Genomic DNA, 72,089 nt, shown 5'->3' on the forward strand with positions numbered 1-72,089 from the left:
TTGTCAATTTCCATGTGTTTGCGGAAACCTTCTTTTGAACATACCCATTTTCTCATGGTGATGTTCCCATTTTTTTTCCATACATTTGCTTTGCGGACGCTGAAGCCTACCCACAAAGAGTATGTGTAATAAAAATCCTCCCACTCTTCAAGGGACTCCAAGACCTTTCCCTGGACATCCTCCATCTCAATATCATTTACGAGTTTCTCAATCCCCAAAGATTGTAGTATATTTTCCCAATTTGATGTTTCTTGCAAACTTCCTACCTCGTCCATATTTAAGTTAAATCTGAGAAAGAAAAACTAAGTTTTAGGCAATATATTATGAATAGAGTTATTGTATGTTTTTCATAGCCCATTATACATACAATTTTACCTGTAAACTCAGTCGTTATTAGTGAAAAGATTGATATTGCAAAGGTGTGTAAAAACATGACACAAATGTGAAATTGGATTTTCAAAATAGAAGAAAATTCCTATTATTATAATTTTTCTTTATTTGGTTCCCATAGAAAATGGGAGACATACCCAAATGAAAGGAAATGTGAACGTTAATAATAAAGGCCAATGCATTTTCAAGTGTAAGATTTATTTTGGCCTTCCATTGATGTTGAGGAGATTAAACGATAGGCCCAGTAATATGAGCTAGTCAATATATTGGAAAATTTTCTAATGATGAGGGAATGTGGGCATTAATAGACTTAACACAAATTTCCTTTGAAAATAAAAAAGAATTTAAATTAATAATAAAACAATTTTTTAACTAAATTAAAATTTGACATACAATTTGACATCTAAACTAAGTGATTGTTTATGACAACCTTGAAAGTTACATATGTGCATGTGTAAAAAATTTGAGTCATGAAATTGCTCGTTAAAAATATGGTAAGTTTCTATTACTTTAATTATAGCCCCTATTTGGTTCCCACATAAAATAGGAGACATACTCAAATTAAAATAGTGTCACCATACATTAAGTTTGATTGAGGAGAATAAAATAAAAATTATGCTCACCTTGTTTAAGGAGATCGATCGTGCACTGAAACTTTTGAAGGTGAACTTGGCATATCATCCAGATTTTGTTATATTCTATTCAATTATGACCACAAAATGTGCTGTTGGTTAAATTTTAAAGTTGGGGGATACATGTTTTTATCCAAGCAAGTTATTAGGTAGACCTATTTATTGGGACATTTAATGTTGAATAAAATGTACACCTTTTTTAACGAGGCCCAATTGATGTTTTGGGCCACCTGAAATATATGTTTTTAATGAAAATATTTTATTAAACAATTGACCCTTATTTTGCCATGTATGTTTATCCTCTAATTTTGGTTGTTGCTTGATTTAATTTGTAAACTTTGTGTTGTGGACTAGTGGTTTCTTCTGACTTACAATAGTTAAAACAATAAATCCATTCAACATATTTTATAATGTAAAATAGTCAACATTTACTAAAATCTAAAAACTAACCACATCACCACAAAGTTTGTCATAATGACATTTTCGTACAAGTACACACAATCATTTAATATCCATACTACATGGTTTTTTTAATTCAACCACAACATATTGAAACACTAAATAACCTAAGAGACCAAGTAAGGTTATCTGAGTTAAGACTCCAGCAAATACAAATTAAAATACTTAACACAGTGAAAATGGGTTGATGTGGGCTTCATTGTCTGGTAATAGTTGTTGGATCAATCAACATTGTCCAAGTTCAAACACCCAGCCATACTCAATTGATTGTTCATATTCTCGACCACCGTTTCAATACCTTTCATGTGCTCATTTGCAAGATTTCTTGTCTTTGTTAATTTGTAGATCAAATCTAACAAATCAAGCAGGAGGTCTCTTGCTTCCTTAGAAAGTCTATAGGCCTTATTCCTCAGCCTCCTCTCTTCATACAACTTATCCTTAAGAGTAGTGAAATTATAACAATTAACACACTTAACAGAAACACGTTTGGATTTAGTCGAGATTGATGAAGTCTTCATCCTTGACGGTCTTGGGCTCCCGCAATGCATCGGGCATGCACTGTTTGGAGTACCACATTCTCCGGACGACATAATTAATTTCAGGAAGAAAAGTTGTCTCCTTGGTGGTATATGCATAAATCTCTAACCAATAAATGCACTATACCAATCATCCATTATATAGGTGTTCATTTCATGTAGTCTGATTTTTATTAGCCACCGAGTATTATTCACATACTATTTGACCCATACTTTCAATAGTAAAATGTGTCTATGCCATGCCACATTAAATTAAGTGGACCCTGAAAATGTAAGGCCATGGCATAGGAAGTACTGTTCACATACTATTCTGCCAATAGTTTCAATAGTAAATTAGGTGGCATGACGGTCCATGTGACATTGATTTCTGTGGACCCACCAAATATAAGAACCACCAAACTGAGTATAGTGTAAAAGATTTTATCCTCATGCATTGACATGACAATCTGAATTAACATTTTATTTTTAGATACATTCATAACAAGTTTTAATAAAAATAATTATTTTCTATTGTGGTCCTTATTATTCACTACTAATAATTAAAAATGATTTTATAACGACTAAAATTTTGATATATTCTAATTTATAAAAAATAATTTTCAGTCACATTTTCAATAAATTAAATGATATATTTATTGCCAAAGAGTTATTAAATATTTATGCTTAATTATACATTCAATCACTAATTATTTTTTCCTATGATGGTATTATGGTTGAAATTAACAATTATATAATTGTTTTACTATAATTTAGAAGTTTATGCAATCTTATTTGTAACCTATTGCAAGGACCAATGAGAAGGAAGGAGGTGTTGCCCCTTGAATGAGCTAAGCCGATTTGGTGGGGCCATGATTTTATTTTTCTATAGTGGGATTGGGATTGTGATTGTGAGTGAGACTGAAGGCAGAGCAAGAACCAGTCAGAAGAGGAAGAAGAGAAGGTGCTGGGGCAGTGGATCCCACCATACGCATACGCAGTGGTCTTGGGTCGTTGGCCCCACCTCGTCACCCAACTTTAGGGTAGGCGACAGACATAAATGGGCCACTACCAATGTAAATGGGACAGGTCATACTTTTATGGAATGTTACCATTTATATGTCTTTCCCACAACTGGTATACCTGAAAAGTACACATATCGTGTCTGGAACAACCCAAATTTTTTTTCGTTTAATCATTGTTTAGGTATTTTAAGAAGTGTCCATTGTACACGTGGAAATTTTTCACACACACAAAAAAATTAAATACAAAACTCTTAATATTATTTTAATTTTTTTAGCTCCATTAATATGATTGCTTCATGGAACTATCATAAATTCTAAAAAGGTGAAATAGTAGGATTACATGGATAACCAACAAATGAGGTTAAGAAGTAAATATCATTAAGAAAAAAAATATGTAAATAGTAACTACTACAGTACCATTAGAAATATCATTTAATATTTTACAAATTATCTAATAGTTACAATAGAGATTGTCACCCACCTGCATAGTACAAACATTATAAACATATTGAAATATAGTTAATAATAACCATACTATTGAAAGTGGTGTAGCACCAACTTAAAATTATACTTGTTCGAATAACATTAATAAAGTTTTGTGTACTTAAAAACTAATTATATATGGAATAGTAAAAAATCAAGTCAAGGCATTGCACACTGCCTTGACGGCACTCCTCTCAGCCAGTTTTTTGGAGTACTCTTCCACTCCTTCAAATATTCTACCTTCTACCTCCACACGTGAGATAAATGTAGGATAATGATCTGGGCCAGATTTTTTTGTATAATATCTTGGCAAGCTCCAATTCATTTTTCGGAGACGCTCTTGCAAGATATTTTTCCACGACACGTCTTTTTCAAAAGATGTGTAAGGAGACCTACTACCATTGGAACTTGATGATGACCCTTAGTTTAATAAAGTTGGATTTAAACATTAGGGTTGAGAAGTAAATAATATGAAAAACGTAATAATTGTTTAAAGAAAAAATATATTTGACCCTTTATATATTTAAAAGTGAATACCTCCATTAAATCCTGATGGCCGAAAGTTGGCTTTCCCAACAGAGAGGAATCCATATGCAATCCTTGCGACATCGTTCATAGCTTCCTTCTTCGTGTTAAATGTTGCGGGAACACGAAATGCTTCATCATTGACTGTGACGGAGGCAGCAAACATGGCTTTGTCAGTGGACCCATGATTTGTGCATATGTACAAGGGAGATGGTAAGTGATTTTTTTTGACAAAATTCATTCAATTTTTTTTTATAGGCCATGTTGAATGAAGGTAATAAGTTTATGAGTTTTGAGAGGTACTACTTCTAACACACTTCCCACTGCCACTTATGAAGTATTATTTTCCAAATGATGGTCTCAACAATTTCGGCTAGAATAATTTCAATAAATAGGTGGGAAAAAATATTAAAATATCATGTCTTTCATGCAAAAGTTGACCAGATATACGCGCTATATTGTCTGTATGTGCACTTTTTTAATGGGACTAATTTTCTACACATGTATAATTAGTGAGATCACTCAAAAGGCATGAAGTAATTTTGAAGTTCCAACTCACAATTATATTTTAAAATAATTGTGAATTACCCTTGCATTGTTCCAACAATCTACATCACTGGATTATAAAAATATGATAAACAAAATTATTACCATAAAGTTCAGAAAATATAAATAAAGATTGAAACATCTACAATTTAAAAGTATAAAACATATTATAAAAACAACTACACATAATGAAGTAATCATTGTGTAGTTCATCCCCTAAATAGTTGTGATAATAATTTCACCAAAGTGTGGATATTTGTCTCCATGTCACGGAGCCTTTTCTCTAGCTTTTTCACAATTAACTTAACGTCTTTGTATTGGGCCTCCATCTCTACATCGCAGCCCGAGACTGTGCTTGCTAAGACAGATATTGTATCATTGAGCATGAAAACTTCCTCATATTGCTTGGAAACTTGTTGGGATACTCCACATAGAGGGCAGTTATGGGAAGGGGCGAGTAGGGCATGGTAGTGTGGCTGGTTTGGACAATTTTCAGTGCATTTATTGTCCATTGGTTCAATATTAAAACAATTGTCTTCTTCGTTTTTTAGAGAGATTTCTCTACACTCTTGTAAAATATGAGTTGTAAACGGCTAATGAATGCTCCATTTATAGGCCTTACCTCATTTGGGAAGAAAATGTGACATTGCAGATTACAAAAGTTTTGGAGTAGATATGCTTTTCCAGAAAATGAAAATAATTCAAAACACATGTCAACTCATTGTAAGTATTACCAACACATGTGAACTTATTTTGATTACACGACATGCATACATTGAAACTCGACCACTCATACGTGTATATAATCACATTTTAAATTTTGACAAGTAGTCTACCCCTCCAAACCATCTTTATAATACAACACCGATTTAGAGAGGGGAATTTAAAGTGTGAGATTTCATTATCTTAATTCGTCCATATTTACAAAGAAGTTAATTTCTAAGTAACACATATAATATCAAGTTATAAAAGTTATCAGGTTCCCTTCCCAACTCATTCACGTGTACCCTCCCACAACAAATAAATATATTAAAAAAATGTCAAAATGCCCACTATAAGACGCCACGTCGGACCCCACCCTATAAAGGACAAATAATTATACAACTACCCTCCTTGAATTGTCACTTCGAGTATAAGAAATCTATTAAAAAATTCAATAATTTTAAATTATCTAAAATGTCACTTCAAATGTAACATTTTGCTACCCACTTTTGTCTTGGTCCATTGGTCTTTGTAGCTTTTTCTATATTAATTTAATTACGTGTTATGTTAAATAGTCAAATCCTTCAGGCGGTTATGGTTATGTTTAATATTTGTTTTAGGTTTGAAACAACTAATTAGACATTGATTAACACACTACCCTCAGAAATGTGTATTAATTTCCTTTCTATGTTTAGAACAGAAAAACTTATTCTGCCCCATTTATCGATTAATTTCCCCTCAATTAAATCTTCAACAAAATAACATAAATATCAGACATCAATAAAAACATTATGCATTTTGAATGTCACACGTTAAATTAAAAAAACATAACAGCAGTTTAAAATACAACAATTAAAAATAAAATTACAAACATAACATCGAAGGTGCTTGAACATTAAAAAATAAAGTATAAAGACATCTAATTGAAGGAACATAAGTGGAACTACCTGAGTACAGGTATCACCCTTCCAGTGTATTATTGATAGCCTCTACAATACGAGCGGGTGTGTCCAGCTTCCTCCCCATCTCCTGAATGGCTGCTGATAAGGTGGTCATCTCGTTTGCTGCAACATTATATTTTTCTACCACTTGTTTTGCCAATTTGATGATTTTGTGCCGAATGTTGTTGGATTCGTTGATCCCCTCAATTGATGGGCCGCATTTTTCACAAGGATTCGAGAGTATTGGATCATCAAACTCATCCTCGCCATTGTCGGACCTAGAATAACTCTCTGAACCCCTTCCACCTATGAACACAGACATTTCATCATTAGTAGAGGGGTTATTTGGGCTCCTCATTTTTCAATTTTCTTGGCAAACAATTTCAAACAAATTGAGACAATATGAGGACGATATTATTTTTTATATAGACTTTGAAATTTCCCAAAAAAATTCTAAACCTCTCAAATATTCCCTCCACAAGGTAAAACACGTTTTCTTCTTGGGAAGATGTGACCGTTGATGTTATAAATAATAAATAAATTTTTTTGGGCAGTGGGATTTCGTGGTGCGCGTAAATGACACATGATGAAATATTATTTTATTTAAAAAAAATAAAAAGATAATACAACACATTTTTGTCATATTATAATATTGTATTTATAAAATAGTAATGCGAACCCTTCTACACATGGATGGATTTGATGGGACAAGTCAATCTTTTCACAAATTCTATAGGGACCCAATGTCACAATTATTGAGGTCATGGGTCCTCTACTCTATCATTTAACTATATCCTTACTATTTGAATTTCAGGTATACTGTTAATAATATTATAATTTATAATACAAATTAATTTCCTCTAAAACATAATATTTTCACTAAGAAAATCAGTTAATAAATAATTTTTTCATGGTCTTAAACATATAAAAAACCCACAATTTTATTTTTAATTTAATACAAAACATTTTACTTATATTCTAAGTTGACCATTTCTAAAATACTATAGGTCTTGTAACATTTAACAAATGTGCAACATGTTCGTGTGTGGTCACATCTCCCAACTAGTTATGGTCACTGCCATATTTAATTTTTTACATTTTTCCTGCCATTCAAGTCCAAGCTTTCCTCCAATCTAGATTATTCGAATTAGTACATATATAACTATTTGTTAACCGAGATTTTCGGCTACTATCTTAAAGAAGGATGTTTACTGATAATAATAATGAAAATGGAAGATCGACACAAGATTTTTACGTGGTTGGGGCGTTAACTAGCCTTAGTCCACGAGTCTGTATATAAGTCTGTATTAGAGCTAGGATAAGCTTTTACAATGGAGTTGTTTAACTGTATTTGAGCAGAGTTTCTGCCTTTTCTCCATTTCTACGTTGCATTACAACTTATATTTATAGGTCGAGAGGGACATCAGGTTTGGGCCGGGCCCGACCCGGACCCATCTGAGGAATGTGCACAAGGGGCCTTCCTAGTGGAGGCCCGAGCTAAAAAGGTGTACAGTACGCCAAACCCGAACCAGCTCAGGCCCAATTAGTTGCCCTGAGACGCAAGCATTCTCCCGACAAAACGGCACTTTGCCTCTGACCACTTCGAATCACGAGGCCGATTCAGGGGACAAGACCGGTCAGAGTACTTGGCTGCGCAGTCCTGACACGCCAGCAGATAGTTCCAAGGTGACCCTTTCTGCAGGTGAAAAGTGGGGGGACAATGCCCACGCGAAATGAGGCGGTTTCAGTATCCTGGACGCCTGACCCATAGCCTGGGGATGAAACGGCCCAGATTCGTTTACCTTTGGCCCGCTTCGTTTACTTCAGGCCCGGACCATTCCGGGCCCGGGACAGGGACGCGATGGCCACGATGGTCCGGGGCACTCCGGACAGTGCTGGGACCGTTCAAGCTGAACATGAACCCTGAGGAACGTCCCAGACCCTTCTACACAGGCCCAGTTCGTAGTCCTCGTACCAGGCCCAAATACCGAACCGGTCCCTTTGACCGTGGGCCAGGGCGAGGGCCCAAAACCCTGACAGGAAATGGGGATAACATTTACCCCCCAAGCCTTCACCCGGGCTAGCCGGGGGGAGGGTTGCACCACCCTCGCGGTTCTTGCCGAGTTGCCTCCCCAATTTCTGCCAGGGCCAGGAGGCTCGCGGGAAGGCTGTGGCTGGGGCAGGTTACCCAGCCCGGACCATTTGATGTACCCCGGGGACGTTTACCCTTGGCCTGCTTCAAGAATAGCAACACACGTGTCGCCACGTGACTGTTGCAAGGGCCTCGAAGAGTCGCCTAGGCCTCCCAAAGTCTGCTAGGCCTGGGTTAGGGTGTCAGCGCACGTCACGAGGCGTCCCATCCGCATGGGGAGAGTCATCATTAATTTCCTTGGAATGGGGTGGACCGTAGGATGGGGCGTCCTTTGACATCCACCACTCCTGGACCGTCGGATTGGAGGTGCTGAGGATCCAGACCAAAAAAGAGCTCATAAATGTCCTCTGCGCGATCCTCGGCCGTTGGATGAAGAGGCACCTGACCGTTGGATCGGGGGCCAGGATTTGGGGGCTGATATAAAGACTCGGACTACAAACATTCGGCACTTTTCCACTTCCGACCCAGCTTAAGAAAAAGAAAAACCAGAACGCTCGCCAGAGCTTTGCATGTCCAACTTCGCCGACGAAATACTTCGCCGTTTACTAGTTCTGCGCCACCGCCTATTTCCCAGGGCCTCAAACTTCGTCCTGTAACCTGACGGCGCTTCTCGGGTTTGCCCCGCCGACGAACTGCTGCACCGGCTGTGCCACTTCAGGAACGAGGTCCTGCCGTCCTTACGACCGGACAACCGCCAGCTTCAGCCGTCGACACCACACAGTAAGTATCTTCTGATTCTATTGTCAACTTTGTGAATCTAGGCTTTCTAGACGCACGCACCTAGGCTCCGTGCTTTAGAATTTGCTAGGAAGGCTGCCCGGTTGGGTGGCACCGCTTCGGATGATCCCTGGACAAGGGATGGACCGTAGTAGCCTTTCCTCCCGATCAGGGTCCCGGGACTTTTTGGGGTCCCGGGCCTGATCCGTCAGGACTCCGAGCAGTCCTTAGGACACCCCCTGTACCTCGACCGACTCTTTTGGGTTTAGGTACTGACTGCTTGGTCTTTCTTTCTTTATTCCCAGATCGTCAATCATGGCCACGGGCGTCACACTTCACTCTGAAGAGGAGGTTAATAGGACTCCTGTAGTCATTCCCGGCTCCACGACGCCCAAAGGCAACAGGTGGGAGATGGACGTAACGCCCAACCTGTTCCGGAACTACCGGATGATGCAGCTCCTGGAGATGGGGCTGGGCATCGAATCGACTCCGGGCCTATTCCACAATCGTATGGCCAGGTTAGAGGAGCGGGCGCATACGTCCGTGGATGGATTCGGGGCCTGGAGTGCCGGCCACAATCGTATGACTACTTCGTGCGGTTCTTGACGTATGTGGGGATCGCACCCTTCCAACTGCTGCCACAAGCATACCGCCTGCTTGCTGGGTGGAAGGTGTTCTGTGTTGCGAAAGAGATCGCGGATCCTACCCCGGCGGAAGTCCTGTACTTCTACAAGATGGTGCCGCAGGTCAGCGCCAAAGACAAGAGCCTGGACGGCTTTTACAGGCTGCAGCCGCGGAGTGGCTATCCGGCTCCTACCAGCACCTGGAAGCACCCCCCGAATGTCAGGCATTACTAGTTTATGACATCCGGGTTCCTTATTGACAAGAATCCCACGCTGCTGCTAGACTTCCAGCGAGTGGGTAAGTATTTCCCCGGACCTTCTATTTCACTCCTCTTTCGCTTTCCATCTCTCATCGTATCTTCCGAGTCGCAGGTCCCTTCATGCAAACCCCCCTCACCGCCTTTCTCCTGGAAAGGAGGAGGTTCTACGCCAAGCTGACCGCGGAGGAGCTGGACGTAGGGGGCTATGTCAACGACAAAAACCTCCGGCTAGTAGGGTTACTCGCGGCCACCCAGACCATTGTTGCCCCTAGCCTCCGGGGCATCCCGTTTGAGAAGAACGTCGAGGCCCGGGAGCAGCTAGCCCTTGACCACATCGCTGAGGTGGTGAGAGCGGCGTGGGCCACCGCAGCCCAGCGTAAGAAGAATCAGCTCCCGGTGGAAGAGGCCACCTCGGAAGAGCTGGAAGAGCTTTTCGAAGATGCCCTACCAAACGTTGGGACTCCCGGGGCTAGCGTATCGGGGCGAGGTAACTCCCCTTTAGTCTTAATTTATGCCCCTCAAGTTGGGGATTTAGCTAGGGATAGGCTAGAGCCGCCGGGCCCCGCGTTTGGGGCTGATGGGGAGATGAGGCCTTCATCTCCCATCCCTGTAGGATCAGAAACCCTAATGTTCCTGTCCGGGTTCCTCCAGTACGGGGGGTTTCTAATCCCGGACGACGTAGGAGACCGGATACACTCATTTTCTTTAAGGGAATTGAGTCTCGCCCGGGGCCTAGACGAGGGTTTGTCCCGGGCTATACTTTCTCCTTTCTGTTGTGTTTTCCCGTTCGAATTATCATACTAACTTCATTTTCCTGTATTTTTGCAGAGGATTCCAACATGTCTGACCCGGCTAGCGAGATGAGGAGGCTCATCAAGGAAAGGTCAACCTTGAAGGCGGCCAGGAGGTCGAATGTCGTGGCCGGCGCGGAGCTCCCCCCAACCAGTGAAAAACCCGGGACAACGCCGGCCTAGGCGAGGCACTGGCCGTGGTACCATTCCGGGCCGTGGAGCCGGCCGCAGACGGTCTCCCGGACCAGCCCCCGGTAATAGATTTGGAAGCGGGCGAAGCCGCAAGCTGGAGCTCTGGGAAGAGAGGCCCCGGAGATGATGCCCGGGAGGGCAGACTCGGGAAGAGGCCTCGGACGACGTTGTCAGAGACGGCCGAGGAGTCACACGGGGAGAGTAGGCTAACCGCGAAGGAGATCCCTGCTCCGCCTGTCCTTCCCCTCTGCCCAACCCTTCTCGAGGAGGGGGAGTCCGCTCTACGGGACGAGCAGTCCCGGCTGGTCAACCGGACCTGGGAGAGCGGCTGATGCTGGAGAGACGATGCTTACAAGGCCCTGATGATCCGTCGTCAGGTTGAGTTTTCGGATCGTCCCGCTGAGTTCAGCGCTCCTCAGCCGATCGTGGATCGGCTAGCTACTGAGATGGGCTTCCGCCCCAAGCTGGGCCAGGACATTGCCCCCATGGCCGCTGATCTGCTCGATCAGGTCGGGAGCACTATGTCTAACCTCCAGCTGAAGAGGTACGCCACGATAGCCAATCCGGATGGGCTGTTCATCTCTCAGGCTCTCCGCCACCAGGCTACCGCGGTAATTTTCAACTCATGTCCTTTAGTCATTCGCTGGTGGTGACTTCTTTTTCTAACTTTCGTTTGCTCTAGGTTGCCTTGTTATCTCAAAGGAGTGCTGATTTGATGGCCGAGCTTGCCCTCAAGATGGAGACGGCCAAGCTGGAAATAGAGGCGGCCGTGAACCAGAGGGAGGTCGTCAAGGAAAATCTCAGCAAGGAGACAGCTCGCCTCCAAGAAGAGTTGGCCCGCACGAGGGCGGAGCGCGAGGAGATTAGCTGTGCCAAGACCGGGGTGGAAGAGGAGTTGTCCCGGACGACAAAGGTCGCTGACGAAAGGGCGACTCTCTTGGAGACGGCTGCGGCACAGTCCGTCCTGGACAAGGAGGAGATCCGGATCCTGAAAGCCCGTGTCCTTGAGCTGGGTGACTCCCTTCTTCAGGAGAAGGCGGCACACGAAACCACCCGTCGGGAGAAGGAGGAGGCCGACAACTTGGTGGATGTCACCTTTAACGAGGCCATTTATATGGCCTGGTGCAAGGACAAGAACATGAACCTCCCGATCTTCCCCGATCCCGACTCGAAGCGTGCCGAGTACGAGGCCAAGGAGAGGGAGGATGCGGACCTCCGGGCGGACGCGTTGTAGGCCCTTGTCTCGGCCTTGTTCTTTTGTTAATGTGTTTAGCATGTAATTAAATTTTAAACACTGCTTTTTCCTTTGGTTTTTAAGAGATTTTTCCTTTCACCGTTCAATAAGAAGTTGTAGTCGCGACTAACTGATTGCGGGGGGTTTTGTCCTGGTTCCAACGGCCGGGACTGGACCCCACGACTAGCCTCGGCACTGCTCGGGGCCCTTGGGTCTTTGTTTGCCCCGGAGCGCCTAGGGTCGGTCGGATGCTTTTGCACTCCGAACCCGAAGACCAGTTTCTTCGGGTCGGACGCTGTTCGTCCGGGGTGGGACCGGCCTTGGGCTCGGTCCTTTTTTTTATTTATACCCAGACGTCGTTCGTCCGGGGCGAGACCGAACTTTGGCTCGGTCCTCTTATTTTTACTCCCGGACATCGTTCGTCCGGGGTGGGACCGGCCTTTGGCTCGGTCCTCTTTTATTTATACCCCCGGACGTTGTTCGTCCGGGGTGGGACCGGCCTTTGGCTCGGTCCCCTGATTTTACCTCCCGGACATCGTTCGTCCGGGGTTGGACCGGCCTTGGGCTCGGTCCTCTTATTTTTACTCCCAGACATTGTTCGTCCGGGGTGGGACCGGCCTTGGGCTCGCTCCTCTTATTTTTACTCCCGGACATTGTTTGTCCGGGGTGGGACCGGCCTTGGGCTCGGTCCTCTTTTATTTATACCCCTGGACGTCGTTCGTCCGGGGTGGGACCGGCCTTTGGCTCGGTCCTTTTTTATTTATACCCCCGGACGTCGTTCGTCCGGGGTGGGACCGGCCTTTGGCTTTGTCCTCTTTTATTTTTACTCCCGGACATCGTTCGTCCGGGGTGGGACCAGCCTTGGGCTCGGTCCTCTTTTATTTTAACTCCCGGACATCGTTCGTTCGGGGTGGGACCGGCCTTGGGCTCGGTCCTCTTATTTTTACTCCCGGACATCGTTCGTTCGGGGTGGGACCGGCCTTGGGCTCGGTCCTCTTATTTTTACTCCCGGACATTGTTCGTCCGGGGTGGGACCGGCCTTGGGCTCGGTCCTCTTATTTTTACTCCCGGACATTGTTCGTCCGGGGTGGGACCGGCCTTGGGCTCGGTCCTCTTTTATTTATACCCCCGGATGTCGTTCGTCCGGGGTGGGACCGACCTTTGGCTCGGTCCTCTTTTATTTTTACTCCCGGACATTGTTCGTCCGGGGTGGGACCGGCCTTGGGCTCGGTCCTCTGATTTTAACTCCTGGACATCGTTCGTCCGGGGTGGGACCGGCCTTGGGCTCGGTCCTCTTATTTTTACTCCCGGACATCGTTCGTCCGGGGTGGGACCGGCCTTTGGCTCGGTCCTCTTTTATTTATACCCCCGGACATCATTCGTCCGGGGTGGGACCGGCCTTTGGCTCGGTCCCCTGATTTTACCTCCCGGACATCGTTCGTCCGGGGTGGGACCGGCCTTGGGCTCGGTCCTCTTATTTTTACTCCCGGACATTGTTCGTCTGGGGTGGGACCGGCCTTGGGCTCGGTCCTCTTATTTTTACTCCCGGACATTGTTTGTCCGGGGTGGGACCGGCCTTGGGCTCGGTCCTCTTTTATTTATACCCCCGGACGTCGTTCGTCCGGGGTGGGACCGGCCTTTGGCTCGGTCCTTTTTTATTTATACTCCCGGACATTGTTCGTCCGGGGTGGGACTGGCCTTTGGCTCGGTCCTCTTTTATTTATACCCCCGGACGTCGTTCGTCTGGGGTGGGACCGGCCTTGGGCTCGGTCCTCTTATTTTTACTCCCGGACATTTTTCGTCCGGGGTGAGACCGGCCTTGGGCTCGGTCCTCTTTTATTTATCCCCCCGGACGTCGTTCGTCCGGGGTGGGACCGGCCTTTGGCTCGGTCCTTTTTTATTTATACCCTCAGACGTCGTTCGTCCGGGGTGGGACCGGCCTTTGGCTCTGTCCTTTTTTATTTATACCCCCGGACGTCGTTCGTCCGGGGTGGGATCGGCCTTTGGCTCGGTCCTTTTTTATTTATGCGCCTGGGATGACACCCCCCGCAAGTGAGCGGAGATTGGTCTAGGGTCACTTGAGAAAGGAATTCAAAAAGGATTCTGCCCTGAGGCACACATTTTCATGGAAATAATAGCCCTTTATGACGTTTTGCACACGTTATTTTCATTGTTCAACAAAGGGAATTAGCCCTGAGGCGTACATGTTACAGCGTAAACATTAAACTGGGACGAGCCCTTGGGCTACTGGTAGTATTTACGGAGGTGTTCTGCGTTCCAGGCTCGCGGAACCTCGGAGCCATCGAGCCGCTTCAAGCGGTAGGTTCCGGGGCAGATCTCTTGCTGAATCTCATACGTCCCTTCCCAATTCGGGCCCAGAACCCCTACTTCGGGATCCTGAGTGGCAGGGAAGACCCTCCGCAGGACCAGATCGCCGTCTTCAAACTTACGGCTTTTGACTCTGGAGTTGAAATGCCGAGCGATCTTGCCCTGGTACATCTTCAACTGTACTTGCGACTCTTCCCGGATCTCCTCGATGAGGTCTAGAGATTCCTGGAGTAAGGCGTGGTTCTGGGCGGGATCATATGTGTCACGACGATGGGACGGGATGGTTGTTTCAATTGGGATGACGGCTTCGCATCCGTACGTCATTGAGTATGGGGTATGCCCGGTTGACGTCCGTTCGGTTGTTCGGTAGGCCCACAACACGCGGGGGAGCTCTTCGGGCCACTTGCTCTTACAGGCCTGAAGCTTTTTCTTCAGTGTCCCTTTTAGGATTTTGTTCACGGCTTCGGCCTGTCCGTTCGGCTGGGGCCTGGCCACGGCGGAGAAACTCTTCACTATACCGTGCCTCTCGCAGAAATCCGTGAAGTGGAGGCTGTCAAATTGTTTCCCGTTGTCAGACACGATTTTGTAGGGGAGGCCATACCGACACACTATGTTGTTAACGACGAAATCTAAGGCCTTCTTGGACGTGATCGTGTTCATAGGCTCCGCCTCAACCCATTTCGTGAAATAGTCTATCGCCACAATGGCATAATTCACCCCTCCTTTCCCGGTTGGGAGGGATCCCACAAGATCGATCCCCCACACTGCAAAGGGCCAGGGACTGTTCATCAAGGTTATCTCTGTTGGGGGGGCCCGAGGGATCTTCGCGTACCTCTGGCATTGTTCGCACTTGCGGATGTAGTCTATGCAGTCCCGTTTCATGGTGGGCAAGAAGTATCCTTGGCGCAGAATCTTCTTGGATAAACTGGGTCCGGCTGTGTGATCTCCGCAAAAGCCTTCGTGGACCTCATGCATGATGGCGCCCAGCTCAGTCCCGGACACGCACCTGAGGTAAGGCATAGACAGTCCCCGGCGATAAAGTTTCCCGTCCATCATGACGTATCGGTGGGCCTGGTACATGAGCTTCCTGGCCGCGGCTCGCTCGTTCGGAACCTCCCCAGTGGACAGGTAGCGGATCAGCGGCCCCATCCATGAATTGGAGTGATCGACGGCATGGACGGTCGGGGTCCCGATGCTTGGGATGGGGAGATGGTTGACGGGGACCAGCCCGGCCAACTCGGCCTCTGCGTCGGTTGCTAGCTTCGCTAATGTGTCCGTGAAGACGTTCTTCTCCTGGGGTATCTGGCAGATGGAATCCGCCGCGAACGCTTGGAGCATCTCCCTCATTTGGGTTACGTATGCCGCCATTCGCTCTCCCTTGGTCTGATACTCCCCCGAAATCTGTCTGACTACCAGCTGAGAATCGCTGTATATTTTGAGGTTCATCGCCCCTACTTCTCGGGCCAGACGCAAGCCGGCTATGACGGCCTCATGCTCCGCCTCGTTGTTCGACGCTTTGAACTGGAAACGGAGGGCGTTTTGTAGCTGATGCCCCTGCGGGGATACCAGGATGATCCTGGCGCCGGCCCCGTTCTCGTTCGATGCTCCGTCCACGAAGACTTTCCAAACGGGAGAAATGCAGGGCGCAGGGGTACTCTCTTCTGGGGTGATCTCGGAACATTCGACGATGAAGTCGGCCAGGGCCTGTCCCTTAATGGACACCCGGGGCACGTAAGATATATCAAATTGGCTCAGCTCCATGGCCCATTTCAGGAGTCTCCCCGACGCCTCAGGTTTCTGCAACACCTGCCGTAGGGGGTGGTTGGTTAAGACCTTTATCGTGTGGGCTTGGAAGTAAGGTCGAAGCTTTCGGGATGCCGTCAGCAGGCAGAAAGTCAGCTTTTCGATTAGTGGGTATCTAGATTCGGCGTCTAGTAATCGCTTGCTCACGTAGTACACCGGGAGTTGAGTCCTTTCCTCTTCGCGCACCAACGCGGCGCTGATGGCGTGCTCGGTTATGGCCAGGTATAAGTACAAAGGCTCTCCTTCGACTGGCTTCGCCAGGATGGGGGCCTTGGCCAAGTGCTCTTTCAGCTTCTGGAAGGCTTCTTCGCACTCGGGTGACCATTCGAACCGCTGGCTTCCCCGGAGGATGTTGAAAAAAGGGACGCACTTGTCCGTGGCCTTGGAGACAAAACGGCTCAGGGCGGCCACTCGCCCCGTCAGGCTTTGAACGTCCTTGTGCTTTCGGGGAGAGGCCATGTTGATCAGGGCCTTGATCTTCTCGGGGTTGGCTTCAATTCCTCGGGAACTCACGATAAAGCCCAGGAACTTCCCGGATGCGACGCCGAAGGTGCACTTCTTAGGGTTCAGCTTCATCCCGTACTTCCGGATAACCGCGAAAGCCTCCGCCAAATCATTCGAATGTTCCCGCGACTTCTTGGACTTGACCAGCATGTCGTCGATGTATACTTCCATGTTTCGCCCCAGCTGGGTCCTAAACATTCGATTGACGAGCCTCTGGTAAGTTGCTCCGGCGTTCTTGAGTCCGAAAGGCATGACGACATAGCAGTAGATGCCCTTGTCAGTTTGGAAACTGGTGTGCTCCTAATCTGCCACGTGCATGGAGATCTGGTTGTAGCCCGAGTAGGCGTCCATGAAACTCAAGATCTCGTAACCGGACGTAGCATCCACCATTTGGTCTATCCGGGGGAGCGGGAAACAGTCCTTCAAACATGCTTTGTTGAGGTCCGTGAAGTCGATGCAGGTCCTCCATGTCCCGTTAGGCTTCGGCACCAAGACCGGGTTGGCCAACCATATGGGGTACACGGCTTCGCGGATGAAGTTAATGGAAGACAGCTTCTCTACCTCCAGTTTGAGGGCCTCGGCCCTTTCCGTCCCCAAAGGTCTGCGCTTCTGGTGGACCGGGGTCGCGTTTGGGTCAATACTCAACGCGTGGCATATGATATTGCGGTCGATCCCGGTCATATCGGAGTGGGACCATGCCAGAAGATCCTGGTTTTCCTTGACTTGGGCGATAATGGCGGCCCGAATGTCTTCCGGCAGGCTCTTTCCCACTTGGACGACCCTGGCAGGGTCGGACTCGCTGATGCATACCTCTTCTATTTTGTCCATTGGCTCAAGGGCGCGCTCCTCTCCCAACCGTGGGTCCAGATCGTCCTCGTCCTGGACAGCTTGCTCGGGCGGGCGGAGTGCCGGCCCGACGGGCTCATCCCGGACCATACAAACGGGACGGGCAGATATATGGTAACACTTCCGCGCGCTTTTCTGGTCTCCGCGGACCGTCCCTGTCCCTCCGTTGCTGCACGAGAACTTCATGCATAGATGGTGGATGGAGGTGATGGCCCCGAACTCGACCAGGGCGGGCCGGCCAAAGATAGCGTTGTAAGCGGTCGGGCAATCCACCACCACAAAGGTGCAGAACTTGAACGATTGCTGCAACGCGTCCCCCAGAGTTACAGGCAGCTGGACCTTTCCCATGGGGAGGAGCGCGTCTCCCTTGAAGCCGTAGATTTGGGTCGGGCACGACGCCAGATCAGCCTCCGTCAGGCTGATGGCGGCAAAGATGGATTTGAACAATAATTTGACAGAGCTCCCGTCATCCACCAACACTCGGGACACCATCTTGTTGGAAATTTGAGCATCTATGACTAGTGGGTCGTGGTGCGGGAAATGGACGTTACGGGCGTCGTCTTCCGTGAACGTGATGGGGAGGTTCATCAATTTGGGGCGCTGAGCAGGGGCCTGGACGAGGGCGTAAACTTCTTGGTCATGATCCAGCTCGCACAGATAGCGCTTTTGATCATTCTTCGAAGGTCCTCCTAGGTGGGGTCCGCCTGATATGGTCGACACGTTCCCGTCCACTCGAGGGGGCGCTGCCCCGGAAGGATAGGGCATTCCAGGACCGGGGGCCTGCGTGGCGACGGCCCCCTGAGGGGCCTGGGCCGAGAGCCCCGGCGCATACCCCCCCTGGGGTGGGTATGCACGAGTTGTTGCCGGCGCCGTAGACTGCGCGGGGTTTGCTGTCATGCCCGGGATGCTTACGGGCATCCTTACCCATTGATGGAGGCGGCCCAACTTGATGAGGTTTTCAATTTCATCTTTGAGCTGCCGACACTCGTCGGTGGTGTGGCCCACATCTTTGTGATAGGCGCACCGTTTGCTGGTGTCTCTGGGGTTCCTCCCCCCCCTAAACATGGGGCTGGGTTTCCGGTAGTGGATCGCTCTTTCTGTAGCCAGGTAGATGTTTTCCCGTGTATCCACCAGGTTAGTGTATTCTGAATACTGGGGCTCATAGCCCCTCTTTCCTTTTTTGGCCAACTCTGGCCGGTTCTGACCTTTGCCGGCCCGCTTACCCCGGGAGGGATTCACGCTTGCCTCGGTTACTCCGGTCTGTGATTGCTGGGCCACGACGGGGGCCATACTGTGCCCTGCTGGCGCGACGCCATACCCAGAGAAATGCATTGATTGGGCTGGGGCGTATCCCGAAGCGGCAGGACCGTACACCGTAGGCGTGTAACTAACGCCGGGCGCGACAACCGCCCCCGGGACAATGGGGGGCGTTGCGTAGAACTGTGCGGGGAAATGTCCCGCACCTCCTGGAATCATCTGAGGGACTGGATGAGGAGTCGAAGGCCATCCAAAGGCCTGGATCTGAGCCTCCTCCCAGTTGATGAATCCTTGGGCCCTCCTAATAAACTCTTCTAGAGTGGCGGCTTTATTGCGCTGCATGTCGTCCCAGAGCGGGGACCCGGCCCGGATTCCAGATTGTAGTGCCACCAGGTGCTGTCCATCATCGACCTTTGTCTTGGAGGCTTCTTTAGTGAAGCGCTGGATGTAGGCCCTCAATGTTTCCGCGGGCATTTGCTTAATATTGGCGAGGGCACTGATTTGCATGTCCATCCTCATGGCGGCCACGAATTTCTTTCGGAAAGCCGACTGTAGCCCGGACCATGTTTGGATGGACCCCAGTTTAAGCCTTTTCCACCACTCTTCGGTGGGACCGCCCAACGTGATGGAGAAGCAGAGGCACTTGCCGTCGTCGCTGACATGAGCCACGGTCATGAGTCAGTTGTACCGGGACAGATGATCCCTAGGATCCGTGCTTCTAGTGTAGGCGGCGAGACTTGGCATCTTGAACCCCTTGGGCAACGCGGCGTCCAGGATATGTCTTGCGCACGGCTCCTTGTCCTCTTCGTCAGAGTCAGTGTCCGCGCCTTCCTGCTTGCGGACCAAGCGGTCGGTGACCTTATTTAACGCTGCCATTTGCTCCATGAGCTGCCTGGCCGCCCTGTCCTCCAGGGGGATTCTCTCGTTCCGCCGGTCGTTTATGTCGTTCCTGAGGTCGCCGTTTCGAGGAAGGATTTTTTGCTTGCGGGCCCGCTCTTTCCGGGCATTTAGTCCGTCACGCAAATCTACCCGGGAAGTGTCGTCCCTGGAGCTGAGAGCGTTACGATCCTCGCGGTGGGATCGTTCCCGATGGTTCTTGTTGACCGAGGCACTCGGATGTAAAGACTTTTCCCTCCCGTTCGCCCTTGGGGCGGGCCGGGGCTGACCGTCCTGCGGCCGTACCCCCTGCGGATCGAAAGGGTGGCCTCGTCCTGGGACAGGGCGCACCTTCTCTTTCCTGGGTAACGGCCGCGAACGTGCCCCGACTTTATTGACGGGGGTAGTCTTTTTCCGAGTCGTCCGTCGTTCCTTGTCCGGGACTTTCGGAGCCGCGTCGGGGAGATGCTCTGGCGGACGGATCGGACTGGCACCCCTGGGGCCCCCGACTTGCGCTTGGGGAGCGGGTTGTTGCGTTTCTGGTTGCGGGCCAGCTGTGGGGTTGGCTGCCGGGCCCTGCGCGGCCATCAGTGCTTGCAGGGCTTGCAGAGATTCCTGCACCCGGCGGTGCGCCTCCGCCTGCTCGGCTATCCTAGCCTCCTGGTCCAGGATCTGCTGCCTCAGCCTAGTCACCTCCGACTCTTGCTGACCGTCGAGAGGGACTTCGGGGTCCGCGGCTTCATCGTGATACTCCCCTTCGTTCTCCTCCTCGTAGTATTCTTCTTCGTTTTCAACTTCGTACTCTGCCTCACCCTCGTAGTCTTGCGACTCGTCCTGGTGAGACGTCTGAAGAGGCACGTCTTCAGGCGGGTCCTGAGGAACGTGCTGAGAAGGCAGTGGGTCTCCGTTACCCTGCTCTGGGTTGGTAGGGTCGAAGGTGGTGTGACGCGTGTTTACCATCGTAGCAAAGGCCTGACGTTGGCGCTAGCTTCCTTCAGCTCTCAATGAAAGCACCGAACTGTTAACCGAGATTTTCGGCAACTATCTTAAAGAAGGATGTTTACTGATAATAATAATGAAAATGGAAGATCGACACAAGATTTTTACGTGGTTGGGGCGTTAACTAGCCTTAGTCCACGAGTCTGTATATAAGTCTGTATTAGAGCTAGGATAAGCTTTTACAATGGAGTTGTTTAACTGTATTTGAGCAGAGTTTCTGCCTTTTCTCCATTTCTACGTTGCATTACAACTTATATTTATAGGTCGAGGGGGACATCAGGTTTGGGCCGGGCCCGACCCGGACCCATCTGAGGAATGTGCACAAGGGGCCTTCCTAGTGGAGGCCCGAGCTAAAAAGGTGTACAGTACGCCAAACCCGAACCAGCTCAGGCCCAATTAGTTGCCCTGAGACGCAAGCATTCTCCCGACAAAACGGCACTTTGCCTCTGACCACTTCGAATCACGAGGCCGATTCAGGGGACAAGACCGGTCAGAGTACTTGGCTGCGCAGTCCTGACACGCCAGCAGATAATTCCAAGGTGACCCTTTCTGCAGGTGAAAAGTGGGGGGACAATGCCCACGCGAAATGAGGCGGTTTCAGTATCCTGGACGCCTGACCCATAGCCTGGGGATGAAACGGCCCAGATTCGTTTACCTTTGGCCCGCTTCGTTTACTTCAGGCCCGGACCATTCCGGGCCCGGGACAGGGACGCGATGGCCACGATGGTCCGGGGCACTCCGGACAGTGCTGGGACCGTTCAAGTTGAACATGAACCCGGAGGAACGTCCCAGACCCTTCTACACAGGCCCAGTTCGTAGTCCTCGTACCAGGCCCAAATACCGAACCGGTCCCTCTGACCGTGGGCCGGGGCGAGGGCCCAAAACCCTGACAGGAAATGGGGATAACACTATTCATAACCAACTTCATTTAAAAAACCAAAAAGTAGGTGTTCTACATTTAACCAGAATAGAAACTTCGTTTATTACATTACTGGTCATTGCGTAAAAACTACTATATAGCCCTTATTTAGCTAGAATTGTCCTAAGTTGGTACATTTATGGTATGATGGTAGTTTGGACAAAAAATAATATTAATTGTGTCTATTTTTACTAGTAATTTAATATAAATTATATTTTCCTTGTTGAAATTTTTTTATTCACCCAAATTAAGAACTCAAGCAATGAAAGGCACAATTAAAAATATACACCAATTATCTTCACTTTCAATAACTTATAACTTTAATTGCGAAACCCATACAAGTCATGTCACGTTCATAATGAAGCAAACTGCTAATTAATGTAAAACTTAACCAATTTGTTAGAACAACTGGTCCAACTTATAGTAAGACAAGTTTACATGTAAGTTGGTAAATTATTCTAACTTAATAACAACACATTTTAGGAGAACCAATACAAAATATTGCAGGTGAATTGTTACGGAGAGGAGGTTACTAATAAATTTGCCATACTCTCAAAAGGGCTTGTCGGATTTGTGGCAGGATTTCAAAGCATGAATTCAGTCTATAGGAGTAATACTCTCCACCAAGGATGATGGGTTATTTAGTAGGTCTGCAATCTTCTCAACAACTTCATCAACACTCCTCGTCTGCTCTCTTGCCAAGCTGAAAGTCTTCAATAGTTTGAATATTATTTCACTCAATTCAAACAAAAGGTCCTTAGCTTCAACACATTGTCGGTTAGCCTTTCGCCTTAGTCGCATCTCATCCTCCAACTCATCTTCCAAAATGGGGCATCTCCTACACTTGACAACTTTATGAGCCAACTTGTCTCGACTCGAAATTGATGAACCCTTTTTCCTTGACGATCCAGGAGTCTCGAAAACCATGGGGGAAGCACTCTTTGGGGTACCAAATTCTCCGGAAGAAATTGTGTTACACTTTATTTTTTAGTGTGTTGGGTCTATGAATGTTTCCAATAAGTTTATATTTTTTGGACTATATTCTTTCAAGTCTAATTAAACGAAATGCCTTTTAAATAGGTGTGTTTTAAGAAATATGAATAAAACTTATACCCAAACACACAACAATAATAGAATACAATGCACGAGTATTTTGTTTGTTTGTGAGTGTCAACATGTCAAAACATTGAATAGTTTCTGACCATAAGTTGACATGACATCACATTGTGGAAAATTTTCCAACCTTCTGAATCGTGTTCAACCTTGCAATTTTTAATATACATTTTTATTGTATTGGTACTATTGTATTTTATAGCTTGAACACATTAAAAGTAATTATAAATAAATTGTGTTCCATTATAACTATAAATTTTAAATGATTACTTATGATTCATTACATAAATAAATTAATAATCAAACCAATTAGATAATAAGCACATATAAAGAATGGAAGATTATTAAATAATTCAATAAAAATATTACCTAAATATTATTGTTTATTTTATTTTTGTTTGAATGAAGTCATGTTTTACTTTATGAACATATGTACATGAAATTATAACTAATTGAAAATATTAAATGAGAACTATTGTTTCATATATTGTAACAATTTTTGTTAGAACACTCGAAATTGTTATCATTGATGTATATATACTGGCAATCTATAAAAAAAATTGGATATTTATTTAATTGTTGCCCATGGTTATTCCTGTCCACTTTTCACGTGAGTGCCAAAATATAAATAATATATTATGTCCACAATTGAACGATCATTCATGTCCACTATTCCAATAGTACAGTGGTCATTCACGTGCACTATTTCAATAGTAAATGATCATTCGTGTTAAATAATATATTATGTCCCCAATTGAACAATCATTCATGTCCACTATTCCAGTAGTACAATAGTCATTCACGTGCACTATTTCAATAGTAAACGGTCATTCGTGTGCATTATTTACAAAAGTAGTCTTACTTGTCTTTTATTATCATTTATTACTAAGATTTTGTTATATTTACCTTTTCATATCATATCTTGCTAACTATTACCAAAACAATCTGAATATTTTTTTTATAAAAAATGTAGGTTTTTTTTAAATATAATCCGAATATTTTTTTAATAAAACAAAATCCAACCTAATTGACCTGTTTTTATTTTTATTTTTTTATAAAACATAATCCAAACTAGTTTTTTTTCCAAAATAATCCAACTATTACAAATGTATTTTCTCCATAAAAGTAAAAATGTAAAATTATTACTTATTTTTATATTAGAAAAATAATATAAATAATCAAGCCAATTACATAATAAACAAATATAAAAAGTAAAAGATTATTGAATAACTCAATTAAAATATTACCTGACTATTATCGTTTATTTTATTTTGGTTTAAATGAAGTTATGTTTTACTTTATAGTCATTCAAATAATATCAAAACTAACTCAAATTATTGAATGAGTTCCAATGACATTGTTTCATATATTGTAACATTTTTTGTTATAACTAAAAAGTGTTATCATATATATATACTCGTAATCTATAAAAAAAAGATTGCATATTTATTTAATTGTTGCCCATGGTTATTCCTGTCCACTTTTCACGTGAGTGCCAAAACGTAAATAATATATTATGTCCACAATTGAACGGTCATTCATGTCCACTATTCTAATAGTACAGTGGTCATTCACGTGCAGTATTTCAATAGTGAATGGTCATTCGTGTTAAATAATATATTATGTCCACAATTGAACGGTCATTCATGTCCACTATTCCAATAGTACAGTGGTCATTCATGTGAACTATTTCAATAGTAAATGGTCATTCGTGTGCACTATTTACAAAAGTAGTCCTCCTTGTCTTTTATTATCATTTATTACTAAGATTTTGTTATATTTACCTTTTCATATCCTATAATGTTAACTATTACCAAAACAATCAGAATATTTTTTTTTTATAAAAAATGTAGTTTTTTTTTAAATATAATCCGAATATTTTTTTAATAAAACAAAATCCAACCTAATTGACCTGATATTTTTTTTATAAAAAATAATCCAAACTAGTTTTTTTTTTCAAAATAATCCAACTATTACAAATGTATTTTCTCCACAAAAGTAAAAATTTAAAATTATTACTTATTTTTATATTAGAAAAATAATATAAATAATCAAGGCAATTACATAATAAACAAATATAAAAAGTAAAAGATTATTGAATAACTCAATTAAAATATTACCTGACTATTATCGTTTATTTTATTTTGGTTTGAATGAAGTTATGTTTTACTTTATAGTCATTCAAATAATATCAAAACTAACTCAAATTATTGAATGAGTTCCAATGACATTGTTTCATATATTGTAACATTTTTTGTTATAACTAAAAACTGTTATCATATATATATATATACTCGTAATCTATAAAAAAAAGATTGGATATTTATTTAATTGTTGCCCATGGTTATTCCTGTCCACTTTTCACACGTGATTGCCACAGGTAAATAATATATTATGTCCCCAATTGAACGATCATTCATGTCTACTATTACAATAGTACAGTGGTCATTCAAGTGCACTATTTTAATAGTAAATGGTCATTCGCTAGCATTATTTAAACAGTAAATGGTCAATCGTCTCTACTGTTTAATTGAATTGTCTTCCTTGTCTTTTTCTCTCAGTCAAATGTACTATTATCTACTATTTGCCATGTCATGTTCTATAAAGTTCACTCCTCCCCAATCATCAAAATAGTATATTTGGTAAATAATTAACTTATTTTATGCTGTCAAAAAAGGAATAGCACAATATTATAAAAATAGATAAAAATATCAGTGCATTTTTTTTAATAATCTCACACCTTGTTTAATTTTTTTTCCTATAGTACTATTCACAACATTACCATAATTTTAAATAAAAAACGATCCACCAACTAGTGATCATGCAAAATGAAAGATAATTCTTCAACTCTCCCCACGTACAATATTGCAATAGTCTATGGTCATTCGGTTCCACTATTTATATGAAAATTTCTTTCTTATCTATTAACAAAGTTTATCATTCCCAAGATTTTGTACTATTATTATAATATCATTTGTTTGTCTTGATATTTGTGTTTGTCTTCATCTATGATAAATATAAGTAACATTCTATACTATTTAACTTGTATAATGGTGTCATTCTCGCATGCACGTAATTTTATTTTTCCTCTTCTATCTCATCAAGATCAATTTAATACTATTTAACTTGTACAATGGTTGCATTCTTACCATAAAAAGTACTTACACGTTGTACTACTTACCCATTTGAGTTGTGAATTGTCAAAATCACCCATATTATAACAAGTTAAAAAATAATTACCTATGAGTCAATTCTGTGAAGTTGAAACACAAAATTAAATTAATTTATTTTTTGGCAATGTTGTTGGGAAAAAGTTAGAAAGGAGTGAAAAATTCACACATAAAATTGGTCCACATTTATAATATTGTAAAAAAATAACAAATTTTAGTAAATCATTTTAACATTAAATAGATTTTCTAACTTGATTTCGAAAACAATAAAATATAATATTAATATATTTATTTTTCAAAAGCCATGAAATCATCTTGTCTTCGTGATTGTTTTTTCATGACTTGTTTAATTTTTTTTTTCAACAAGACACATTGATTGTTAATCTAGGGTAATATTTTAATATAAATACAACATAACAAACATTTAATAGAGAACAAAGAGTCCATTAGAGAGAAAAAATTTCTTAACAAATCACAATAATATTCTAAAGAAAGAGAAGGAATTGAAATACATATTCTGATATATGTAGTTCATTTCTCAAACTACGAATTTTTTTTTAATAGATATTACTAGATGAGCCACTAAAGTTGGCTGATTAGTTGGTTTAGGGTGATAATATCTCGCCCCATATCATCCACCAACTTCTCTAGAGAATATACATGATCTTTTAACCAGTCAAAAACACATTGCATCTCATTGAACTGACCATTAAGTTGATTGACCGCAACTTCAATTTCTTCGTGCTACAATTGCAGTTGATCAAAAGCAAACTCTACTTCTTCCGCGGCTCCACAAACACATCTTCCATCATCAGCATACCCATGGCAATGGGGAACATTGGGGCAGTTTTGGTTGCATTGGTTGTTAGTGGCCATAGATGAACGTTAGGAAATAACTACCAAAAGAATTAATAAGAATGGTTGAATGTTTAGATGGATGATTGTGGTTGAAAAGTAATTGCAGGACATTTGTATTTATAGGCAAAGTCCTTACCATGCTCCCAACCACTCCCCATGGTCTTGTCAAGTCATGACATATATAATAATAAGATTAAACCTCATGCATACACGTCAATTAAACGTAGTGTAAGGTTGTGTTCGGAGCATATAGGAAGGAGATACTTCAACATTAATATGAATTGATTTTTTCAAGATTTTGGGATGATTAGTTTTGCATGTAAAGTAATAAATATATATTTGGCATTGGAATGATTACTTAAAATTGAAAAACAATGCACTTAAAATGATAGAGGCTCTCACCATAGCAAATTACATACATAATAGAAAAAGTTCACACTTAAAATACCAAAAGTATACAAACCACAGAAAATAAAAACTAAAAATGGTCGTAAAGAACATAATCATAGTATGATATATATCTCCCCTTTGCCATCACTTTCGTAGAACGTTGTTCAGAGTGTTCATGCTGCGCCCAAGTCTCTGTTGTTTTAACTCTTGTTTCGATATATCACTCTTCAAATCTACCATTTCCTTTTCTGCCGCTGCATATTTTTCCATTATTTGTCCGGAAACATGCTCAATCTGCTCATGAGGAGTGGACTAAAGAAACATATTTCCATACAATCTTGTGCAAGCATCACAATGAGTACTGACCATCAGGTGCATATACTCGTCCCTACCACTTCGCTGATTCTTTCCATTGGTGGAAGCTGCGCTCGACTCTCCCATGATTTCCTTTCCGTTGCGCCTGTTCATATCTTATCAATTCAGAGTTTTCTCTAGTAATTGGTTATTCTAAGAAGTTTGTGCTTTACACTTGAGTTATGTTGAGGCAATTATTGTTGCTTCTTATATCCTAATTTGAAAAAATAAAATATTCCATCAAAATTATTTTGATATGTTTTAATAATTTTAAGAAGTTGTCATAAATGCAGAGAGAAAATAGGTGTCATAAAAAAACTTCACTACAGTTGTCATAATCACACATTTATGTTGAATAGTTGAGTATTGAAGTTGTAAAATATTACCGAATTGGAAATCATGAAATTGGGATGGGTGATAGCTAAAAGACAAAAGTAATATTGACTTTCCATCTCCAACCATTCCACCAAAAGTTAAACCAAAAAACGTTTTTTATTATTATATTATTTATTTAATACTATTTAATATTATGTGAATTATAATTAAATTTAACTAAAATCATCACAATTTTTATGAGTAATTAAATAATTTAATAAAATTAAAACTATTAATTAATTAACATGACAATAGTACTATAGATTATTAAAATTGGATAAATTAAAGTATAAAACATTATACACACTTGTAAAAATTAATGAAATTATATCAATTCTCTGAATTAGTACATTTGTCCCACGGTTGTTCAATTAATGCATTTCGATTTTTGGTTTGTTTGGTTTTAACTTTTGAATGGGGTTTAAGTTTCTAATGTTTTATTGTATTTGGTTTACTAATTTCTAAATTTTTTTAACTCTTTGATTAATATTTTAATATATATAAACATTATACAATAAAAATTAATAATATAAAAACAATTATTACAAAGAAAAAAAATCAATTACGAAGCCCTTATTGAAAATAATGTGTACCTCAATTGCTGGAAACACAAGAAAAAAAATATATATGTCCCAAAGTTGAAAAATATATATTCATATTAATTATTAATAATAATGAAACATGTAAATCGTATTTCATTGGAAATTACTCATTGCTAGATGTCACACTTATCTAATTTTTTTCTCATTTCATAATTTATTATCTACCTGAAATTATAAAATGATGTACTAACATAGAAACAACTAAAATTATTGATCTTACCATAAAATACTAATTTACACAACCTTGGATTGTTAGGGGGTGTTTAAGACCTACTTAATGACTCAGTTGGCTTCCAGTGTATTGTCATATGCTGCTGATAGATATGCATATGTTAATTATTTTGTGATGAGTTTTCTTGCTGGGCTTCAGCTCACGGGTGCTCTATGGTGCAGGTATGGGCAAAGGAAGGTCGACCAAGCATGAGTACGGAGAGCGTGGAGCGATGGGTACATGTTCGACCTACCTGGCTGGCATGGCCAGGGGTATTTTTGGGAAATGTTATGTATTAACTTGAATTTGTCGCCTAGTCGACCCTAAATGTATTTTGAGTTGTAAATATTTTGTAAACAGTTTTTTGGGATCCCAAATGTTTAATTTTTACTATTTTCAATGAATGATGACATTTGTATATTTAATGTCTTTAAACGACCTTCAACACTGTTTAGCTACACCTTTAACCTAAAACCTCGATTAGCAAGTGATTAGTACGTTTCAAACTCACTTCGTAACGACTCTAATGAAGTATGTCGTTACATGTATTATCACTAATGTTTAATTACTTAGATTTATACTTTTTGTATAATTTTTTTTCTACATTTTTTTGTATGCATGTTGGTGATCTATTGTTGAGGCCACATAATAATGTGTAGCGAGTTAAGCACGGTTCAAAGTTCACAGTAGCGGTGTTCGAGTAACCAGGGCGTTACACAATCTCTCCTTAAATGTCCATTGCTTCATTATTATTGATTTGTGAACTTGTGTTAGAGTTGTTACAAAGCAATTTAGGAGAGTGTTGTCGGTACCATATTGTGTGTGTCCACAAATGAAATTCTCCAAGCTATTTATAGCTTGGTTTACAAAATATCTTCCCCTTATTTGGGGAAGTTACAATTCAAATTAGAAATAAATTAAATTAAATGCATTATTTACATAATATCCCATGATATTGTGATTTAATATAAAATAACAAAAAATCCCTGAGGATCGTCTTGTGCCGAGTAACCCAAATGTATCCACATAATAATATGGTCTCAATAAAAAATAACATATATTTACAAATATACACTCAATGGGTCAAAATTACGAAAATACCATTCTAATAAGAAGCGGGCTCACAAACATATCTAATACACTTAAACAAGCATAAATAGTCATATCATAATATAATTCATGTAATTATGCATATAATCATAAACATGCACATAATATCCGTTTATGCCCTCCTGGCACACTAATGAAGGCACTAAGCTTGATTAGCAAATTTGGGATGTTACAAAAGCCTTACTAATTTGGAAATCACATCAGCTGTACTCACATTTTGCAACTTCCAAGCAAATTTCTCACAGTTTGACAGTTAATTTGCTAATCATTCACTAATGAAGTTAGTGGGTGTGATATTTTAAAGATTTTGACTGTGTCTAGTAGTACTTATAGTACTAACATCTCCAATATCTCATTTACTCACTCAACATCCCTTGTAATGAAGAGAACTATAGCATTTATAGTCACTATTTGCAACCTCCGAGCTAACAACCTACATCCACGTAGTGTTATTATTGATGTTGAATCTCAATGCCGTGATCAAAGAACTAGGGTTCTTGAGTTTCAAAAGCCTTAGGAGAATTACAAAAAAATGGTGGATAATCACACTTACACTCTTTCTATCATTATTAAAAAAAAGGTTCAAAAGTCCCTTCCTTGAGCCCTCTCATTCATATTTATAGGCTCAAGGGGGTTACATGGACCATTGAGCCTTAATTATCCTTAATATCAGCGTATGAAGGCAATAAAGAGGAAATAATAAATGCAGTTATTACAAGATTACATGTCTTTACAGGAAATAAACTGAAGCATGCGACCAGGCTGGTCGCATTTAATCGCGAGATCTGATGAAGCAACAAGGATCTGGTCGATAGTCGAACAACACCTTTTCACTTTGACGCTGCCCCGTGCCAACCACGTGTGAGAAATTCTTGCCACGTCATCATAAGCCATTTTTGGGTAAACACCCACTTTGTTACCCAGGAGCCCTAATAATGAGGAAAACACATCAATTGTACCAAAAAATTGCAACCTCCAAGCTAATCTGTCATGATTTTGTAACCATAAATTAATTAGGTGAATAGATATAATATTTGGAACATTTGACTATGGCTAGTGCCACTAAAAGTGCTTGTTCCATGCATTTTTTGCCCTACTATCCATGTCAGCATCTGATATACTTCCCGAGAAGTTCTCGAGGGGGAACTACCTAGTCGACAGGTAAACGACTTACAATCTTCCAAACCTCTGAGGAAAGGCCTCGGAACCCTCCGTGAATTTCTGAAGCGTAGCTCCTAGGGGGGCTCTGAGTTTGGGTCAGAGAAGAAACGTTTACGGTGACTCTTCGAAGAGCCCTAGAAGTCCCCATAACGACTTCACGAGATTCTCGGAGATTCGAGGGACCACATTTCTAAGAAGTGGTCTTAGGCACCTTTTCTGCTAGGATTTTGGGACCACCTACATTTTAGGGTAGGAAACCGCCCTGATAGGCCAATGGCCAAGCGACACGTGTGAAAAATTAAAAACTAAAAAAATAAATCTATTACTAATTAGTTTGATTAAACTAAAAAATTTACAATTTTAAAGCTACTAAATTTAACAAAAACAAAATAATAATATTACTAATTATTAATAAATTAAAAATTAATTATTCAGAATTAAAAAATGGATAAATTACACTTTTTAAAAATAACATCACTCATAAATTTGATATCTAAAACAAAAAATAAGTTTGATAATTAAAAAAATACTAACTAATTATAAAAATAATTACTAATTAATTACAAGAATAATTATTAAGATCAAGTTAATTTTTTAAAGATATAAAAGTGTCAATAAGTGTAAAAACAATTAGTATAATAAATCATAGATTATACTTATCTCTTCTTGTTCTTTAATTTTTTTTTAGTATACTAAATATGAGTTTGAATAATATATGCACTAATTGTGTTTTTTGATGTTTATTAAAGTGGTATGTCGTAATTTTTTTTTTTTAAAAAGTAAACATATGAAAAAATTAATAATATAAAAAATTAATGAGTAGGAATTTTGGGTTCAATATCGACTAAATGCGTAGGAATTATTGATCTGTCAAATATCTGATACAATGTCCATAACATACGACCAACCCATTCTTAATTTATATTCTATATGGACAACATGTGGAGTATAATGACAACGTAGAATAAGGATAATAAATATTAAATATACCAATCTCACACTTATACACACGTTATGCTAAATTCTTATAAAAAAACAAGAGTAAAACTGCTTTTACTTGTCCCCACATGCAAAAGGAAATGCTACACAATTATAATTTTTAGATTTAGTCCAATTATTATATTTTGTTTGTATATAAGTGACAAGATAACTCACTAAAAGTCGATGAACATGTGAAATTACTATAAGATGAATGAAATGAATAATACTTAAGCGTGCAGTGTAGAAGAATGTAAAGTGCACGGTCCCCATGCTGTATGATAACTATTCACTAAATCAACCACTTTGTACAAATATCCAGCCCATAACATCATATTTTCATATGTGGTGTTGCATAAAAAAGGTGAAATTATCATATTTTAATATGTTTTTCTAACACTATATTCCTATTACCTTTTTAAATTGCTTTTCTTTTTAATTTTGTCAGTTTAGGTTTTAAATATTCTATTAGCTATTATTTGTTTTTTTGGAAGTAATCTTAATTAAAGTATAATTATATTATAACTTGTATATTATATATGAATAAATATCATAAGTTTTATAATATGTCTTTGCACTATTGAAGTTGTGCATTAAACTTCACTTGTGACTTGTCTTGTCAAATGTCACATTAATCCATTTTACAGGTGGAGTCACCTCACACGCATGGCCACAATAGTTTTTACACATAGAAGTGCTACTAATTTTTTTTTCAAATAATTTTACAGACACATGCTTACAACTTGACAAGTGGTTTTGTTTTTTACTCAACTAATATATAAGTAAGTATTATAATACTTAATTTTAAAAAATAGTGTCATTTACTTTATTTATATATACCCAGTCATATTTTTTTTTTAAAAGGAATTAGCTATAATTGAAATAATTGTAGAAGTCTGAACACGAAAATTTTTTGCTTGAATAATTATGTTTGTATTTAATTTTTTGAATCTCATTCATATGTGCATGCACATATTTATATCAATTATGGCCAAGTCCTTTTTTTAAAAAAAAAATAACTAACTCACTCCGTAACTAATAGTATATATCATTGGAAAAAAAATTAGCAAAAAAAAAAAAACCTTGATAATAACACTTCTCTTTTACACATGTTTCTTTAAACAAACTTACCACCCACGTCACAAGCATGGCCTAAATCTATGGATTCATCAACTCATTTGACAGTCTAGGTCCCACGTCACAAGCATGGCCTGCATAGTTGTGGATTAGACTCTTTTAACTAGTTTTGTTTAACCCTCCACAAACAAGTGCATCTATAGAAAAACTCTCCACCAAATTTTGTTATGTACAAAAATTTCAAGTGAAAATGATTCAAACAATGAACATGAAAATGGAGAGAGTTCAACAAGCCACCAAGGCAAACGGTAGTCATATTGGAGCTGGTAATAGTGCTGATCAAAATTACACTGACACTGTGGTTGTTGACTCCAACACGACCATTGATGAGTTCGATAATCCAGTGTGCAAATGCGGGAAACCGACAGCTTTGAAAGTTTGCTGGAGTCCAGTAAATCCTGGAAGAAGATTCTTTGGATGCACTAACTATGTATGTAATAAGGTCAACTTCTTTTCTTGATTTCTCATATAAGAATGATCACATTTATGCTTGTACGTATTATAATGAGTTGTTCTACTGATTCATAGCTCAACACTTTACCATATCTGTTTATCCAAAAATAGCTCTTGATGACGTGGTAAGAATTTTCGGCACATGGCCTACACGTGGCTGAGATGCTGCTCGCATATCAACCAGAGATATTTCCATATGCGAAGTGCAAGTTTTATATATGACCAGCCTGGTCGTATACTCCGTTTATTTATGAATAAATATGTACAGTTGTAATAATATCTGAGAATATCTCTTCATTATGACCTGAAGATCCGTTTATTAAGGAATGATATGACTAATTGACTCATGTAACCCTCCTTGAGCCTATAAATATACAAGAAATAGCTCAAGGGGGGATCTTTTGATTTTTTTTCCGAATTACATGACTATTATCCATCGCTGGTATTGTTTTCTCCTTCTAAGGTCTGTGAAACTCAGGAACCCTAGTTCTTTGATCACAGCTTTGAAGCTCAATATTAACAATAGTATTAAGTGGACGTAGGTCATTACCAATCACTGGGGTTGAACCACTATAATTCCTTGTGTTCTTTACTTTCCATTAGATCGTTTGATCAAGCTTTGTACTATTTTCCTGTCATTTATCTGACTCTGTGTCGTTGACCAAAACGATGGTCAAAATTCTGGTGCTTTCATTGAGAGCTTGACAAAAGATCTGATGGCGAAAACTACCAAGAAGACTGGACAGGCTGCCGCTGCACCATCCCAGCCTCCTCCCCCAAATGTGGCTGAAGACGAACCTCATTTGGAGTTTGATGAGGAGGAGTTGGATTCTGAGACCCTGAAGACAACACTGGGGGTGCTGCAAGATGAGTTGGCCAGTCTGAGGCCGAGATAATGGCGTCGCAGCAAAGAGAGATAGAGCGCCAATGCCAGGAGCTGAGCGAGTGACAGGCGGAGATGGACCGTCGGCAGAGGGATGTCATGGCAGCCCTTGAAGCAGCCATCCAGCTGGCTAGGAATCAGGCTGTGCCAGATCAGCCGCCAAACGGGCCACCTCAAAGGGGTCCCAATCCTAGTCCTCCGCTCCAGCCAATAAGCCCTCAGAGGCCGGAGTAGCCACCTACGCCTCAGGATGATGTCCCACCTAGGGATTCTAAGACGCAACCTTCGTCTCAGGCTGGTCGAGGCAATCCCTCGCGCCCGAAGCAGAATAGGGCCAGGCAACAGCCCCGCTGCCCTAGACGCCCAGGGGGTGAAGAGCCGCACCCACCGAGCAGGGGGCAGCATCCTTTTGCCAACAGGAGGAACTCAGAGATAGGCTCTGCGGTCAGGGGCCCCCCACGGCATAAAAATGCACGAGGACCCACCGACCAGCGCAGGCCTCCCCCTAACGCTCGGGAAATGCCAGCCCAAAGAGGCAACAGAGGGAATAGTCGATCGCACCATAGCCAGCCACGGTTTAGAGATGGCCAAGGCTACAATGAAGTCGACTCAGGCAGAGGAAATGCTGGCTGGAGGAACGAAGAGAGAGGTGGAGGCAGGAGTCCCCCATCTAGAGAAGACCGACCAGCAGGTCATAACGATGGGGGGCAGCCCAGGCAAAATAACGTCTTTAGTCGTCTCGGAGCCAGTGAGCAGCAATGAAGAGATGATGATTTGAGGGATGTACTCAACGACCGCAAAGAAAGGCACGATGAATACACCCCCAGCACCAGAGGCCCCAGCAATCCCTGAAGTCGTTCAGGCTCAAATTGATGCCCTGAACAAGGCTGTGCAGCAGCTGGTTGGGGGGCAGACATCACACATTGAGTACGATAAGAGGAGAGGCACCCCTTTCGTACAGAGGATTGTTGTGGTAGAAACCCTCAGTAAGTTCAAGATGCCGACTCTGCCAAATTTCGACGGGTATGGAGACCCGGTATCTCATGTCAACAAGTTTGAGATACAAATGGACATTCAGAAAGTCTCTGAAGATGCTCGCTGCAGGATCTTCCCAGCGACGCTTTCTGATGCCGCCCAGGAGTGGTTCTTTAAGTTCCCTCCTGCAAGTATAGTGTCCTAGGAGATGTTCGTGAAGGAGTTTTATGGACAGTTCTATGTGGGTCGTGTGCAGCCCACTGAGGCGAACCAATTGGTCGAGATACGCCAGAAAGAGGGAGAGCCCCTGAAGGAATACGTTCAGCGCTTCATGCGAGTCGCAGCTAGAGGCAAGACTGTGGGCGATGAAGGCAAGATGATGGCCCTAACTGCTGGGGTTAGGCGCCATTCTCCCCTCTGGAGTAGCCTTTGAAAGCATGGGGTTAAAAGTACCCAGGAGTTTTTGGATCGAGCTGATCGGTACATCAAGCTCGAGGACACGATTGCCAATGAAGGGAAATCGCCAGCAAAAGACAAGGGGCCCAAGGAAGAACCCTCCAAAGACGCCAACGGGTCTAAGCCCAATGGCAACGGGAATGGCAATGGTAAGAATGGTGGAAAACGGGCTAAAAGCGAACCCTTGACCTCCGAGAGTAAGCGCCCCAAAGGTAATCGGTATGAACCGAAATTCACCAATTACACTGCCCTTGTTGAAAGCCGAGCCGAGGTTTACCAGGCGACCAGCTCGAGCGTGCCCTACAAACGACCCGCACCAATAAGGAAAGATATCTCTAAGATAGATTCAACAAAATTCTGTCGTTTTCATAACGACTACGGGCACGACACTAATGAGTGTAACCAACTAAAGGATGAAATTGAGTTCCTGATAAGACAGGGAAATTTAAGAAGATATGTACGAGCCGCGGGAGGTTCTCAGCGAGAGGCTCAAGATGGCAACGAGTCGGCGCCTGCACGCCAACGCTCGCCACCTTTACAGCCAGCTCTCGTAACAGGTACCCTACTCACCATCTGCGGAGGCCCACATCTTGCAGGAGATAGTGGGAAAGCGAGGGAACGAAATGCTCGAACCCTACGCCATGACCAGGACATTGAGATGCTGAGTGTTGAGGATTGAGCACCAAAAAAGGCTTGAATAGAGGAGGAACTGATCACCTTCTCTGACGACGACGCCCAACACGTGTGATTCCCACACTCCAATCCGCTGGTCGTGGACGTACAGATTGCGAACATGATGGTGAAAAGGGTGTGAGGCAATACAGGAAGTTTGGTCAACATCCGATATAAGTCCTCGCTGGAAAGGTTGAAGTTGTCCGTGAAGGACCTGGAGCCGTGCAACCAAACCATTTATGGTTTTTCTGGAGAAGGGCTCGCCCCAGTAGGGTCGATTAGACTCCCAGTCACAACAGGCACTGCACCTGCTAACAGGACATTACTCACTACTTTTATAGTAGTTGATTGTCCTTCAGCGTACAACGCTGTGATAGGGAGACCAATTCTGGTCAACCTGCGAGCCGTCACTTCTATATGGCACCTCGCCATGAAATTCCCAACAGACGCAGGGGTAGTGTAACGCCCTACTACCTTAGAGCCGTTACTAAGTGAGTTTAAAACACAAGTGTGCAACTAACTGACTCTACGAGGTTTTCAAAGACCAAAAGTGTGACTAACCGGAAGTTAAGGCTGTAATCTTTGAAAATACTTAGTTTCATTGAAAACTTTAAGTATCAACATCTGGGATCCCAAAAATAAGGTTTACAAAATATTTACAACTCAAAAATAGATTTACACTTGATTGACTATCAAAAGAACAAGTTAATACAGCCATATTCAAAATGCCCCCAACCAAAGCAGTCGGGCAGGCCGAACATGTACGCGCCGCCCCCACGCTCTCCATACTCATGGCTGGTTGACTGACCCCTTGCTTTTACCTGCAACACAGAGCACCTGTGAGCCGAAGCCCAGCAAGAAAATTCACATAGTAAATAACATATGCATATAATATAGTTAACATATAATCCACTGATAAACAGGAAAACCATCAGACTGAACAAACACGGCCATGCCGCTCCAGAGGCCTTACCAAAGCCTGGGGTCTCGGTCCTTACCGTAAGGATAACTCATGTATCCATTGAGTCCCACCCTGACTATAAGCACTCCATGTGCTAAGTGTTACTTCCGGCCCCACGGCCGTTCTCAGCCTTTGTCGCTCTCGGCCTTAGCCGTTCATTTCATTATAATCACACATATAGTACATCTTGAAATAATCATTCAAACATATAATAATTCATTTAAGGTTATACATTAGCACGTAATACAATCTAGGGCCATGCCCTGCAATAACACTAAGGGCCCATGCCCTGTTCTCGGGTGCTACAGTTTTCTTACCTGTATCCCGAGCTTTCCGATGCACCAAGGTCACAAGCACGGTCCTCTAGCACGAGCCTCTCCGAAAACCTAGTCACAACACACATAAAACACTTTTAATACTAACCAAATCCAAAACCACTTCCCGGGACCAATCCCGTACTCTCGGGACCTCCAATTCCTTAAAACAATACATTGGAACCATCCCCCGTGTCCCCGGGCAAAAGCCCTAAAAATCCAAAATTTTGGCTGCCACAATGGCCTAGGGCCGCGGTACTCCCTTCAAGGGCTGCGGTGCCCAGCGGCTAGGCCATTTCCTGAAGCAACCTCGCGCCGCGGCGCCCAAGAACAGGGCCGCAGCGCTCCTTCACGAACCCAGATTTTTGGGTTTTCTCTTGCGTTTTTCCTGAGCTACAACCTCTCCAAATCATCCCAAACAAATACCTAAACTCCAAGATCAATTTAAAACTTCAAATGAACCATCTAACAACCCATAAACACTAGTATCAAGATCAAAACACAATCACACCCAAGAATCCACCCTTTGATTTCTAATTTCAGCAAACTCAAACTAAAACTTAAAAAAACTTAACTCATGCTTTAAATTTCTCAAATCAAAACAGAAACAAGCCTTAAATTTGCATAAAATTCTTACCTCAAGTGGAGAATTCACCCCTAAGCTCCCTTGATTCTCCCCCTAAACTCCCACTTCAGCCCCTTCTACTCTTCTTCTTCTTGCCTTAGCTTTTCTTCTTCTAGTTTTTTCTTCTCTTCAAATTTTATCAAAACCATAATATGACTAAGCCTAAACCGTGTACCCCAATATCCCATCTGAAATTTGTCTAAACCCCCTGCCAAATGACCATTTTACCTCTTCTAATAATCCTTTCTTAACTAAACCTTCAAGGGTACTCTAGTCCTTTCACTTCTATTTCAATTCTACCATTTTCCATCTAAAACTTGTTACTCACAGCAGTTACAAACGGTTACACAGGTTACTCAATCGCCAACAACTATAACCATTAGTTCTCAATTCAACTTACAAAATTCCTAAAGTACCCCTAAGCTCCCTTCGAGTCGGGTATAAAAATCCCGTTGTGACCTTTGAGTTATCTAGCTTGCTAGGACCGTCTCGGCACGTGCATCACATTAATACCACCACACCCACGTGGTACGAACCACAAAATATAATTATCACATTTATGCCCTCAATGGGCTAAAATTACCAATTTACCCCTAACATACAAACGGGGCCCACAAGCATAAATATACAACCTAATCATGCATTCTAATCACATATTCAATCAAATTCATGTAATAACATGTTAATTCACTTATTGCCCTCCATGCATGCTTAAACAAGGTCTTAAACCTTATTAGCAACTTGGGGTGTTATAGGTAGGATGCGTGTTGGGAAACCAGAGGGAAGCGAGGGAGTGCTACAACGCCTTGATAACCAAGGCAAAGAAGGGTGTATCGAGAGATGCCACTGGGAAGGAGTTGCAAATGGCAACTGATGTTAAAGCACGCTCAGGTGATAATCTCACCAAATAGGGCGTTGACCAAAGTGAGGATAGAGACTTAGATCCTCGCTTTAGGGATTTTGAAGAAGAAGTGGGACCCATCGAGGACCTTGAAGAGGTCCAACTCGATGAGGAAAATCCGACCAGAGTTGTGAAAGTCGGTAAAAACTTAGAGACAACAACAAAACAAGCACTTGTGGAGTTCTTAAGGAGGAACCAGGATGTCTTTGCCTGGTCGCATAAAGACATGGTTGGAATAGATCCTGCAGTCATCAGCCATGTCCTGAACATCGACAAAAGCTTTCCACCAGTGCAATAAAAAAGAGGGCTGCTCGACAAAGATAGATCAAAGGCCTTGAAAGAGGAAGTCGAGAAGCTGAAGGAGAATGGGTTCATCAGGGTGGCATTTTATCCATCGTGGGTCTCTAATCTCGTACTCGTGCCCAAGCTGAATGGCAAGTGGCATACGTGCGTGGATTTTACAGATCTAAATAAAGCCTGCCCCAAAGACTGTTTCCCACTCCCGAGGAGCGACTAGCTGGTCGATGCCACTGCAGGGCACGAGATCCTCTCATTCATGGATGCATACTCCGGGTATAATCAAATCAGTATGCATCCCCCTGATGAGGAACACACTAGCTTTCGAACTAATACAAGGCTCTACTGTTACAAGGTGATGCCTTTTGGTTTGAAAAATGTTGGTGCGACTTACCAGAGACTTGTCAACCACATGTTCAAGGAGTTGATCAGCACGAACATGGAGGTTTACGTCAACGACATGCTGGTTAAGTTGAAGAAAGCAGAATGACATGTAAGGGATTTGCAGGAATGCTTCAACGTCCTGAATAAATATAGGATGAAGCTAAATCCCCTTAAATGCTCCTTTGGAGTAGGATCAGGGAAGTTCTTGGGATTTATAGTTAACTCGAGAGGAATTGAAGCTAATCTCGAGAAAATAAAGGCCCTGATCAAGATGAAGTCGCCAATGAAGATTAAGGATGTCCAAAGCCTGACAGGGAGGATTGCTGCTCTTAGTAGATTCATTTCAAAATCGACAGACAAGTGTGTCCCATTTTTCAATCTACTCAGAGGCAATAAGAAATTTGAATGGACGGATGAGTGAGAACAGGCCTTTCAAGCACTAAAAGCGCATATGGCGCAACCACCCATCATGTCAAAGCAGGTCGATAAAGAGACTTTGTTCATCTACCTGGCAATCACGAACTACGCTGATAGTGCTGTTCTAGTAAGAGAAGAAGAAGGTGTGCAGAAGCCTGTCTATTATGTAAGCAAAAGGCTGATCGGAGCAGAGTTGAGGTATCCCCCCATTGAAATGTTAGCCTATTGTTTGGTTTTGGCCTCTAGGAAACTGCGACCTTACTTCCAAGCTCATCTAATTACTGTCTTAACCGACCAGCCTCTTCGACAAGTCCTGCAAAAGCCAGAGACTGCAGGAAGATTACTAAAGTGGGTAGTCGAACTCGGGCAGTTCGACATATCTTACTTGCCGCGAGCAGCGATAAAAGGACAAGCCTTGGCTGACTTCATCGCCGAATTCATAGAGCTTGTGGGTGGCGAGCAGACTGAAGAGCCCAACAAGCCTGAGTGTCAAATCCAAGCCACCTCGTGGAAGTTGTTCACAGACGGTTCATCCAACGAATCCCACGCAGGAGCAGGAGTGATATTGATAACGCCGGAAGGGCATCGATTTCATTGTGCAATTAGATTTGACTTCACTGCTTCTAACAACGAGGCTAAATTTGAAGCACTACTAGCTGGATTGCGGTTAGCCAAGGATATGAACATAAAAGTGCTTGACATCTATAGCGATTCACAACTGGTGGTGAATCAAGTATTGGGAGAGTACCAGGCGTGAGGTTTGAAGATGGTCGCCTATCTGAACAAAGCAAAGGATCTGTTAGCCCAGTTCGACATATACACTCTCTAGCAAGTACCTCGTGATCAGAATTCCAACGCTGACGCTTTGGAAAAGTTGGCAAGTGCAAAGGATGCTGATACTCTAAACATAGTGCCAGTCGAGCGACTATCAGTAACAAGCATCCAAGCAGCAGAAACCACTCTGGTCATCCAGATGGCGGATACATGGATGGCACCATATGTAGAGTATCTGTCAAGCGGCGTACTACTGACAGACAGAAACAATGCCAGGACCCTTCAGCGTCAAGCTGCTAGTTATATCTTGGTTGATGGAATCCTGTACCAAAGGGGATACTCACTGCCACTTCTCAGATGTATTACTAAGGAGAAAGCAAAAGAATTGATGATAGAGGTGCACGAAGGTTTTTGCAAGGACCACGCTGGGGGCAAAGTCTGTCGAAAAAGATCCTAAGGCAGGGCTATTTCTGGCCGACCATGAATGAAGACTCAATGGAGATTGTGCGGAGGTGTGACAAGTGTCAGAGATTTTCTAAAATCCCACGAGCAGCTCCCAACAAGTTAAAGCAGATGCGGAGTCCATGGCCCTTCACAGTTTGGGGAATAAATCTAATCGGATCTTTGCCTATAGGAAAAGGTGGTGTAAAGCATGCAGTGGTTGCCATCGACTACTTCACCAAATGGGCCGAGGCTGAGCCGCTCGCAACCATAACGACCAAGAAAGTGCTTGACTTCATAGTCAAGAACATCATTTGTCGCTATGGATTACCAAGGAAGATAGTCTCGGATAACGGAACCCAGTTTGACAGTGATCTATTCACAGACTTTTGCAAATGACATGATATTATCAAAAGCTTTTCTTCAGTCGCTCATCCCCAAGCGAATGGGCAAGTCGAAGGAATTAACAAAACGCTGAAGGATACCTTGAAGAAGCTAAGGGAGCATGGCCAGAGAAGTTGCCTGAAGTCCTTTGGTCATATAGAACTTCCCACCGAACAGAAACAGGTCATACCCCATTTTCCTTGGCATATGGTTATGAAGCCATGTTGCCTGTCGATTTAGATCCACCCTTGCACCGCAGATTGACATACGACCAAGACTCTAACAGCCAACTATTGATGGAATCCCTGGACTCAATTGATGAGAAGCGTGAACAAGCCCAACTCCGAGTAGCTGTGTACCAGTAGAAGGTCGCCCGGTATTTCAACTCTAAAGTGCGAGAAAGAAAATTCAATGTAGGAGATCTTGTACTTCGAAGAATTTTCCTAAAAACCTACGACCAAGCTGCTGGAGTACTCGGGCCTAATTGGGAAGGTCCATATCAGATTGATGAGGTCCTTCACCCAGGCACTTATAAACTTGCGCGCTTAAACGGAGATCTCATTCCTCGCTATTGGAATGGAGAACACCTGCGCAAGTATTACCAATGAACAATTCTTCTTAAAGAATGGGCTTGTATAAATTTTACTTTTTACAAGTTTTGAAAAAGTGTAAGATCTTATTGATCACTCGTACAGACATGTTTAGTACATTTATTACGAGAAATAAAAGGGACTGTGCTTAGCCAGTCATTTCTTGCCAACTATTGTATTTATTACAAGTATTTTCTCATTATGTGTGTTGTTTTGCTGTATTATAATTATAATCATATTGCTACGAGTAGTAATGTTCGAACAGGTTCTGGTCAAGGCAAGTGACCAAGGACCTAAAGCTCCTCGATCACTTGGGGGGCATATAAGGTACAAGTAAGCAAAGCATATCGTTAAAAGGTATGTAAACACATGAGCAAAATAAGTGAAAGCATGCTAGGGCACTTAGAGTATTTTTCAAAATTTTGCTATTTTGTTAAATCAAACCAAAGTGCTATGCTAAGTTTGGTCATGCGAACAGATGTTATAATAATATGCAAATATATTATAATATCAAAACGAATCCTTTTACACCGCGAGCAGTCACTGCTCGGATGTAATTGTTCAAGTAAAAGTAAAAGCTGCCCATGTAGCAACAAAACATTATATTGTCTTTACATCATGACCCGTAGGTCGTGTAGTTAAAAAAAATATAAGCAGAAAAGACTGAGGAGCCAGAGGATCATGGGGAAGGTTATGATCGACGACGTCTGCAGCCTCGTTGTCTGCCCCATCCATCTCAGCAGCCAGCAAGATTTCAGGGGAAGCAAGAACCCTTGACCTTTCTTCCTCGGCCAACTGAGCAACGCAGCGCAAGCTCAGCGTCTCTCACATTCTCGGGAAGGTAGTCGAAGTTGGCACCCTAATTATGCTTCCAGAAATCATAGAAGCATCGAAGAGTGGCATTCTTATACCGTTCCAAGTTGTTGGCGTTGGCTTTCTCCAACTCCTCAATTCGGCCCTCCAGGGTAGTAGTCTCCTGCCTGCTCGCAACCAAGTCCACCTTGAGCTGTTGGGCCGCGCGAAAGTTGAAGCGGTTGGACTCCTTAAATTGTTCCCTCTGCTCACGAACTTTGTCCAGAGACCTCTGCTTCTCCTCCAACTCCTTAGCCAGTTTAGCCTTTTCCTCAACCACCACTGCCAGCTGTTTAGCATATTTTTTCTCGGCAGCTTTAAGTTCATCCTCATGCTGTTGCTCCAAAGTTCTGGCCTGCTCGGTGACAATACCCGACTGGATGCAGCCGGTAGTGAGGGTCAGCATGGTCTGCAGTCAGAGTAGAAGTTAGACTAACTATCAAATAAAGAAGACCTGTTTCTGCAAAAAAAGATGATTTACACTGGTGAACTCGTTCAGGGCGCGGTTCAGGATCAGGTCAACATCCATTGCCTCCGTCATAGCCATTGCCTCTCGGCAGCGATCGTGATTCACGGTCTTAGCGACCCTCTCCTTGACCAATTTAAAGGCGCGACCAGTTATGTCGCCCCCAGTTGAAGCAGGATCGGCCTGCTGAGTTCGGTCGGTCGGGGCCGCGGGAGGTGGAGTTAATCCGGCTGGAGCAGGAGGAATCTGGTGCTCGTAGGGAGAGGATGGAGTTGTGGTGGCAGAGGGTGTATCCTCTGAATGGCCTGCATTTTGCGCCTTCTTCGCCTGAGGCACTTTGCTGCTCTCACCGTGGTGTCTCTTGCTGGTCTTCTTCTTGCTCGGGGGAGCCGCGGCAGCCTCATGAGTGCTGTAGATGTCGAACACATTGATGGATTCCATGTCTGAAAAAGAAGAAAAATGTTGAACAATGAGATAGCATGAATGACCAAGTACATTACATCAAAAAAAAAGTAAAGAAAGATTGCAAAGTCAAATACCCGAGCTATTATTACTGGTCGCAATACTATAGAATCTACTAGTCTTATACTCACTCTCTGACATGAGGAAGTCTGGACCTAAATTTGGAGCATGTTTAAAATTGTCGTCCCCGTTGAATAGGTGATAGGGAATTGGCAAGCTATCTAAAAGTAAAATAACTGTACCATTATCATCTGAAGACTTGTTCGAGTGTTCGATAGGCTCGGTGGCCTTCTTCTTTCCCTTCCCCAAGGAAACAGAGGGTCTCTCTGCTGGAGGAGTGCCAGCAGGTTCCCTGATCGTGACCCCAGTCGGTCTCCTTCATGGAGGTGACATTGGAGGTTGCTGCTCGGGTTCCTCCTAGGCAACGGCACTCCCTGCTGTTGGCTCCCTCGTTCCCTGATGAGGGGCCAAGAGGCCAACCAACCTAAGGTTAGCCTCTATAACCAGATGCTTGACGCTCTTTTCTACGTCAGTCATGCTGGCTAGGAGCGCCAATATCAACTCCATGTCCGGAGTTGGGTCTGGTCGCAGCCATGGGCCTGGAAGACATTAACAATTTAAGAAATTGTGGAGGAGAACACTAAGTGAAGAAGTAACAGCCAGTGATACGAAAGTTTTACCTCCTTGAGCGAAGGCCAGGTTGTCTGCGATCATGTCAGTTGTGTGGAAGTACTCCTGGTCTCCCCACATTTGATATGTGGGTGGTGTCAGTCAGGAAGGTGCGTCCGGTTTCCTGATGACATAAGTGAAAAAACCCGTGCCTTCTTGGTTGGGGTTAGATTTGAGGTCGAACAGGTAGTTGACCTCATGAGGCGTTGGCACGGGCCATTTCTTGTGGCTGTACAAGATATAGAGTGCAACGAGCATCCTATATCTGTTTGGGGTTATTTGAAAGGGGGCAACTTTGAAATAGTTGGGCACCCCCTGGAAAAATGAGTGAAGAGGCAACGTAGCCCTTGCCTCGATGTGAAACCTCGACCAGGCGCTGAAGGCGCCTCCAGGCAGGTTCGCCCTTTGGTCTTGGTTAGGTCTGACTAGGGTCACCCCCGTGAGACCGTACTTCCTGAGGTAATTGGCGATCATCCTGATCGTCACTTTGCTCTCAGGAACTAAATGCCACTCAACATCTGGATGAATGGCATGTCGGGGTCGAGCGTGTCTTTGGATGTTGGGGTCAGGAGCATTTTCATCTCGACCACTGGTCGAGGGAGCATCAGCCCTAGGAGAAGGCTGATGAGAAGGATTGGGGGTTCTCTTTTTCTGGGCTTTGGTTTTGGTGCGAGCCATATTTTGAGTCAAGAAAGGTGAAGTGTTTAGATTGACACGAGAGAATGGGATGTTAGGAATCAGTGATGATGGTTGTTCTTCGTCCTCGAGCAGTTGAGCCAATAGATCATCATCTATAGGTCTCTCTCCTCCCCACGGATCTTGCATGTAAACTGCGAACAGAGAAAGGAGGAGATAAGACGCACAGCCTAGGAGCTTATGTTGAAAGTTGGAATAATGTTGCTCGCGTCTACGACCAGCAGCATTCTAACGGAAACACTAAGTTCTATGCGAGCAGTTTGAAAAACAGATCAAAAAGCGGAAATAAAAAGTTTTTGGAAAAAAGCTTTTTCGACTCCGAAGGGGCGGGAAAAACCCAGTTTTTCAGCTAGCCTAAAAATCGAATTTTTACTTCGATTTTACGCCCTAAACTTACGATCTTAACTATCAAACTAGCTCCTAACTCCTACAGAGCAAATTTACACTACCCTATCAAGCATCAATCAGTATTCCCACAATCCTCATGCATTTCTACCCAAGAACACAAAAAAGTTCAGAACTCAAAATAGTCGTATAGCAGCATGCATGGCATGTCAAAGGGCTTAAAAGTTGAAGAAATTTACCTGAATGAAGGTTGGAGGTTCTGGAGCGGAGGATCCTTAGAACAGCGACGGAATATCTTCGAAACTTTTGAGCTTTGAGATGGTGTTCTTGAAATTTCTTGGCAAGAAAATGGCTAGTAAAAAGTTAAAAGGTAAATTCGGGGATTATTTATAATGGCTGAGATATGGTGAAAAAGGGTAATCATGAGTTACCTTTTTCAAGGCATGGGGGAGTGTAATAGCCGTCAGAGTGATTACTTGGAAACCGAAAAGGCATGATTGGACGTGATTAGGTCACAGTTTTCGAGAACGCATGAGGGACTCTGACAGATTTCGTGGAGCATACGAAGGGTTAGTTTCCTAAGTTTACTTATTGTTGGTCGCAATAAATAAACTTGGGGGGCAAATGTTTATCCAAAAAATAGCTCTTGATGACGTGGCAAGGATTTTCGACACGTGGCTGAGATGCTGCTCGCATATCGACCAGAGATATTTCCATATGCGAAGTGCAAGTTTTATATATGACTAGCCTGGTCGTATACTCCGTTTATTTATGAATAACCGAGAATATCTCTTCATTATGACCTGAAGATCCATTTATTAAGGAAAGATACGACTAATTGACTCATGTATCCCTCCTTGAGCCTATAAATATACAAGAAATAGCTCAAGGGGGATCTTTTGATTTTTTTTTTTCTGAATTACATGACTATTATCCATCGCTGGTATTGTTTTCTCCTTCTAAAGTCTGTGAAACTCAGGAACCCTAGTTCTTTGATCACACCTTTGAAGCTCAATATTAATAATAGTATCAAGTGGACATAGGTCATTACCAATCACTGGGGCCGAACCACTATAATTCCTTGTGTTCTTTACTTTCCATTAGATCGTTTGATCAAGCTTTGTACTATTTTCCTATCATTTATCTGACTCCGTGTCGTTGACCAAAATGAGGGTCAACAATATCCATGTTGCGGGTTTCTTAGATGGAAAGATCCACCGATGTGCCCAAAGTCAAAAGAAATTATACTTGCTATGCTGGAAAAAATTGAAAGGTTGGAAATTGACAAACTTAACACAAACAACAACACAGTAAAGACTGATAAGATATTTCTAGTATTCTTAATCTTGGGCTTCAGTTCTATCTTCATAATGTTTGTGTTAGTTGTAACTAATGACTTCTCCACAAAGAATTAGAATTATGATTACTTGATATGTTCCAAATTTAGTATGATGAATGTTTTAATATCTATAATCTACATGGAACTCTATGATAAATTTCTGGTGATAGTACTTTGATATGTCGAAATTTTGTTGGTTTTCAATGAGTCACATGTAAATTATGGGCATATATTGGGGTAAAGTGTAGGATTAAAATGTATATAAAAATTTTAATTGACTCTCTACAAAGGCATAATTTCAAACATTATTCCATAGGGGTTGCCTATATGAAAATTAATTTTAAATCGTTGAGTTTTATTCATTTGTTCACATTGTAATGATATTATTACATGGTTTCATTTTTTTTAACCTACAATAAGTAAATTGTAATTTCCCCATAAACAAGACAAAAAAGGTGGTTTGGTAAAATTTAAGATTTTTTAAATTTAATGCAAACTCAGTGTGCTGGTTATATACTAAAATCGGCTACTAAGGGCTACATAGTAATATAGAAAACCACTCTGCTTAAAAAATCGGCTGCTGTCTTGTCACATTGATATTGGTAGAAATTTCAAGTATGATATTATCCTATCTGCCAAATATTTTGATAGGAGACTAGATCCTTCGAGATTGGTCGAAATATGAAACAAATATTATGCAATCTGCCAAAAATTTCGATAGGAATCTAGATCATTGGAGATTGGGAAAAATTTTAAATAGCACAATTTGCAACAATTTCATACTTTTTGAAAAGTGGAATTAAATACTTAGACGACATTTTCTCATACGTTCATTTTACCAGTAAAGAAAAGATTGTAATATTATATACCTGGCAGTGGTAATAAATTATAGTATTAGGTTATATGTGCATAATATTCATTACATATTATTTAATTTTTTTTGTTGTGAAAGTTTAGTATGTAACTCGTGTGGAAATTTTTTTCAAGAACTATAAATTAATAGTGTTTAAAAAATCATAAGTAAAAACAGTTAAAAATTTAAATAGAAGGGAAGTTAAACTTATTGTATTGTTAAAATAAAATGCTATCACATTTAACATAAAATCAGTAAATAATAAATAAAATTGGGAGTTTATTTTAGAAAAAATAAGCTTTTAATTCAATAATAAAAACTTTATAGTGTTTACCCAAACACTCAGTAAATTGAGATTGATTTTATTTTATTTTAAAGATATAAAAAACTACAAACCAAATTAAATTGGCATTGATTTGATTTTAATTTAAAGATTAAAAAATCTACAAACCAAATTAAATTATTGGCCAATATAAGGGAAAAATCAATAAAAGATTTAACCAAATGAAAAAAATTATTTTCAAACTACATAGTCATATCGTTTATTATTAATAATTCATAATATACTATTGCATATCTTTTGTATAAAACTAAATCCATTTAATGTAAAATGCTTATTGTATACCAATTTAAAATAATAAATTCTGAAATATAAATTGTATACTAAATAAATACAAATACAAATTTTATTTTTATATTGCAATAATTATATTTCAGCCCCTTCCATTTCAAAAAATGATTTGTCAATTATTTTGGTGAAAAAAATTATCCAAATTTAATTTTATGATTTTGAAAAAATTAAACACGTAGGCTTGTATATTTTAAAAAACGTAAATATATGATTGGTTGTCTATTTTAAAAAACTTATTCGTAACACTAATTTTGATTTTTCACTAAAAGGGTGAAACCAATTTTTTTACATTTTCCCTATTCACTACTTATCTTATCCCAAAATTACGAAACAACCATATATTTTCTCAGATCTGCTATTTTTCTCACAGCCAGTGCACACCTTGCTTTTGCAATTCTCATTTCTTCAATGTCTTCGGTCACCCCCAACTGGTTTGCCAACTTTTGGTCTAGCCACAACTAAAATCGAGGTTTGTAGTCGAAGAAGAAATATTTTAGTTGAATTTATTATTTTCTCTATTTTTATGTTATGACTTAATATATTTATAGAATTTATGGGTATGTTTGCATAGGAGGATTGTCATAATTAGTTTGCATACAAGGTGTTTGATATAGTTCCTCACTTAGCTGTGTTAGTTGTGTGCTTACAATGTGTTTGTGTAGTGCACCAAATTTTTTTTTTGATTATTTAAATTTTTGTGATTTATTTTATTTAAATGTTAAGTGTGATGAATTGTTTTATTTAAGTGTTGTTATTTTATTTAGTTGATTATTTGTTTTATTTGATTGTTTATTATTTTATTTAATTGTTAGAATTGTTTGGTATAATCTTTTGAATTTAAATTTGTTAATTATTTGTTTGGTTAATTAATTTAATAAGTAAATAATTGTGTAACATGTTTATTTTACTATTAGTGTTACATTTTAAATAAGTGTGACAATTGATGTGATTATGTGAGTTATGGTTGAATGCACTAAGGTGCATGGTAGATAGTAATGCACTCTAGTGTTTTAGTGTGTGCTAGTACATGGTAATGAGGTGCACATGTGTAGATTTTCTACACACTCTTTCCTTTATGGGATTTATTTTAGTTAATAAAAAAAAAGATAAATAAATAAATAAAGGAAATGGCTAGTGTGGACGTGTAGTGTGTGGTGTGTAGTGGGAAAATGATTATTTTTTTAGGTAATAAAATCAAAATTTGAAAGGCACTAGCTATGTTGGGATAGGAATGTGATCACCCTTTATTATTTTATATCTATTATAATAAAAGAAAAATGAAAGGGAATTAAAGGAAAATGGGGAAGAAAGGAAACTTACCATTTCCTCTTGATAGTGGCTTTATGGGAATGAGAATTTAAAAAGGGGATTAAGAAGAGATTAGGCCATTTGGCCTTGACCTAGAGAGGAGATAGAGAGAGAGAGGAGGCGAGCTAGAGAGAGAGAAAGCAAGGGCTGCAATATTTTCTAGAGAGGAAGAAGAAGAAAAGAAAGAGAAGGAGAAGAAGAAGAGTGTAACGCCCCAACTCCTGGGACCGTTACGGTGTGCCTTGTAAACAGTGCTAAACTCGCTAATCGAGTCATTTGGCCAAAACGTGATCTAACTATGATCAGCGGTTTAGGGTTTTAAACACTTTGGTTATGATGTAACATTTCATTAGAATGTCTAATATATACATTGGGATCCCGAAAATATAATTTTAGAGTTTATTACAGAAAATATCTACTACAAGCCGTTCTAAGCGGCAAAACAGGGTTTAACCCTAGTTCCACTTTAAACCTCGGCCGTGGCGGTCGAGCAGCTGCATATGTACACGTCATCACCTAAGCTCTCCAACTCAAGGATGGTCCAGCTTCCTCTTGCTTTTACCTGCACCACATAGCACCCGTGAGCCGAAGCCCAGCAAGAAAACATAACACTTCTCATAAACATTATCAAATGATTATCATTATAATCACACTGAACATAAAGCTTTCAAACCAATGGGTGAACACCACACGAGGTCCTGATAAAACACACTGAGTGACTGACAAGCAAGTCACTAATTCAGATGGAAGAGTGGCTGATAGGTAAGCCACTAGCCTTCAACAGGTTCTGGTAACCGTACTGAGTGACTGCCATGCATGTCACTAATTCAGGTGGGAGAGTGGCTGCTAAGTAAGCCACTAGCCTCCAAGCGCTTATTTCATTCATCGACCCTCGGGGTCAGTCTGGCATTAATGCTCTTTGAGTCATTCAATGCTGATAATCGATCAGATCAAATCTTGTTGGCTTGCGTGACACACGCTAAGGCCGTCCTGACTAATAAGCCAGCTCAACGTGATCAGTGCCCAGTACCACCGCCGAACCTGACTAATAATTCACAGCTTCACAGTTGATACTAACACTTTTGTCGATCTGACTAATTAGTCAGTACCATACACAAGTAAGCAATGCTATCAATATGTATCATATGCCAGTTATCCAAGAATAGGGCATTCAGCATGCTTACTAAACCGTTTCTAGCATAATCATGATCATGCACAAACTCAGAAACTCAAGCTCTGGCCAATCTCATATTCATCACTCATGGCATGCCCTAATCACATGTTTCTCGTGCATCACGTGCATCACACTTAATCATCCAGCACGCCTCAATAATAATCATATGCAAATGGGAAAGCTTGCAAAGCATTCATTACGCTAACAATGTTTACATTTAAACATCCAACATGCATCAATCATAGCCATGCATGTCATAATCAATAGCCAACCAACATGCATCATAATAGCCATGCATGTCATGCTCAATAATCAACCAACATGCATCCATAATAGCCATGCATGCCACATATACACAGGGTGCAGTTTTCTTACCTCGGGTTCGAGCAAGAATTAGAAAAATAACGACCCTTGAGAACGATCAATCCTTTGGTCCTTTAGCGCTCACCTAGTCATAACCAAATATGGAATCCCATTAATAAAATAAATCATAAAAAGGTTTATAATCTAAAACCTCACTCCCGGGATCCATCCCACACTCTCGGGACTCTCAATCTACCCAAACAGGGTAAAGGAACCAACCCCCGAGCCTTGAAAGTCCTCCCGAGCCCTAAAATATGCTTCCTGGAAAATACACTAGTGCCTAGGCGCTGCCTAATGGCGCTGGGGCGCTGCCCCAAAATCAGAGAGCACCAAAAACGGCTCTGCCTAGCGCTGGGGCGCCACCAGTAGACCAGAAACTCTTCTGGTCTTCTCCTCTGCGATTTCCCTTGAAAAACAAACCTCCAAATCAATCCCAAACATCATCAAAACATCAAACTCAACCCCCAAACCTCATCTACATCACACCCTCAACAAAACCCAAGCAACCACACTCAAGAACTTCCATTAATTCTCATAACTAACATCTCAAATTCCCAACTGAAAACTAACTTGAAAAACAGAGTAAAGCTTAAGTTCTTGGATGAAACCTTACCTCAAGTTGGATTTGAGTCCTCTTCAATGATTGAACTAAGTTCCTAAGCTCCCACCTTTGATCCCCTAGCTTGGTTCTTCAAGTTGGCTCTCAAAAATTGAAAGGAAGAAATAAGAAAGAACATGTACGGGAGGGAGAGAAGAACTGAAGATGAGGATGCTCTGTTTTGTCTAAAGGTTTCTACAGCCATCCAATTGATATATATCTTAGGGGTGAAAAGACCATTTTGCCCCTAGGTCAAATTAAAGCTTCTAAACACTCCCAAGGGTAAAACCGTCCTTTCCCGCCTATCTCGTTAATTATAATTAACACCCTCCATTTCCCGTTTTTCTCAAAATTATCAAATACCAATAAATCATATCCCATTACCCTTTAATTCCCGGTAATGTTCTAATCATCAAAATAACCCCGAGACTCACCTCGAGCCTCGAACTTAATCCTGTTATGACCAGACCGAAAACTTGCATTCCCATGATCGTCTCATGTCGAATGGCTCGAACCAATCCACATATAATGTGGTAAAATTATAATTCACCCATATGCATAAAATTACACAATCACGCCCCCAACGGCCAAATTACCAAAATGCCCTTGCATTTAAAATATGAGCTCATATGCATGCATTCACCATCATATAATAATATAATTCACATAAACATGCATATAATCATTAAATACCATAATAAATCAATTATGGCCCTCCCGGCCTCCTAATCAAGGTCCTAAACCTTATTAGGAAATTTGGGGCATTACAAAGAGGGTTTCGAACCCTAGGTAAGAATCTATCAACTAGTGTTTCACATATTTGCTTTTGGATCTTCCCCTCTTCTCTAATCTAAGGTTGATTTTGTGGTTTCTTTCTTTGGGTGTATGGTGTTTGGAAATCATCTATAGGTGACAAGAGGTTTTCTTGCTATTGTGTTCTTGATTTTACAATCAAGAGAGGTAATGGTCTTTCTTAGCCTATATATTGGTTTTGATGGGTTTGTCTTTGAGGTTTTTGATGGTGATGCTAATGGTTGATTATTGTAGGATTGAAGATTATGATTTGTATATTTTGAGAATATGATTTGTTTAAAAAGGGTATCATGGTTTAATGTATAAAAGAGTTATGATGTTGATTTTTCTATGTATAATGATTAGTGGTAATTTTTGAATGCAAATATGGGGTTTCGGCCTAGGCATACCTAAGGATTATCTTCATATTTTGTTTGATGTTGTATGATTTTCAATATATTAGATCCATGTTTTAGGACCTATGTAATATGGGTAAAATGATAATTGGCAATCTTGATATTTGGATTCATGAAATTTTGATAGGATGCATGTTATATTGTGAATGAATAAATTATAAGATGCATGAAAATAATGATAGAAACATGTTAGGTTAACATAAAGGCATATGTGAATATGGTGCTTATGAATTAATGTATGTTATTGTTATTGTTAGTGTCTTGTTGGATTTCATATGTAGATTCAATGGAATAGAAAAAAAAAATGGTTTTATAAGATTTCATGTGAATATGTTAGTAATATTAGAATCATGTATATAATAAGAGTATGATGAGATTTTGGACATGTATGATTTTATGTGAAATTTTTGGGATAAAAGATGAGTTTCATGAGGAATTAAGCTTGCTGTTTTTTTGGAAATAATTGGGTAAAAGTTGATAAAAAGATGATTTGCATGCATAAGTAATGCCCTTGATGTTATGTTAATTATATGAAATTAAAAAGGGGATTTTAAGTCTCATTAAAATGATATTTTACTCAAATAATTACCTACAGAATTTTTATTGAATTTTTGAGAAATATGAGCTTTTAAATTGAATATGGTGATTTTTAATGATAAAAATAGTTGCTGGAATTTTTGTAAGAAAATATGAAGTGAGTTTCACTAAAATGAATTTGATGAGTTTTTGGAATAAATTATTTTTCCTAAGTTATAGTAATATTGAAAAATGGTATTTTTAATGGTATGAATGCATATTTTGATAAGTTATGATTTTTCCTTTATTTTGATTGAGCAAAATATTTAGATTCTATTTATTTGTGATTTTTGAGAAAATAAATGGTGGCTGAAAGTTTGTTTTAAAAAGGTTAAAAATTGTTATTTAATTGTCACATATGGATTTTGTTACATAAAACTAAGTCTTAAATAATTTAAATAAAAATATATTTTTCCACACTTAAAAATATATTTTTCACATCATTTATGTAACACAATGATAAAATTTATTTTTCTAAAGAAACATATTAAAAATAGACATTTTAATTAAATCCAAGCTTTTTGGTTAATTCTTTGTAATTTGAGATTTATAAATGAAATTGTCACATATTTTATTTTTAAGCTAAAATAAAATAATGTTTTGAGAAATTTAATCAACTTAGAAATTTTTAAGAAAAATAAAGCATGTAATATGTTTATTGATTTTAAAATAATAAAAGTATGAAATGTAGAATTATCGTTTTTGAAAACATCTCTATTACGCAATGTTCCCACGTATGCATGTTACATGCAACTCCACTTTTACGTCCAAAATTATGTTTATTATTCAACTATGTGGTTTTTATAAAACGATCATGCATGTAAAATGGGTAAAACGAGCATTATTCTTTTCATGGCTTTATGTGTAAAGTTAAGAATAATTGCATGTTATGTGTAACGGTTATTACGTGTGCATGGCCCATGCACACATGAGTTGTGTGAAAGGGCGAAATAGTAATTTTATGAACCTAAGAAATGTTATTTTGATTATGATATAGGCTTGTTGAAAGATTGTGAAAATTCTTAGTTTGGACCTGAGGTAAGGAAGTTAGATAGATTCTATAATTTTATGCTATGAATGGTAAGACTGTTGTGTGAATAAATTGTTATGAATTATGAATGCCATAACGTGATGATATGTTGAATGTGATATGTGTATGGATGTTAGATATATCAAACCAGTTACGATGTCAGATACATCAAACAGATTACGATGTTAGATACATCAAACAGATTACGATGTCAGATACATCGAACGAGTTACTAAGGACATTGAGACGTAACTCCTAGGGCGGACGCGCTGAGGTTATTCAAGGACCAGTGATCTCCTGTTTACCTCATAGGGTGACATGGACAACTAGCGATCCATGCTCATCATGTATGCTGTATGTTTGTGATATGATGATATGTCACGATTATGTTATGATATGATGATATGTTACGATTATGTTATGATATGATGATATGTTACGATTATGTTATGATATGATGATATGTTACGATTATGTTATGATATACCATGATGTTTTAGATGAACGTTAGTGTTTATTTTTGTTGTATTCTTACTTGCTTATTTGTTTGTACTTCCTTACTGGGCTTTTAGCTCACCCCCTTATTTTCCTTCCAGGTAGCAAATAGGATTTCTTTATGGCACGCGTGGTGACGTGAGGAGTTCTTTCATCATGGGGTGTATGGCGTGGGGTAATCCTATGGACGGAAAAACGATCAATGTAGAACGCCATTTAAATTATGTTTTGTTTTTAAGAGACTTTCCTAATTTATCAGTGGGACTCAGTTATTTAATTTTTTTGGTTTTCTTTGAACTTTGCATAAAAATCTATGTTTTATTTTAAAACTTGTGGCGCCAACTTGCATGGTTTTAAACAAGTCCCCCTGAGACTTTGATAATGAATGTTATTCTTTTATAAACTATGTTATGCGAATGTTTTGTAAGTATTAGTCTAGGGCGTTCTTTACAGTTTGATATAACACCCGAAAGACTTTTTACAATGTTAACAATTTAGGAGCTAGCTAACAAGTTATATCCTTTCCCCTTTTCAATTTAAACTATTAGCAATAGCTTTTTGATGAGTTTTTAACAACTTTTAATTAATTTTCTGATAAACAACAAGTTAGGGAGGTCTTTGAGTAAGCCATTTGAAGCTAATACCTAAGTGATTTTGACTATTAAGATTTTCATATTAATATTTTGTTCACTGTAAAAGATATTGGTTGGAGTTTCGCTAATGATTGTTTGTTCAACTTATTAACCAATGGAACATTCTAATAAGATAGGGACCCTATAAAAGAATTAATGCCACACAATACCATTCTTACAACATAACATATCAAAATATTTATTGATGAATTCAAGGGCATTGTCAGTTCTTAAAACTTTTAGTTTTTTATTATATTGATTTTCAACTTCAGTTTTCCACAATTTAATTTTTTTTACACATTCATCTTTTGTTTTCAATAGATAAACTCAAACATATCTACTAAAGTCATCACTATTGATAAGAAATAGTAATTACCTGAGTGAGTTCCAATACAACTTGATCCCCACAAGTCAGCATGTATATACCCCAATGGTTTATTTCAGTTGTATGTTGCAGCCATGAATTTCAATCTATGATGCTTTCCCATGATACATGCTTGACAGAAAGGTAATTAACCTATTTTGAGATCTCCCACGATTTAGCATCCTCACTGTTGCATCGAATTGCTTGACAACCACCTTTCCAATGCCTTCTTAATTCATCAATTTCCTTCTCTTTATTTAGCTCCAATTCTTTTGATTTAATTGCTCCAAGCACATCTTCAAGAGTGAGGTGATCCCTGCCATATTTGAAGACTGATTTCACATCTTCATATGTAGCTGGTACTGATCGAAGTAGAATCACTGCCTGGGTTTGTTAAAAGAATCTAAATTTTCATGTAAAGATAAATATGGAACCATCTTAAAACCATACAACATCTCTAACAGATTAAGTTTGTTAGTTAATGAAGGCTAGACATAAATTTCTTCAAGTTTCTTCCATATATGTTTTGCAGTGTTCAACCCTTGAACTTTCCTTGTCACATTATTGGATAGATACATTTTCTGATTGATATGGTTGTTGGTTATTTCCTAGATGCTAGACCTCATAATTCCCGTGGAGGACCAGTTTCCGGGCCGGATCACCTACCGAGGAACGCCGGTGCTCCAGAAGTTGAAAGACAAGTTTAATGAACATAATCTTCTTGAGAGGGCTAACAAGTCAGTATTTAAGCAGTTTTTCACAGTGCCACAATTCAAATTTTTAGGGACACTCATACATGGGCTGCTTATGAGAAAGATACCCTCAAACAAGGTGCATGAGGTACAATTCAGTATCGGTTGTGAGCGGCTCCAGTTTGGGACAATGGAGTTTGCAATGATCACTGGGTTGTCTTTCGAAGCACCAGACACTAAGAAATATGAGAAGCTTACTTTGAAAAGTGGAAGATTAGTGGAGCTGTACTTCGAAGGTGCTAACAGAATTTTGTCAAGCAAGTTGGAGGAGGTCTTTAAGGCTTGCAAAGATGTAGAAGACACCTGGATACTCAGACTATGTTTTCTAGTTGACAGCGTCCTATATGGAAATGAGCCTGTCGCCGCAATCGAAAAGGACTTGTTGCTAGTCGTTGAAGATCTTGATTTTTTCTATAACTACCCTTGGGGCCATAAATCGTTTGAAAAGACTTTAGGTTCATATCGCAAGGACATGAGAAAACAAAGAGCTAAGTATTTGGAGAAGGTTGTGGAAAGTACAATGAATTTGAAGCAATGTAAAGGCCAGCAAATTCATGCTCAGTACACATTATACGGATTTGCACCAGAAATTAAGTACTGGGCTTATGAGGCAATACGCGAGGTAGGATTGGAATGTACAACATTAATTAGCAAGGATATTCCAAGAATGGTGCGATGGAAAAGCATGAAGATTTTCACTGCCGTAGATGTGGCCAACATGCTGAACAAAGATAAGGTAAGGGTTATGTTGCGGTCTTTCCACTTTCTAAGACTAATTATTTTTTTAATTGAAATTCCAGTAATTGTAGTCTTTTTGTGCTTGTTCCACATTTAGTACCGCTGTTGTTCTACTTTGAAGCCTACATCGGAGGAGAGACCACAGTTGACGAAGGTAACAGGAGACCAACACATGGACACCTCCCACCTACGTAAGCTCGGGGGAATAGATCAATGTGTGGGTCGAACACTCATGGAACACGAGATAATGGAGGACGCTTGGCTTGATCGCATTGCTGGGAATGATGAAATGATTGAGGATAATTTCACACAACAAAACTTGGAATCTCGAACATACTTTCATGGCTTATTAGAAATGGTGAAAGACTTGGCCGAGGTTAAGGCAATGCAATTGGACTTAAAGGCTCAAGTTGCCAACATATTAAGTGGACAGAGGGATATGCAGAATCGCCAAAAAGAGACAATGGATAAGCTCGGTAATCTACTTTTATTGGTACGACAGTCTGTAGGGGCGCGATCGGATAGGGAAGACAGCTTGCCTGACAGTACTCTTGGACCATATGAAGGTGATGATGCGGCGACAAATAGTGAGACTCGTGCCAAAAGCCACGCTGAACACGATGATGATGATGATGTCCCTAATGTTCATTTTGGAAGGCCATCATATCAACGAAGGAACAATTAAGACACACATGTTCCATCTAGTGAAATACTGAAATCATGTTCGGACTAATAGTTTTCCATATTAACATTTGAGTTCTCTCCTTAAATTCACATCTTATTGGAAAATCGAATTTCTAAAACAATCACCCCCTCAGAATTTGCGTGTGGTTTGGATGAAACAAAATTAGATTTCTAAATTTAAATGTCAATTCAACTGAGAAATACAAACTGCTAATAAATTCGACTGACATCTAGATCCATCTAGATTATCCAAAAGTAAAAAAGAAATGTCAAATAACTTCTAATTTTGAAGATAATTTTTTTTTCATTAATTGTTCTAATCAAATGATTACCGAATAATTTATTTATTATATTTTCACCAAATACAAATTGAATGGTGTAGTTTAGGGCCACAATTATGGTGGCTTTTCCTACTAAATTTAAATCTATACATAATAGTTTGAATAGAAAAAAAATTATTGGATATATAGTAAGTTTGAATATTAATTTGGAAATATACTTTTTTTAGACAAGTTAATTTAGTACTTAATTATTACACATTAACTCAGTACATAAACATATCTACTTCGTACTAGCCAAATTTAGAGGTTACGATCTACAATGTCGATTGTAAAGAAATGTATCTGGACCTAATAAATCAAAATGCCTATTAAAAAACTGAAACTAGTTCTCCTTTACAATTCCTCAACTCTTTCTAACTTGATTTAATACATCCGGGAGAAGGAAAAGTGGGCATGGCTAATACCAAAAAACATAGATGGTTTGATTAACTATTCCTCATACTTAATTCTCTAAAATCTACCACTAGTCCTTGTTGGTGCTGGACGTGTGGGAATGGAGTTCTTCGACTTCAGCTTCTTCGTTGAAAATCTGGGGTCCGAAGGGGTCTTCACAGGGCTACCTACGGGTAGAGGAGTCTATTACATGTAGTATTTTGCCTTGTCAGCAAAAACAACCGCCCTCACCTCGTTTTGATCATGTGTTACAAGCCGACGTGCTATCTTCAGCCGCTCATCCACTGGAGCAAACTGCAAGGACACATTGATTAAAATGGTTAATTTCAGTGTTAACACACAGGTAGACGAATAATTAATTTTAACAACTACATACTGGAGACATGAATTCCTCCCATTTGAAGAAGGACTCCATAAACTTCATGACAGATACTCCACAATCGTGCCCATTGTCCTGCTGGGGTGTACCGCTCTTTATTGAAACCTTGAAGTTGGAGAACTGGAAGTCATTTTATTTATGTTGCTTTATCTCGGACTTGAAAAGGCGATCAAGAGTACTTAGCTGACGTGAAAAATGTTTAGTAGTCATGAAAAATAAAAATAAAAACATTTAAAAGGAATAACAATGACAAGGGTGTTTGGGCATATTCTCACCATCTCTTTTGTGGCTTTCGTGCTTACGGTTTTTCTTCTGGCAACAACAAGGGGGTCCCAAATATCAGCACTCCTATTGATTATATTCACCACGACTAGGAACCAATGATTGAAAATCTCAGTGACCAACACGGGTACAAGCATCTAAGAATACATCAAAATTAGATGATAGTCAGGTGTTCATTAGATTATCACCATTTCAGCAGAGGGGATATTGTTAACTTTAACAAATACATTTTATTAAAGGATTAGGCTTAATACAAACCAGTTCACATAAGGAAAACTGCCCAAAGTGGAAATCAGCCCATTGTTGGCTTACGGCGTAATCTTCCACTGGCCTCCCTTTCCCTAAGTATGCCTCCTATTATATTCACGACGTTTGTCAAATTGCCTCATACAACACAAAATAGTAAACATAAAAAGTGGGTTGAATTTGCGGTTATGGACTTTAGGTGAATTACCGGTATTTGAGTGGGCATATACCAAATGGAAGCCATTTCAGGAACCTCTTGTCGCTGCCTTTCCTCGTGTGTCAACACCCAGGAAAAGCAAGTAATGATCTAAAATCAAGAAACCACAATGTAAATGTTAATGATCAAAGTAATCACGTCAGAAATATAAAATCCACATGCAGTAATGACTTACATCACCAGAAATGTCTCTTTCGGAAATCAAGGTCCACATGGAGCTCCTGAACAGTTCCATCTTCCCAAACTTCACCAGAGTGTAGCTGAAATGAAGGAGACAAAGAAAAAATAAAGGCACATTATTAATACACCGCTGGATGGTATTTAAATTTATTTTATCAACTGAAATGGTATAACACTCAATTGCAGGATTCCATACCTCCACTCCAAGTATGGGCTGAACATCCATTTCGCAAGCTTCATCACCTCAAGTAGGACTGGCACATCTAGGTGAAAAGAGCCCACCACCTTTCCCCCCGAACTAGAGAAAACTTCAATGACTTTCTCACCATAAGGACCTGTTTGAGCTAGTAATTTTTGTTTTGGGGACTTTTATTTTGTGGGGCTCCATCCCCATCAAAATCGATGTGTGTAAGATCATGCACTACCCTCTCAGCTGCAGGTTCGGTGTTCTTTGTATAACTTTTGTTCTCACTAAATCCCTTCTTCTCTTTTGTTATAAACTCAAAATTCTTTCGTCTTGTTCCAACACTCTCCACCTCGCACTCCATTATCGACTCTGGATCTTTAACCGTAGCAGCCCTAATGATATCCTCAATGGTCTCTTTTTTTGTACGTTCTTCAACCAGGCTGGTTGTAATGGATAAAGCTCTTTCACTCAACTTTTGGTCTAAATGCTTCTGCATTGCATCCAAACCCACTTGGACTTTCGCAGATGTTTCTTGTGGTAAAGCGAGTATGATTTTTCTCACTTCTGTCAACTCACTCATGAATGTGCCAGAGTCTTGCTTCAGAGCGCCCACATCCTGCCTTACACCATCTACAACATGCCGTAGACTGTCAACACACTGCTTTGTCCCGTCATCAGCTACAGCAATAGGGGGGACTTAGAGGTACCAACAGCTACAGTCCTGACCCCTTTAGCAAGCAGAATCTGCAAAAATAAAACAAAAAGAAACGGATCTTGAGCAATAACTACATAATTTTTTGGCATTATCAAGAATAGCACATCAAACAAACATTTCACTGAAATAAAGAAAGGAAAAAAAACAATTACATTGTTCGATTGGAATCCTCCAAATTGTTGAAGCCACTTCTTCACTCGCTTCACTTGGATGTCCGTCTAGAAATCTATGCAAGGAATGGTTCGATCAACGTAATCAGAGTCAATGTGATCCAAATAGAAGAGCTACACCAGAAAATAGTAAACAAAAAATGTAAGTTTCTATACACTAGCTGTGATTACATTTAGTCATAACTTGAACAATTAAAAGACAAATAAGATACCTGGAGAAAGATTAAGCATCCGGACAAGTATCTGTACCCGCCCACTTGGAACTTCCTGATGGACTCCATAAGGAACCGCACGCAGAATGTGGCCCAGTCTTTCAATGCTATGGAATTAACATCATGCAACACCTTCATGTAGGAAGCACTGACTTTATTTCCAGCCATTGGACACAGGATACTGTCGATGCATGCCAGGGAAAATCTTGCAATGAAGAGGTCGTCGGCGTCTTGTGACTCCCTCAGGTATTTCTCCAACTTCCTCAGGCAAACCCTGCATTCTTTTCCCACAATAGCATTCACCAAATTTGTTTTAGGAAGTGGGCCGATCATTTTAATCTTTGTTCCCCCATCTTTTATATTCATCACCCTTTCAAAGGCAACAACGTTGATGTAGAACTCCTTTCCATATATGCATAACTTGTTATCGATCGTGTCAACGTTCTTAACAAACCATTGAATTAAGCTACTATTAGTGCTCGGACAATCAATCCTCATTAGAGAACCGAATCCTGTGATTGCAGCTACCTCCTTTTGGTCTGCGACATGACTGACAAGATTTGGCCAATTCTCTCGAACGAGCACTGGGTGATGATGTCCCTAGCCTTTGATATTCCCTCATCCCTTGATGCTGCATCAGGACTTTTTTCTATTACTTTTTCGACCCGATCAGTCTTCGAGGTGGTTGTTTTTTGGGGGGTTGGCATCTTTCTCAGTTGGATACAATAGGTGGAACATGTCTTTGTAGAAACTTGTTCAATCTTATTTAATGGTGTAGAGTCTGCTTGGATGCGGTCCCAAAATAGTAGCTGTCAAAATAGAAATCAATTTATGATGTTAATATTCTTCACAACAACCTATAAACAATGTACATAATCAGTTTTAACAAATTTGAACACTTATCAAATTCAAAATTAAATTACAAGTTCAAATATTAATGAAAAAAATTGGTCTTTAAATTAAAAAATTGCTTCACAACCCGATTTAAACCACAAATCTAGATGACCATCTAGAATAATCGACTACAATCTAGATAGTACATTACAAAAAATTAAATAAATCGTGCGGACTAATAGCTGCCCTAATAAAAAAATGTATATAAAAAAGGGTACATAAAACTTTTCCCACACAAATAATTCTCCATCTAAGAATACGATCCAATATCGAAATCTATATTCCAACTGCACCAATTAAAAAAATTAACAAGTCTCATCTCTTACTATGATTAGTCTCATGAAAAATACATTTTTAACCTCCAAGTTTTAAGACAAAATAAAAAATTAACAATAATTCTGCTCTTACTAGTTCAAAAGAAAAAATGTTCCCTTAAGAGTCAGAAAGTGGTTTATTTCCATGTCTGGGACAGTTAATGGAAATTAACTCGTGGATTTCTCTACCACTCAACATGTACACTCTAAAGTAGCATGGAAAAATAAAAGTGACATTCACTGATCTTACAATATTGATCTCCGGAAAATAACAACAACTGCTTAATTAAATATTGGTTAACTTTGGCTTCCTATAAGTGTCCATCAAATGAGTTTCAAGTCTTAGCTATTCATTTTCCATGTATAGCTATTAGTTTATTCAATAGTTGTTTCATTGTTTCATGGCAAGAAATTAAGGTTCATATTGCACTAGGATACCAACTTGGAAAGACATTGATAGCTACTGATCATGGGTTACAAGGGCTTAACCAAGTTTAGGTAAAGTGTTTTAATGCAGTAAATTAGCAACCAACAAAAGGTTGTCAAGAGTGGCTTTAATTGTTACTAATAGCACTAAGTTCAAGTTTTAATACTATTTGCATTTTTATGGTCGATGAAAGAAGGCAACTATATTTGCAACTTAAGAGAGAAAATTGAAGTGAAAATGTTTATATTTGTTTTGAAAGTCTTATTGTTCTTTATCTATGTTTACTTTTGGTTGGATTGGTAGTTAGTATATGATTTGGATTTTGGTGCTTTTACATATATATTCATGATTTCTTGTTCTAAGGCATCATCTTACTCAATTTCTATATGTACATATATCTCGTTTCATTGCCTCTACAAGGAAACAGAGACATTCATTCTTTCTTCTCAGGGTAAATAGTTTTTTGTTTGCAGGGATTTCAAGTGTGGACATGGCTTTTTCATCATTCTTCATTTGAGATCATTTTTTCTTGGTTTTGAGTGCTTTGATTGTAACTAGCAACTACACATATTAATATTGGTTTTCAGTCCCTTGGTTGTAATGGGGGTTTGATAAATAAGTTTTAAATGAATGTTTTTATGCTCATAATTTAGCTTCTTCGACTAACATTTTAATCTCCTAATTCTATATTCAACAACAATGTATCACAAATTCTAAAATGCTTCCCTCGGCAATGTCCTAGATTAGTCCTAAAAATGTGTCTCTCTCAAAAAACAATTGATCATCACTATCACAAACAAAAATATGAAACACTAAATCTTTACAATCAACCAATATTCAGCAACAGGCAGCATGCATTTCCCACTAATTTTTAAAAAAAAAAAAAATCAAATTAAAGGAGGCTTTGAAAACTAACTCTATCAATAAATTAACTCAACTAATCCATGCTCTCCTTTGCACTCTCTGAGACAAATTATTATTTTTGATCCATCTTACCTTCGAAAATAGCAATGGGTCTCCTAGAGTTCAGGTACAGAATTCACTTCTTGTTTTGAGCTTCAATGAGGAGAGAATGAGTGACCGAGTTAACAAAAAATTGAGTTTTGAAGAAGAAAAACATAACACAATAACTGATCATGATAAACAACTATACTTGCTCAAACCTTGAAACCGCCAAACCATGATCTACACCAGAGGAATCCATTAAACCATACCAACAGAGGAATCCATTAAACCATACCCAAAAAATTAATTACCAAAGAGACTGTGTTTTTTTTAAGAAATAGTGGGTTTTTCTTGAAGAAAGAGGTCGAGTAATGCAAGTGAGAAAGGCTGAGAGGAGAGAGACAAAGCCGGTTGAGTGAAGACTTAGTGAACAGTGAAAACACTGTTTACCCCTGCTGACAAAAGGTTGCGAATGTCAGCTAAACTTTTAATGACCAATTGAACCCCAGCCCTTGGATTTGATCCAACGGCTAAATGATTTTCACGGAATGGTTCCGTGGATGGAATAGAATCGGTTCCCATATACATATATATACACTTTTCAACTATTCTAAAATTTACTTTATGAATTATATTATAAAATTCATGAAGTCTAAGTCAATTATACCGATCAATCTTATTATATTAATCCTGCAATGGCCTAGCAAATAATAGTTAATTTGGATTGCTTGTTAGAATTAATGGATCTAGATGCCAAACATCAATAAGGAATGGTAATATAATAAACCTCAAGAGCGCCATTGAAAATAGTTGTACTTAATCTCACACACATTTTTTGTTTTTCACTAAGTAAGACATTTCTAAATATTTTAGATTCTCTCTTTCGATGGCTTTGGATAATAAAAAAGAATAATTGTATGTGTAGGGACTTAGTGATAGAGATATCACAAAAGTCAACTACTTGTGGTCTGTTCAATCACCTTCGTTGCCTCATGTTCAACTCATTCTGAGTGAATAAATATTTTAAACTCTTGTGGTATGTGTAAATTTTTCACTTCCTTCCATAAAGATCTTGTCTCCATATCTTAAGAGCAAAAACTACGACGACCAACTCCAAGTAATGAGTAGGGTACATTTGCTCATACTCATTCAGTTGTCTCAAGGCGTAGGCCACCACTTTATCTTTCTGCATCAGTACACATCCAAATCAATTCTTAGAGGCATCGAAGTATACAACATATTGTCATTCTTCTATTGGAACACATAAAACTAGAGCGGATACCAATCTGTCTTTCAAGCTTTGAAAACTTTCTTCACAATGCTCAGTCCAGATGAACTTTTGTTGCTTGCGTGTCAAATTCGTCAAGGTTCACTACTAGAAAATTAACATAGGACGACAGTTTAAAACTGTTGTAAGAATTTTCATACAACAGTTCTAATATTGTCGTGTCATGCAGTTTAGTGCATGCACAAGCACCAGACGACAATTAAAATAAAAATATCGTCCTTGTATTACTTGAGACAACAGTTACTGTGCAAGTGTCGTCCCCTGTATTATATGAGCTACACTTTATGGGCAAGTGACGTCCCCTATGATACATGAGACGACAATTTATGAGTAAGTGTCATCCCCTGTGATACATGAGACAATAGGTTTTAGGCAAACGTCATGTCATGTGGTATATGAGACAAAATAATGTTGAATTAAATACAAAAACCTAATAGTAAATTAAATTGAAATTAAATTAAATTAATTGAAATTGATATAAATTAAAAATATGAAATTTCTAATTTTTATTAATGAAAAAATATATTGTTTTACAAAATGAGAAAATTAATAAAATAAGAATGGTGATACTAACACTGCCACAAATACTTATTTAAAGTTCAAGCATCTAGTAGATAAAAAGTATATTGATCCTTTAGAATTGAAGAGTCGTGCTCTTTCCCAAGAGTAAATTCAATGTTGCTCAGGTGTAGAATTCCAGCAAGGAGTGAAATATTTCTTCCTAATAGTACAAAAATATAATAAACGAATATTATTTTAAAGAAGAAAATAAAGGAGAAGAAAATAAATTCGCCATAATTCAAAATTTCTAAAATTGTAGTTTGCGATAGTAATCAATAATGAGCTACATATATCATGATGCAGAGTTTTAGAACCTGGTCTTCGTGATTAATGCCAACAACGTCCATTGCTCTCCTTGTCGTAATATATTCCTCTGCATTGCTTACTACATCTTGAACATAAAAATAAATGACGTAGCTTGTATTTTTCAGCATCCTGAACATAAAACAGCCAAAAATCAATGTCAACAAGCTTAATAAATTTGAGCATTAGACAAAGATATATCATGCAAAGTGCCACATACTGCTTGGTAGATGATACAAACATGATCCTACACAACAAATAAATCATCTGCCATTGATCTCATTTTCTGCATGAAGAAGTAAACAATCCAATTCATGATTCTAGCTTTTGAAACTCATGAAAAAACTTATGGTTCAGATCACATCAAACAAATTATTTTGAAACAATACTATAAATAACTTCAGTTACAAGAGTGATGAATCCTCGCAGCAAAGCAAAACAAGTGAATCAAATAAAATTTCCCTCAAATTTTTAGAAGGATCGAATAAAGGGTTTCTGAGTTCTTTGAGCTCATCAAGCTATGAGAATTTGCAATTTCTGTCCAACTTATTGAAATAACTAGAGAGTTGGAGGATGATAAATTACTTTGAAAGCACACAATTGATAAGGAATCCATGTCAATTGCTGCAGCCTCAAAAAGATCAATAAATTTCAGAATCCCTTGTATTAATGATGCAACTATATCAACCTTCGAGAATAAAGATGATTTAATAAAATCACCTCAAAACAAATTAAACAACGAAGAGGTATATTGTTGACGCCATTTTTTGTCAACTTAGATATAAAGAGCACGAAACAATGATTGCAGAAAAAATAAAATGATTCACAAGCTTTTTACGTGGTTCAGCCGTTAAAATCCGCCTAGTCCACAAGTCACTATCTCACTACTCTCTCAAAGCTTTTTCATATAGCAATTTGGTAGAGTATTCTTTAGTACAATTTGTGCGTGAATACAAACGAATCAGACCAGGCTATTTATAGATCTGGTCATGAGAATATCTTCCTCTGATTCACAAAAGTTACAATCCATCATATTAATTTGAAATAAATATAATTAATACATAATATCCCATGATAATAAGGATTTAATATAAGATAATAACGAATCCCTATGGAATAGGGATCTCCTAACAGTATTCCCGCGTGCAAGACGCATCGCTGAGCTTGATCATAGTGTTGACGTGCTTTCAAGACTGGTCTAGGCTTCGAGCTCAACATTCCAGTTATAACCTCCTCCTCTAGTAATTAGGTCAAGTACGTTCCTTAGAGAAGGTCGGTGCCTTCAGGCCTGCAACTCAAGCTCGAACAATGCGACCCATGCTCGAGTGCTACTAACAAATATGTAAGTAGACCAAAATGTTGATAGTGAATCTGGAACCATTTAACAATTTGTATAAGTGTGCTGCTAACATTCGTATACCTGAGCTTAACTATTTCGAGCCAACATTTTGAGGCCATTTATTTTCAAAATTTGGGTGTAACATTTTTCCCCCTCAAAAGTGTTGGTTCGAATCATCTAAGTAGGAACCTTTTGAACTTCACCTTTGGAAAAATGTGCCTATCTACCACACTCGAGTGTCGACACACATCACTGGGGGATTGCTCACCGAGAGTACTTGAGTACTCTCCTGCCTACGCACGTCCTTTCCTATTACCTTTTTGCCTCCAGCTTTTGAAATCAAATGTGATCCTTTGGATCCCCTTTTAACTCAAATCAAGGGCTCAGATTCATCCGACCCTTACTATTCCCTTTGGCATATATATATACCCTTTCTTCTTCTTTATTCATCCACTTGCATTTTAACTTTCAAAAAATATGAACCAGAGAAAACACGAACCAGAGTTTTCTTTGCATGTTCTCTAAACTGAAGAAACAACACAATATTTCTACCTTCGGCTCACTAGGATCATTTCTGCTTCTCCTTCTTTAGTCGAAAATTTCCACTTTTCCAAGATCATCTTTGAGTAAGTTTCTTGATCTTTATCTCATAAATTTTTTTGTTTACATTTCCTCTATACGTAAGAATATGTTTCTGGTTTCTACCAAATTCTTGAAATCCCCTTTGCAATAGGTAAGTTTTGATTGAGTAGACTTGTACTGATCAAAAACATGCTTTAGGAAAAAAATTATAGTAAAAATAGATAAAAAATGGAACCATTTTAGGTTATGGGGTATTAGGATATGGGTTTCGTGTAGCTTAAGAAATAGGGCTTTGGATTAGGGTTTTAATGCACGCATTCCGATAGTATCTCCTTTTTGGGTAACCACCCATGCCTTTCCTAGAAATTCAGGATACTCTTAAATTGACAATAATCGCCCCACTCTCGCGTGAGTAAATCCTTGATGCCCCGAACTTTATAACAGTTCGGTGTTGGCATTTGAGTTAATCTCATCATTTCGAGCATCAGGCTCGATTAAGGCGATCTCATTATCTCGAGCTTGCGAGTTCAAATTATCAAGACCTTAATCTTTTCCTCTTCTTTTTTATAATAGGCCTTCACCTTTTTCTTTCTTGTTAGATGTCGCAGTCTTCAGAGAATAGGTGGGGGCCTGAGCTTGCCATCCCTTACCACCCGTCATCTCATCGCCCTGAATCACCATTCACGTAGAATCAACGGTTAATTCGTGAGCATAAGGAATGGTGCGAACAAGAAGATATACGAGCCCATTTTCAACGTCAGATTGACGAGGTCGAAGAGAGGAAGAGAAAAAAACTTTGAGTTGTGGTGTACCTCGATCCAGACATTAAGATCCGGTCAATTCCACTAGACCCTAAGCTTAGAGTCACCGTATCCTACTCTCTAGGTGAGCTCTCACTTAGCCTCATGGAGAATGCTTCGACCCAACCGACCACCTCCAAGGCCCTTTCTATCCCAACACCGGAGGAAAATTTCTTTGAAGCTGCGCACTATCAAAGCTCTGTGACCTCCACCGGACATATCTCTGAATTATTGGCCTTTCACGGGTTAAAGTTATCTGGCAAGTTTATGTGTCGGCTTGCAACCTCCAACGAGAGGAGTTTCTACGCTCCTGGTGACGGTAATCCTGATATGAAGACTAAGCTCGTGGTCTGGAGTCGCAAGCATATGCAAGTTGGGGCTTTACTGGCTGTAAGGGATTATTTCCGGAGTTTCTTGGACTACGCCGGTATCACCCCATTCCAACTCCAAACCAAATCATATAGGGTCCCGGTCGCCCTGAGGTCGATGTACAAGGAGATAAAGTGGAAGGGGCCCTCAACGCATGAGATCCTCTATCTTTTTTGTCTTAAAAGTAACCCTTGCCGAGCTCACAGCAGAGATGGATTCTACTACCTCTTGAGTTATTCCAAGGAGAAGTGGTTGTTCGAGGATATACCCAACCATTCTTCTAACTTCAAGACCATCTTTTTCTAGATGAACGGTCTTGCTCCCTCTTGCTTTTATTCCTTCCAGCGGATTCGTAGGTGTTTCACCATACTCATTTTTTATTCTATTTTTCTTTGGTTTTTTTGAGCCCAAAATTCTCACTAAACTCTTGCTTGCAGCCAACTACCATCGACTAGCACTGACCCATGCTATGAAAGACCAGAAGGAAGTGATTCTCAAGCTCCCTTACATTCGAAAGTCTCTCACCTACCTCTTCCACGAAGATAAGCTCTGAGCTTGAGGTCTTCTGGACGAAGGCGAGTCCACTGATGACTCGGGAATCCACAAATATGCGAGATGGGAAGACATCCCAATCTCCAGCGCCAAGCTTCCCTCCAGGAGGAGGTCCTCAAACTCGCAAGCCTATGTCTCCGTTCCCCGCCTACCCGAGCATCCAAGCTGGGGTACTGAAGCCCAAGATGAGGCTTTGCTGAGCTCGGTGGATAGAGGTAAGGTAGTGTTGGAATTGTCAATGTGGTCTCTCACCCTTCTTAGGTATGAACCTTATGTAATGGTTCTTTTTAAGGATCCCAAGAATAACTTCATGGTCTGGTCGAGGGTAGACCGTAGAGTCCATAGGTTCGATAGTTGGTTAGGGAAATACTAGACTATGTATAGTTTATATAAAGTCTGGGATGGGATTGTTGTCCAATATGGAACCAACGACTATATGGATTGAACGAGACTGTCCCCCACCTATAGAGAGGGAACCCCCTTAGAGTCATCAGATGACAGGGGGATTTCTTGGTCCCCGAGCTCAAGCTTGACAGAATCTTCCAGTTAGGTTTCCTTTCGCTTGGAGTCTCATTACTTATGGTAACCTAATCAAATGCTGATGTTTTATCTTCCCTTTTTTCAGCTGATATGGACTCGTACCTAGAAAACCTCCTCAATAAGCTCGTTGCCTCGAGAGCTAACAAACGCCATCGGGCTTCTCAGAAGGGAGGTCACCCCTCCAAACCCACCAAGAAAGTCGAGGTGGTCCCTCCGGGATTGAGGATGTCGGACCCAGTCCAAGTTACCGAGCTCCCAGTACCCTTGAAAACCTCAAATCTCCTTCCTGAAGTTCAACCAAAACGAGCTCAGTCTCCCATCTGAGACCGTTTTCTTTCGATCTCGACCTATGTGCCCGAATTTGTGGTTGACGGTGCTGTCGGTTCCCCTGGGGTCAACCTTGGTTCTGATGCTTTGACTCGCGTGGGTCAAGGCTTTAGCAACCTCGAGGCTCCCCAGTGGGAGTTTCTGACCTCCTGCCAGGATTCCAACACTCTTTTTGAAAAGAGTGGGGAACTATTTTCTCCGGTTAGTGACTTTCTGACAAGATCCCTACTTCTGTGCCAACTTTGAATTTTTGCTTTTAACATCTATTTTTCATTGCAGGCATTCTTATCCTTTGTTCAACACAACTTTGTCCTAAACCATGAGATCACAGATAGCAAGGTGCTTGCTCAAGAGGCCAGAGATGCACAACTTGGTTGGAGCTTGAAGCGAGGGATGCGAAGATCAAGAGGATCCCAGAGATGGATGACAAGCTAGAGGTGACCCGGAAGGAGGTTGAGGCCAGGGACTCAGAGATCAAAAGACTCCAAGAGCTCGATGCCAAATTGCAAGAGGACAAGAAGATGACTTTTGAGTTCTTCGAAAACAAGAAGGCTCATCTTCTTAAGGAGTTTAAGACCAAAAAAGATCG

At 40.4% G+C, this 72,089-nt stretch overlaps 3 protein-coding genes across 3 annotated transcripts in view; all 3 read right to left on the reverse strand.

The window, feature by feature from the left end:
- Window positions 1-275, reverse strand: part of LOC133824444 (protein FAR1-RELATED SEQUENCE 5-like) — a 426-nt gene extending 151 nt beyond the window's left edge. Inside the window, exon 1 of the mRNA XM_062257333.1 lies at window positions 1-275. This exon is cut by the window's left edge and continues 151 nt beyond it. Within this exon, the coding sequence (XP_062113317.1) occupies window positions 1-275 (275 nt within the window).
- Window positions 276-1,702: 1,427 nt separating this feature from the next.
- Window positions 1,703-4,192, reverse strand: LOC133824452 (double-stranded RNA-binding protein 4-like). The gene is made up of 4 exons (XM_062257340.1): window positions 4,039-4,192; window positions 3,675-3,921; window positions 3,481-3,499; window positions 1,703-1,918 (listed from the first exon to the last, which is right to left on the reverse strand). Exons 1-4 carry the CDS (start codon window positions 4,190-4,192, stop codon window positions 1,703-1,705), a joined length of 636 nt encoding a protein of 211 aa, XP_062113324.1.
- Window positions 4,193-27,391: 23,199 nt separating this feature from the next.
- On the reverse strand, window positions 27,392-44,461 carry LOC133824469 (uncharacterized). The gene is made up of 4 exons (XM_062257356.1): window positions 44,009-44,461; window positions 43,614-43,963; window positions 27,614-27,707; window positions 27,392-27,559 (listed from the first exon to the last, which is right to left on the reverse strand). Exons 1-4 carry the CDS (start codon window positions 44,459-44,461, stop codon window positions 27,392-27,394), a joined length of 1,065 nt encoding a protein of 354 aa, XP_062113340.1.
- Window positions 44,462-72,089: the final 27,628 nt, after the last annotated feature.

The sequence above is a fragment of the Humulus lupulus genome, chromosome 1, assembly GCF_963169125.1.
Source record: "Humulus lupulus chromosome 1, drHumLupu1.1, whole genome shotgun sequence".
In the NCBI taxonomy this organism is placed as follows: Eukaryota; Viridiplantae; Streptophyta; class Magnoliopsida; order Rosales; family Cannabaceae; genus Humulus; species Humulus lupulus.

Excerpts from the sequence above, each read along its gene's own strand:
- LOC133824469 (XM_062257356.1), bottom strand. The coding sequence starts at position 44,461 with ATGGAATCCATCAATGTGTTCGACATCTACAGCACTCATGAGGCTGCC. Across the intron at positions 43,964-44,008 it reads ATCTTTTTTTGCAGAAACAG|ACCATGCTGACCCTCACTAC; the intron begins GTCTTCTTTATT and ends CTCTGACTGCAG. Across the intron at positions 27,560-27,613 it reads ACGAGTATATGCACCTGATG|TCCACTCCTCATGAGCAGAT; the intron begins GTCAGTACTCAT and ends ATGTTTCTTTAG.
- LOC133824452 (XM_062257340.1), bottom strand. The coding sequence starts at position 4,192 with ATGTTTGCTGCCTCCGTCACAGTCAATGATGAAGCATTTCGTGTTCCC. Across the intron at positions 3,922-4,038 it reads GCCATCAGGATTTAATGGAG|GGTCATCATCAAGTTCCAAT; the intron begins GTATTCACTTTT and ends TATTAAACTAAG.